The following is a 72,089-nucleotide window of genomic DNA, read 5'->3' as shown; positions in this document are numbered from 1 at the left end:
TATTTCTGCTTCCACCCCCGGTGTCCCCTCGGCGCATGCCTCCGCTTCGCTGCATGGGCCGAGGTGGTCGTCATTTGTTGGCGAAATGACGCTCCTTTCTAGCTTCCTCTCAGCTGCTTCTAACTTTCCCTCAACGGCCCTCCGTACATCGCGTTCGTTACTTAGCGCTGCCTCCAGTTCTGCAACCCGCTTAGCTAACCCCGAGTTATCCGCTTCTACGCGTTCTAGCCGCGACACCACTACGCATAACCGACACGTACCTGCCCCTTCGTCTTCCTCGCCGCCATCCCGCTGAAACTCCTCTGCATCTACGTGCCGCGGACAGCTACCACACTGTACCAGCTTTTGAAAAGAAAATAATCAACGTGAAAGTGACAGAGAACATCACCTACCCAGAGGCGCGGAAGAGGGTCGCCTCTTTCCCTCTGGGCAGGTACGCCGACGCAGCTCGCCGGGGGGGCGGAGCAGCGTCTGGTTTCGGCGGGGTCCCAGTACCGCGAGTCGGACTTGGTCCCGCCCCCGCCCCCCCCTGGGTTGCCTCAGGCAGCCCAACCCACCTCCGCACCGCTCGCTGAGCAAGCAGCGGCTGTGGGGGCAACCACGTCTCCTGGGAGCGATGCTGCATCCTCCACTTCCGCTCCAGCGTCCCAAACCACAGGCGAGGGCGCAGACGCGATGGAGACGGAGGAACCAGCGGCAGCTCCCACCCCCACCGCACCACCTGCGCCATCCGAGGCATTCCTTAAACCCTCGGTGGTTGTGCGTCAGTCAAAGCGCACTCAAAAGGGTGCGCGGTCCAAGGGGCCTGATCAGTCAGACACTCCGAGGACATCAGACGACGAAACGGATGTCGGACCGTTTTTGTCTGCGGTGCACCGCAAGGAACGTGCCCCGACGCCAAAGCCTCCCGACAAGCCCAAAAAGACGAGAGTCACAGCCCCGAAAGACGACACATAAACATACACACTCTAGTAGCTCTCACACTAAATAATGGGAAGAAAAAACATAATTCAATGGAACTGTAGAGGCCTCCTTAAAAATCTTGACGATGTGTACGAAATACTGCACTCCAATCAGCCAAGTGTCATGTGTATACAAGAAACACATTGAAATTCCAAACATACAAACTTTTTGAATAGTTACCTGGTAATTAGGAAGGACAGGGACGGTGGTGCTATATCTTCCGGTGGTGTGGCCATCATTGCCCGAAAGTCCCTGGCGTGTCACACTATCCAATTACAGACCGTCCTTGAGGCTGTTGCCATTCGTACCATAATCTTCAATAGGCTAATAACACTATGCTCCGTTTACATCCCCCCTGATTTCCAACTCTCGAGCTCGGATTTCTAGGGCCTTGCAGATCAGCTACCTGCACCATTTATCCTTTTAGGCGACCTCAATGCACACAATGTACTCTGGGGCTCTTCTCGCACGGATGCCCGAGGTCGCCTTATAGAAAAATTTCTAACATCCTCAGGAGCATGCCTATTCAATAAAAACAAGCCTACATACCATAATATAGGACACAACACCTATTCACACCTCGACTTGGCTATTGGTTTCGCAGTCCTCTTTCCATCTCTTGAGTGGGATGTTGGCACTAACTCATATGGTAGTGACCACTTCCCAACCACATTAACATACATAGGTAAAGGCCCGAACAGTTCACCTTCCCTTAACAGGTTAAATGAAGCCAGAGCAAACTGGAGTACATTTACAGAGACATCCAAACTACACCACACAACCATTAGACACCTACACGTTGAAGAAGCTTCCCCACTACTCACGGCGCACATCCTCGACGCCGCCGATAAGTCCATTCCCCACGCCTGTGGTGCCCCGCGCAACCAGCGGAGGCCGTGGTGGAATGATGACTGTAGGCGGGCGCGGGAGGCCCAGAACAAGGCGTGGGGTATCCTTCGTCGGTACCCCACGTCGGGAAACCTCCTCTTGTTCAAAATGGCAAAGGCGATGGGAAAACGTGTGCGCCGTGAGGCAAAACGAGAGAGCTGGCGCACCTTCTTGACATCCATTAATTCATACACGGACGCACACAAAATCGGGACACATATACGCAAGCTGAAAGGACAACAGACACACAGCCTGCCCCTGGTTAGCACAACAGGGGACACACTCGAAGACCAGGCCAACACACTTGCACAACACTTTGAACACGTGTCCAGCTCAGCAATCTACACAAACACTTTCATGAAGCACTAAACGTTTGCGGAGAAGAAATCACTGCGTGATAGCAACAAGTCGCACACTTTTTACAATTCTCTTTTTTCAATTCATGAGCTGAAGTCAGCCCTGGCAACATGTAAGCCTTCCGCTCCAGGTGCAGACAAAATCACATACACCATGATACAACACCTACACTCAGACACCCTTGAAACACTTCTACATCTATACAATAACATATGGCTTTCGGGGCACATTCCTCGCTCTTGGAGGGAGGCCATAGTAGTGGCTTTCCTGAAGGAAGGGAAGGACCCTTCCTCTCCCGCTAGCTATCGGCCCATCGCCCTTACAAGCTGCCTGTGCAAGCTCCTCGAGAAGATGGTAAACAGGAGACTTGTGTACTTTCTTGAGTACAACGGTCTTCTCGAGAGCTGCCAGGCAGGCTTCAGGGCGGGGCGATCTACAAATGACCAACTTGTCGCCCTTGAATCATACATAAAGGACGCTTTCATTCACAAACAGTTTTGCACAACGGTGTTTTTTGACCTTGAGAAGGCATATGACACCACCTGGCGCTACGGGATCCTCATTGACCTGAAGTCATTTGGTGTCTCAGGGAACATGATGAACATTCTTGTTAGTTATCTGTCCCAAAGAACTTTTCGTGTGAGAGTTGGTAGCGCACTCTCAAGGGTTTATGTACAAGAAAACGGCGCTCCGCAAGGTGGAGTTTTAAGCTGCACTCTTTTCATAGTTAAAATGAACTCCCTTGGGAAGGCATTGCCACGCACAATTTCTTATTCCATGTATGTAGATGGCGTCCAGGTATCTTTTAAATCAAGCAATATGTCCATCTGTGAGCGTAAAGTCCAGCTCGCTGTCAAAAAACTTGCCAGCTGGGCAGACAAGAATGGGTTTAAACTTAATCCAGAAAAAAGCACCTGTGTTGTGTTCTCCAGGAAGCGTGGGGTCCATCCGGAGCCAGACATTACACTTAATAGCGTTTCGCTTCCTGTGAGGAAGGAACACAAGTTTCTAGGAGTGGTGTTGGATGAAAAACTTACATTCATCCCTCACATTAAGCAATTGAAACATAAATGTCTAAAGGCTCTCAACATTCTTAATATCTTGTCACACCAGTCCTATGGAACGGACAAGCAACTCCTCTTACGCATTTTTACAAGCCTAGTGGGGTCCCGATTGGACTATGGCAGCGTCATTTATGGGTCTGCCACAAAAACGGCACTGAAAATGCTCGACCCAGTGCTACATCTGGGTCTTCGCCTTGCATGTGGTGCTTTTCGCACCAACCCTGTCGAGAGCCTCTACGCCGAGTCTGATAAATGGTCCCTATATCACCAGAGGATTTACATGGATTTGTTGTATGCCTCGAAAATCATGGCCCTGACTAACCACCCTTTTAATTCCACCATTAATAAGACATCCTCACAACTGTTCTTAAATCGTCCATCCATCTCTCTCCCTTTTTCACTTAGGGTAACAGAGGAAGCCTCTGAGCATGAGGTACCCTTTTTAGAAATTCGCAAGACACCCATCACTGATTTTATACCACCATGGAATCTGCGCCCTCTGCTCTGTGGCCTGTCTTTTACGCATCTTGATAAGAACAGGGCACCAAGAATTGCGATTCAGCAGCTTTCATGTATCTGCAGGATAAATACAGGGCAGCAGAGTTTTTCACTGATGCTTCCGAAACGTTCACTGCCGTGTCTTGTGCTGCTCATGGACCAAATTTTGAAGGAGGTAGAACCATGAATGCAAAGACAAGTATTTTTTCGGCAGAAGCATATGGCATATTTCTGGCTGTAAATCACATAGTTGAACATAACATTCCTAAATCCATCATCTATACAGATTCGCTGAGCGTCGTCCGTGCGTTAACATCCGGAAAGTCATCGAAAAACCATGTAGTCAACCTTGTCTTCAAATCAATTATGCTGGCGTATTCTTCAAACCTTCAGGTGACTGCGTGTTGGGTGCCAGACCACTCTGGTATCGGCGGAAATGAACTGGCGGATGAAATGGCCGCCAATGCTGCACTCCGAAACACAGTAAACATAACAACACTACCTTACACAGACCTCAAGCCACACATAAGACAGCAACTCCGTAAAACTTGGCAAGCAGACTGGAGCGAACAGACAGACAACAAACTACACGTCATAAAACCACACTTGGGACAATACACTACTGACTCACACAACAGGCACATTGAAGTTACCTTAGCTAGGTTACGGATAGGCCATACGCATGTAACACACTCGCACCTGCTCACGGGATCTCCAAGACCCCTGTGTAGCAGGTGTGGGGAGGGCCTATCCGTAGTCCACATACTCATACAATGCAAGGCACTTGACACAACACGACACAAACACTTCAGAGAACTCTACAGACAACATATTCCCCGTTGTTTGTTTCTCGTCAACGTCACCCATCATTGTCACCCATCATCGTCACCCATCATTGTTTCTGGGTGACGATGCCATGGTTTCTGTGAAACGCCTTTTTAAGTATTTGTCAGATGTAAAGTTTTTAAACCTCATTTCCTATCACGCATAATCAAATCTGGCCCTATACACCAGCCATCACCATTATCTTTATTGATCTTACTATGTATAGTTTACACGTTTTATACCTACCTTTTGTGGTAATCACTTCTTTTCAATAAGTGACTTCTCTGGCGCTCTTTGCCCTCGTCGGCTTTGCGCCATTAAACACCAACCATCATCATCATCATCACTTCTTCAGAGGGCTTTCAGGGAATACTTTCGACCGCGCGCATGACCGGTTGCCGGTTTATGCATGCGCAGGGTTGTAGGAGAGAGGAGGGGGGCGTCCACGAGCAGATATAGGTTTCATACCCTTAATCATGAATGGCACGTCCGTTGTGCTGGTGCGAGGTTTAGAGGCGGGCAATAAACGGCAGAATGGGAACTGTTCAGAGTGTGTAGTCGTAGAGCGGCGGATTGGGTTTTTATGTTACACTAACAGTAAGATGCTTACGACGAGGGAAGGACACAGGCAGGTCCTTGTATGTCTGCAAGAAAATAGCTTGGATCCTTCAGAGGTTCATTCAGCTAATCGGCTAGGATGTATGCTCCATCGCAAATTACAACAAACGTGTTTTGTTTCGTGCACTCCGTGGACTCCGTCCTGCTTTGCAGGGCATCCTTCTTCGCAGAGTGGACGGGCACTAATTTTTTCTGTTTGTCTTTTTTTAACGCCAACGAACATTATCCACGATTGTTTTCATGCTTCGTTACGTATGCGTGTTGGCGTGCGCGTCAGCTGGAGGTGCCCATTTCGTTTCGGTGATTGAACACCAAGGCCTCTGCTCAAGGAAGGTTGCGAGAGAATCTGCAGAACATCCGCTGGTATGCTCTGTGGCCATTTATTACGCCTACTATACGTTTCATCTTCCGCTTGGCTTTGTGGACCTGCTTAAGGAAAGTATATTTTATGCATATCGCAGTTTTTTAGGAGCACCAGTTTGTGACAGACATGCTCACAGATGCGACGCAGCTCCCTCTCTCATCTCGTCCGGTCATTTCAGCTTCACCAGTCTCCATTTACTGCATCTGACGGTCAACAATAACAAGCTATAATTCTCGCATACAATAAGCCAGTTCACCATTATATTCATACCCTTCCACGTTTATGAATGCCATCACATCCTCACAACGATGCGTAGTCACCGGATTATTTCTTTTATTTATGCGCCGCAACCTGCCAACCATACGACGCTTCTTCTCTTTATTTGTGACCCCATTTGTCTGGCTAACAGCCATACTTTGGTTTTCCTTAAAACGAGATTACCTCTAAATAGTTCTTTGAAACGCACTTCGCTTGTATGTGAGGAGTAAGCGGACATCAAAACTGGTGAATATTGCGTGCGAGGTCACGGCCTCATGAGAAGTTCAAGTAATGCAACGTCTTATGTTGGACACATGCTGAGGACACATTAGACACTGCATGGACAAGATTTAAATAAAAAATTAAATGAACCATTGAGTGAGAAAGCAGGCGTCAACGTCTGGGACGAGAAAGCGCGTCATCCCTATTTCATATTTGCCGCGCTTTCGAGGCGCTTTTTCAAAGAAAGTGCTACGAGTTGTGCCGCGCCTCCGCCAGATGGCGCCACGGGTCCCGCGACCGAAAAAAGACGCAGTGAGACATCCCCCTCGCGAGGGGCACGATCAAATGCAGAGCACTTCCGGGGGCGCACGACGTTAAGTAGTTTGCGTTACGTTAATGTTGTTGCACTTGTGGCAACTGCTGACGAGAGAGCGCTCGTCAGCAGTAATTTGAATGAGTCAACAATATAAGGCGCGTTCGTAGCGTCCCACTCTGTGTCGGCTTTGTGGCGCAGTGGGTAGAGCACCATGTACATTGCGTTCCGCCCGCAAGGTCGAGGGATCGAAACCGGGCGCCGGGTAGTATTTTTTTATATAGTAGGGAGGGGTGCGGTGCGGACTACGGACGTCAACGCGGGTGCCATCGTGAGTTACTGAAATGCTCTGCATTTAAAAAGTGTGGTTGATTCCTCTGTCATAGGATTCTGTAAAGCAAGAAAGTGAAATGTGTAGCGAATCTGCAGCGAAAGAAGCATGACTTGTGGGGTGGCGGCTGTCCTGTCGGTATGCTTCGCGAGCGACGTCCTGCTAGCGGTCTCTTCAGGAAACGTGCGTCCTGCTTCGTGAGGTTTACTGCAGACGGTTGCGTTACGACTAGCTCAGCTTGTGGAACGTGATATGTAGAATTTGTAGCTTGAAGCGCGCACGCGCAACCGCGTTAGGCCTTCCCGTTGGCCTTTCTCTTTGCATCAAATCAGTCGGCGTTCGCGCCATTTTCCCGTCAGCGTCGCTACGATTCAGCTTGCGCCAACTGTCGCGCTTTTTAGCATCACGATGCACTACTTCGCTTTACCTCTTCCAGACGGCAGCATCATGTGCATCAAAGAACCTTTTCTGGCGTTTTTCTTGCATTCGTTGTACTGACGTCATTTCCGTGAGGGATATGACGCCATCAAAATCTTGGTGTGTCCGGGAATACCATAGAGGGTAATACAACCCTTTCTTTTTTAAATACACGTCGGTGGCCAACAGGGAGCAGTCGACAAAGAACGAGTGCGAGGGCCTAAATACTAGATAGATCCGCTACAGGTGTAACACGCATATTCCTCAGCAGGTATTTTTTTATTTGCTGGTAAGCCTTGGAACAGAATTCGCAGGGACGTGTTTCTAATTCGCGTCGATGCCAATGAAGTGAGTATGATGCGTAGGGAGCTACTCGACGTGTAAAGCGTGAGTGACCACCTGCTCTATCGCAAAAACATGCCGCGCAAGAGGTATTTCAAATGCAATATGTTCATTAAAAGACATTATTCTTAGAATAAGTGTATTGAGAAAAGAAAAGAGGGAAATAAGGAGTTACCATCCTGTTTAGGTTGCCTGTTGGCGGCCTCAACGCCTTCGCCTGAAAAACCACGGATTTTCGTTCTTCGAGCTGGAAACTGCACAACCCACTCTCTCGTCATTTAACAGTAGGGAGAGAGGGTGAGGGGTGGTAAAGTAGGCAGTAAAGATTATAAAATTTTGAACTCCCGCGCAGTGAACTAAAGTAAAGCTTCCGCGGGAATCGCTATATAACACCGCTCTTTTTCTCTCAAGAAATAAAGTTAAAATTTTAAGTAGGCAAAACATTAGGTAGGCAAACAAAAGTAGGCACGTACCATTGCGGCAGACGTGGTAGGTTCCTCTGGAGCCGCTGGTAACCCACCATAATAAAAATGGGGACAGGCGCCACCCGTACGGGGGATCCAGTGTACTGGCAACCGTAGCACCACGTCGGTTGGTACCATGGGAAACGAGAAAGTGTTAGGTACTTCAGTACCGCTGGGAATCAACCAGTAAAATTGGTACAAGCACCTTCTGAACGGAGGATCTCTTGCTTGGGAAGTTACCCGACATTGTCGGGAAATGCCCCGGTGGAAGGGGTCGTAACTTTTACCGCAGCGATGGCTCAGAGTACAGCACTCGCCTCGTATGCGGGAGGTACTGGGTTCGAATCCTGGTACCGCCGGGCACCCACCAGTTTCTTTAATGGGAACAGGCGTCCCTGGTCGAGTTCGGACCGTTGAAAGGGGAATCCACGCATGCAAAGCTGCCTTCACCCTATCGAGGGGCCCCTAACCCTTGTCACTCTGGCGGGGCCCAGGGCCATCATGCCGCGTTGCGCCATAGCCGGGGGTGAGAGTCTGGCGGCATGTCCTGCCACAGGCGGTTGCGAGTTGAGCATCCATCGTGGCTGTGGAAGGCACCATGTGAATTGGTGTTCCTTGGTGGCGCCGGGCACCTACCCGTAAAATTTGTACACGCCACTCCCCGGCCTGGCGCTAGACCCTTGTGTGGGACTACAATGCTTGGGAAGTTCACACGGCTTGCACGGGAAACCGCCCCTATCGAAAAGCGTGGTTGCAAAACCACAGGAACTTTTACCGACGGCGATGGCCGAGTGGTAAAGCACTCGTATCGTAAGCGGGGGGTACCAGGTTCGAATCCCGGGCCGCCGGGTACCCACCGGTTTCTTTAAAGGCTACCCACGTCCCCGTACCGCAGCTTGTCCCGACGGTGGAGCAAACGCTTGGCGCTTGACCACAAGCAGCCATGGGAGGCCATGTGGCAGGTCCCTCGAACCCCTTCGGGCGGGGCCTGGGACCTCTCGGCACCCACCAGTCCAAAGGGTACAAGCGCCCCCTGTCTCGGCGGAGGATGAAGAGCTTGCTCACGCACTACCACTGCAGAAGACGTGGTAGGTTCCTCTGGAGCCGCTGATCACCCACCAGAATAAAAATGGGGACAGGCGCCCCCCGTACGGGGGATCCAGTGGGCTGAAAACCGTTCCACCACGTCGGTTTGTACGCTGCGGTACGAGAATGTGGCAGGTACTTCGCTACCGCTGGGCACCAACCAGGAAAACTGGGCACCAACACCCCCTGCAGAGGGGATCTCGTGCTTGGGAAGTTACCCGAATTCGACGGGAAATGCCCCGGTGGAAGTGGTCATAACTTTTAACCGACGACGATGGTCGAGTGGTAAAACACTCCTATCGTAATCGAGAGGTATCAGGTTCCAATCCTGGGCCGCCGGATACCCACCGGTTTCTATAAAAGGTACAAGCGTCCACGTTCCGCAGCTTGTCTCGACGGTAGAAAAAACGCTTCGAGCTTGACCACAAGCAGCCATGGGAGGCCATGCGGTAGGACCCTCGAACCCCTTCGGGCGGGAGCTGGGACCGCTCGGCACCCACCAGTTCAAAGGGTACGAGCGCCCCCTGTCTCGGCAGGGGACACGCACCACCACTGCGGCAAACGTGGTAGGTTCCCCTGGAGCCGCTGGTAACCCACCAGAATAAAAATGGGTACAGGGGCCGCACGTACGGGGGATACAGTGCACTGGCAACCGTAACACCACACCGGTTTGTACCGTGGGGTACCAGAAAGTGGTAGATACTTCGGTACCGCTGGGTATCTACCAGTAAAATTGTTACAAGCACCCTTGAACAGGGGATCTCGTGCTTGGGAAGTTACCCGACTTTTTGGGAAATGCCCCAGTTAAAGGGGTTGTAACTTTTAAAACAGCAGCGGTAGCTCACAGGTACAGCACTCGCCTCGTATGCGGGAGGTACTGGGTGAGAATCCTGGTACCGCCGGGCACCACCGGTTTCTTTAATGGGTACAGGCATCCCTGGTCGAGTGCGGAGCCTTGAAAGTGGAATCCACTTCTGGAAAGCTCCCTTTACCCTATCGAGGGGCCCCTGACCCTTGTCCATCTGGCGGGGCCCCCGGCCATCATGCCGCGTTGCGCCATTGCCGGGGGTGAAAGAGTCCGGCGACATGTCCTGCCACAGGCGGTTGCGAGTTGAGCGTCCACCGTGGCTGTGGAAGGCACAATATGAATTCGTGTTCCTTGGTGGCGCCGGGCACCTACCGGTAAAATAGGTACAAGCGACTCCCCGGCCTGGCGCTCGGCCCTTGTTTGGGACTACAACGCTTGGGAAGTTCACCCGGCATGCACGGGAAATCGCCCCTATGGGAAGGGGCGGCTGTATAACCGCAAGAACTTTTTTTTCGTTTTTTTAAGATACAGCGCTGCAGTCGCTTACTAGTGCTCTTAGTAAGCCACTAACCAATATCCTTTTATTTTAAAGTAACTAGTGTTCTCAATGCCCCTTCTGGATGGGCAATCTTCAATATCACGATGAACGTGTACGGCAGGTGTCAAAACATAAATAAAACAACAACGCCGCCTAAACTGATCGGTCTTCGGGCAATGCAGCAAAAGATCCTGAAGCCAGACATTTGGGACCTCTGGGATGTGCTTTTCCAGGTCAGAATATACCCAGCTTCATGGACGGTAAGACGGCCGTATTAACGTTTTCGCGCACGGTTTGTATCGTCAGCCGCTTGAAACTGTTCAGGTTAGCCCTTTTTTCTGAAGCCCCTGCCACACTGCATAGTTGCGGATATCTTCGTGTTGCTGCATTCGCTTTTACTTATGTAGTGTCGTAGAATGTGCGATGTACGCGTCTGCAACACCGAATGTTATGTACGGGATCAGATTAGCAGGGAATTGTCAGCGGACGCAACGTTGTTTTCTTTCAGCCAAACATTTTGCACATCATTGGGGAGTAAAAAATTTGTGAAGACTTTAAAACGACGGACAAAGGTGTGACCTGGAAAATCAGCATAGTTGAGATCCAATCCACTGCGCATTACAGAAGACCAAAATTTTATTCCACGAAAATATATCCACATCAATGCGGGTTATTACATTTTGTCATAGGATGCTTCTGCGGAATTAAACCAGTTGTTTCGCTGCGCAAAATTCAGTTGCGGGGCTTGGCAACATCAAGAAATGCAGCAATGCCACACCGCTATCAGGTTTGTGGAACGGGTTCCCCATTCGGGAAGCTTAGGTTTTGTTGTAACGTGAGCTACACTGGCCAAGGTTGAGCAGTTTTGCGTGGCTCCTGGACAGCCGTGCTGCGCAAGCGCGGCACGTGGCGCGGTCCACATGATAATCAAGAGAGGGGTGGCCGGGTGTGGAACCGATGGCTCGTGCGTCGCAGCAACACTGGCGTGTGCCTATGAAACCAGACCACACGCGTTCAGCGTCTTCGCCGACGTCCGTTCCGCACGTGGTGGCCCGGTCCACCTGATGATCATGCGAGGAGTGGCCGGGTGTAATACCAATGAATCTTGCGTCGCAGCAACACCGGCCTGCGCCTGTGGAACCAGCTTAGCGCTGGAGTCATGGGTGATGTGATGGTCGGCGATTCTCAACGTGACCCTGGGTCCCCACTGGGCATGAGGATATGGAGGCACAGACAGCGGGAAGATTTTACATAATATTTATTACAATCAACTGGCGCGATCTCGCTGAGCTGCTTCGGCGTGGTGCGGCAAGGGCTCGCAGGAAGGGCCTGACGTTCGTCGCAGTCACACCGCGGTGGCTCAGGCTCGAACGAAGGGTCCGCCGCGATGAGGCTGCCTTCACTCGGTCTTGTACGATGGCTGGACATGATTGGCTTAAGTGTGGAGAAGGGTGGTCAGATGTCGCACCCGAGCGATGGCTAGACTCCGGAGTCTTGAGCTCCCCTGCCTTCTGCATACCGCTTCTTGCGTCTCGTCCGCTCCTCCCTTTTTAGTCCCTTTAGAAGTGTTCCTTTTTAGATTTTATTCCGGGATATTCCCTTTTCACTGAGAATCGGGTAGTGGAGGTTGGTTGCTCCGCCGCGCTTTCAAAGTGCAAGCACCTTTCTGCCTCGGTCATCGTTTTGGGAAAGTAAGTCATTGTGCCTTTAAACAAATTTATGTCGTTTTTATGGGAGCATTGTTTTAGGCGCTCAACATACGGCAGTCGAACACGGATATATAGATTTCCAAGTGGACGGCGAATTCGGTATATCTATAATTCTAGATATAAAGTATGCCCATCTGAAGCCTATTTGAAAACCTGCACATCACTGCGAGATTTTAAGAGTGGCGGCAAGCGGTAGCTTACCGTTTTGATTCTCACAAAACGGCAAATTGGAACCACAGCAGAACCACCACCGAACTTCATTTACCAGGGAAAAAGTCTGCCATATTCGCTTGCTTTTTCCGAACACTGAAGCAAGCTCGGCTGCAGTAGGCGGTTGGGAACGTTTTCAGGTGGCGACTAGTAGGGTGCATTTCTTCGGCATCAGTGATGTCAGCAACAGCCCGCACATCGTCGTCAGCACTAAAAAACTCCAGCGCCGTTGTGTCATTTAGAATAGCACATGGACATGCTGAGAGCTCTCGAAGTTCACTCTCAGGCAGTCACCTCCATTGTCTTCGGTATCAGAACACATCTCTGGAGCCGCGAAACAAAGCTGCTTTACACACGACATGCCCCGGAACGGCCGGGTGGCCGCACTGCCTTCGCCTTTACGTCAGGTTTTATACGCAGTATCGTGTTCAAAAATGCAACGACAAATGCAGCCGACATCGTGTCACCGGCCTGTATCCGTCGGATACTGTCCGCTTTCGTCACTAAATCCAAATTCTTCCGTTTTTCACTGACTGTAACGTCAGCCGCAGACAAAACAAACACGCACTTAGGTCCCCTCCCGCTGCACGAGCCACCACTGATATACCTGCTCAAGGCTCAAGCACGCAGAAAAAAATGTCAATAGCCGAGCGCTTTCGGTGGCTTTCCCCTCCCCTTTTATATATTGCCTTTCGCACCCTTTACCTCGCCGAATTCTCCCTGCACGCCGCTGCCCCCATGCTAGCGTGCGAGCAAGTGTCGAAGCCCATCGAAGCGACGCGCCGTCGCCACCTTCTGCCTGAGTGCGGCAGCGCCCGCAAGAAGTCACCATCATCGCATCCACGCCATCAGTAGAAGCCCTTTTAGGGTCGCACTTGCGGCGCAGCGTTCGGTATATCGAAAGCGCCCGCGATGGGGAGTTCGGTGCACGCGTACAGCAGCGCCAAACTTTTGCGTGGGATTTCCAAGGGCATGTTCAGACAACTCGATATAGACAACAATTCGATATATCCGTGTTCGACTAAACTAATGGTCAACAGTGGAGCATCGCCTTGGCTAAAAGGTTGGAGCCTCGAAGATTAGTTCATCATCGTTCAATATAGAAGCAAGCTTAAACTCCAAACTTGTTCGAGTCAGAAAAACCACCACAATTGCTTTCAACGTATATACATATTCAAGTCAGAAAACACCCCATTATTACTTTCAACGTATACACATTTGGGCCACCAACATATTATGGAAACACAAAGACAGGCCCACTTCTGGTCAAGTGTATCATAAATAATTTATTGGCATTTTTTTCACACTAATATAAAGATTGTTGAAATGTAGTCACTGAAGTACCAGCAATTTTCTTCGCAGTACAACGTACCAAACCAAAGTTTTCTTCACATAGTCACTAGTGGTGAAAGGAATTGCTTGTTATCAGGCTTCAATTATGCAGTTTTTCCTGTTGTGGTATTTGAAGGCTGATAGTGTTAACTTTATGGTTCCAGTCAGAGTCCTCGTTAAGGCTTTATGCGAACAGGCTATTTACAGTTCCGTCGATATTAAATGTTCACACCAACAACTTCCCGGGCACTAGCGCGAAACTACGCCAGGTGGTAGCTCCGTTTCCTAATGGCGCTCTCAGGACCAAAAAAAATCAAGAAATCGAGAGGAGCGGCATAAACCTAGTCGATATTTACTAGAGGTCCTGCTTGTGTACGCCCATACATCATTCTCTATGTATACCTTGCCAATCGGAATAAAGAATTCCCCCGCTCTCTCTCTCTCTCTCTCTCTCTCTCTCTCTCTCTCTCTCTCTCTCTCGCTCTCTCTCTCTACGTGTCAAGATATGCATGTTTCGGTGCCCTATCCATGTGCGGCCAGGTGTTACAATACACTTCTATATGCAGCCGTTGCTATTTATGCCCATGGCTCTATAGATCCTTGGGTGTGCATTTATTTAAGACGCATTGATGAAGTCTTTAAAAGTAATCGTGGTCCTTCAAACCCAAAATCCGGACCTTATGTCCGCGAAATATGTTGATAGAGATTTAGAAAATTCTGGTCTTGCTAAATTGTGCCTTGGTTAACACGAATTAGCCCAGTTCCAAGCTAGGTGCGCTTCAGTCTTCCAAAAAAGTTGTTATTTCGAGTAACTCCTTTTCTACTCGCCGTGTTGCAGCCACAGGTGTCCACATTTTGAGAAGAGGCAGCGCCTCTGGATGTTTTTCTTCCACTCTAAGTGTGCTCTTTTTATCGTGAAAGGGATAACGATACAAAAAGGGAGACCAATGCCGTCAAAATGGAGGCAGATGACGTCACTCCACTTCCATTGTTGAGCCGCTGCGAATGAGCGAAGAAAACATCGATGACCTTCTTCATTGGCCGGACGTCAGCACCCCTGCACTCCTCGGTGTCTTCACGAGCTCGATCAACGCACTTGGGAAGCTCGGTATTGAAGTGGCTGCGATAGACGTAGACTGCATTATAAACATGAACCCTTTTAGGTTGTCTTTAAAGATACAGGAGCCCATAATGAATGCGAGAGCCTATATTGAATTTTTGAGGCATTTTTATTCGAACCCTCTTTTGTCTCAATCACCGCCCTGAAAGCCTGCCTTTATTTGTAAATTATCAAAGATGTTCTACTATATTGTCACGAAGCCAAGGACAACGCAGTTGTCTTGCAGGAGAAACAAGTTTATTGGAGCGAACTTGTGCTCCCCTAACAACTCAAAAGAATACAGAGGCGGCGAAGCAGCGGTCAACAAAGTGACTTGCGTCAGCGAGCGTCGCAGAATCGAATGCTCCGGCGTCCGCACTGCAGGCTTTTTATCTTTCGGCGCGCGTGGTTCTCGAAACGTCGATTCACATCGAGAACATAGTAGATCCAAGAAGATTATTCTGGGCTGTTCACGTTAGATCGGAATGCTCTCCCTATCACGACAGATAACACATGCCGCACAGAAAGAAAGAATGGAACACGCGCTTCCCTTGGCGCAGAGATAACACAGACCGGCGCAGCCGGGCGGTAAAAGCAAAACACAAATAAACAAACCCAATGCATGGTTCGCGGCATTACCCCCCCTCTAAGAGTGCATCGACCCGATGCTAACATAAGCGACAGTCCGAAAATAAAAATAAAATTCGTTATCGTCCGTAGAAAGGTTTTAAGCGAACCACGTGAACGACTTCGGGCCGCGTGCGTCGTCGTGATGTTCCGGAATCACCATCGGGGATCACCTCGTAGGTAAGTTGGCCGACACGTCGTAGAATCTGGTAGGGTCCGAAATACCGTCGCAGGAGCTTCTCACTGAGTCCGCGTCGTCGGATGGGAGTCCAAACCCAAACACGATCCCCTGGTTGGTACTCGGCGTCTCGGCGTCGGAGGTTGTAGCGGCCCGCATCCACCAGCTGCTGGTCCGTTATACGAACTCGAGCGAGCTGGCGGGCCTCCTCCGCACGTTGAAGATATCCGTGGACGTCGGCGTTGAGGTCGTCGTCTTCTACGTGCGGAAGCATGGCGTCGAGCATCGTAGTTGGCCTTCTACCGTAGACAAGCTCGAACGGCGTCAGCTGCGTCGTCTCCTGGATAGCCGTGTTGTACGCAAACGTGACATACGGGAGCACTTCGTCCCAAGTCTTGTGTTCAACGTCAACGTACATTGACAGCATATCTGCGATTGTCTTGTTCAGACGTTCTGTTAGTCCGTTCGTTTGGGGGTGGTACGCTGTCGTTCTTCGGTGATCCGTGTTGCTGTAGCGTAATACTCCTTGCATCAGCTCCGCAGTAAATGCCGTTCCGCGGTCGGTGATTAGGACTTCCGGGGCTCCATGTCGCAGCACAACTTGGCTTATAAAGAACTTTGCCACTTCTTGTGCAGTCCCCCTCGGAAGAGCGGCGGTCTCTGCGTAGCGCGTCATGTAGTCTGTCGCTACGACAATCCACTTGTTCTGTGATCGTGACGTAGGGAACGGGCCTAAAAGGTCCATTCCAATCTGTTGAAATGGTCTCGATGGGACGGCGATCGGTTGCAGAAGTCCGGCGGGTCTTGTCGGCGGCGTTTTTCGTCGCTGGCAGTCACGGCAGCTCCGGACGTAGTGGGTGACGTCAGAGGTAAGGCCGGGCCAGTAGTACCTCGCCTTGATTTTTCCAATAGTGCGCGCTGTGCCGAGATGTCCGGAAGACGGGTCGTCGTGGCACGCTTCCAAAATTTCGTCACGAAGGTCCGCGGGGATGACGAGAAGGTAATTCGCTCTTGTTCCGGGGCTGAAATTCTTCTTCACGAGAACGGAGTTTCTCAGGCTGAATGCTGGTAGGCTGCGTTTGAAGGTCCTAGGAACGGCAACGTTGCATCCCTCGAGGTACTCGATTATGACGCGTAAGTCGGGGTCGGCACGCTGCTGGGCGGCTAGGTCGCTCTCCGTCACGATCCCGAAGAACGCGCTGTCTTCATCAGAGTCTTGTGGTGGTGGGTCGACGGGGGCGCGGGACAGGCAGTCGGCGTCGGAGTGTTTCCTGCCTGATTTATAAACGACTGTAACGTCGAACTCCTGCAGGCGTAAGCTCCACCGCCCAAGACGGCCAGAGGGGTCCTTCAAATTGGCGAGCCAACACAGCGCATGGTGGTCTGTTACAACCTTGAATGGCCGTCCATACACGTATGGGCGAAATTTTGAAATCGCCCATATAATAGCCAGGCACTCTTTCTCAGAGGCAGAATAGTTTTTCTCCTCCTTCGACAGACCACGGCTGGCATAGGCGATCACCCTTTCGCAGCCGCTTTGCTTTTGGACAAGGACGGCACCCAAGCCTATATCACTGGCGTCCGTGTGCATTTCCGTTTCGGCATTTTCGTCGAAATGAGCGAGCACGGGCGGTCTTTGCAGGCGTTTTTGCAGCTCACAGAATGCTTTTTCTTGGTCTTTTTCCCAGCTGAAAGGGGTGCTATCTTTCGTCAAGCGCGTGAGTGGCTCTGCAATGCGTGCGAAGTTTGCGACGAAGCGCCGGTAGTATGCGCACAGCCCGAGAAATCTCCGCACGCCCTTCTTGTCTTTCGGCCTTGGGAAGTTCGCAATGGCTGAAGTTTTTGCCGGGTCAGGTAGGACTCCCGCGGCGTTGACGACGTGGCCCAAGAACTTGAGTTCCCCGTATGCGAAACGGCACTTTTCAGGCTTCAGCGTCAACCCCGACGTACGAATGGCCTCGAGTACAGACTCCAACCTTGCAAGGTGTTCGTCGAACGTCCGGGCGAATACCACTACGTCGTCGAGGTATACGAGGCAGGTGTGCCACTTAAGGCCAGCTAGCACAGTGTCCATGACTCTTTGAAACGTCGCTGGTGCTGTGCACAGCCCAAACGGCATCACCTTGAACTCGTATAGGCCGTCTGGGGTTATAAATGCAGTCTTCTCTCGGTCTCTCTCGTCCACTTCAATTTGCCAGTAGCCGGTCTTCAGGTCCATCGATGAGAAGTACTTCGCGTGGCAGAGGTGGTCGAGGGCGTCGTCGATTCGGGGGAGGGGGTACACGTCCTTTTTCGTGATTTTGTTCAGTCGCCGGTAGTCAACACAAAACCTTAATGTGCCGTCTTTTTTCTTTACGAGTACGACGGGTGCAGCCCAGGGGCTTTTCGAGGGCTGTATAATGTCGTCGCTGAGCATGTCGTCGACTTGAGTCCGGATGGCTTCCCGTTCGTGTGAAGAGACGCGGTACGGTGACTGTCGGGTGGGTCGGGCTCCATCTTCGGTTATTATTCGGTGCTTCGCTAGAGGGGTCTGACGTAGTTTTGCGCTCGACGAAAAACATTCGCTATAGCGACGCAGCAAAGCCAATAACTTGTTCCGTTGTTCTTGCGGTAGCGCCGGATTCACGTCGAAAGGCTGCGGGAGCTTGAAGGTTTCTACGGGTGTGCGTTCAAAGTCGGCGACCGCGATCACGTCACTTGCTTCTTGCGCTTCTTCGAGGAATGCAATTGCCGCGCCCTTGTTTAAATGCTGGTACTCCTCGGTGAAATTCGTAACCAAAATGTGGGATTGGTGTTCCTTGAAGCGCGCAATGCCTCTTGCGACCGACACACCACGGTTGAGAAGCACCCTTTGATCGGTGTCTACGATAGCGTCGACGTCAGGAGCAGCATCTTCACAGTAGACTGCGACCATCAAGCTTGCGCGGGGTGGCAGGGTGACATGATCATCGGCAATCCTTACAGCAGCACGTCGTTCGGGGTTCGGTTCCGGCGTCATGGAGTGATTGGGAGAAAAAGTTATTGACTTGGTCTGCAGGTCGATTATTGCACCGTTGTCCATCAAAAAGTCCATTCCAAGAATTACGTCGCGGGAGCAGTTAGGCAGAATGACGAACGCCGCAGGGTACGTTGTGCCGTCTATGGTGACGCGCGATGTGCACGTTCCACTTGGCGTCACGAGGTGGCCTCCTGCTGTGCGTATGTGCGGACCGTCCCATCTGGTCATAACTTTCTTCAGTTTAGACGCAAATGGTCCGCTCATTACCGAATAGTCAGCTCCCGTGTCTACGAGGGCGACTACGTCAAAGCCGTCGATGGACACCTTGACGTCAGATGCAGTCTTCCTCGAGTTCCGGGTTCGTCGGGGCGTCGTATCTCTGCTTGTACGTGTTGACGGTCGGGCACTGTGCGTCGTCGTTGTCATCGTCTTCTCAGCGGACGTGTCGGTCCGGTCGGGTGCGCGTCGCGGCGTATAGCTGTCGTCGTGTACGGGAGTCTCGTCAGGTCTGGGTCGGATCGTCGGGATGAGGGCACGTTGTGAGTCACTGTCTTCCGCGAGTCGTTGCGTCGTTGGAGGGTTTTCATTTTTCCGCGATCGTGCAACTTTACCTCCAGAAGTTGCTGCTTTTAGTTTCCCCCGCGTGGGCTGGGGGACCTTCCACGTGAGAACTCAGCATTGCTACGGCGGTTCGGCGACTGGTATGGGTAGGGTGACGGTGAACGGTTGAAGCGGGCTGGTCCTCGGTTGGTGTTGGAGAGGTATTCTTCGATCTCCGATGGGCGCTGGCCAGTTCGGGGGCGGGGTGCGTCGACGGAGAACCCTCGCAAACCGAGCCTCCTGTAGGGGCAGCGACGGTAGACGTGGTCGGCCTCTCCGCAGTGGTAGCACAGCGGGCGATTGTCGGACGTTCGCCACACGTCGGTCTTCCTTGGGGCAGGGGGTTGCGCCGCAGGTGGTCGGGCCGGCGAGAGGGGACGACGGTACGGAGCCTCGTGACGATAGGGTGCAGGTGGGCGAGGGCGATGTACAGCAGCCGCGTAGGTCATGGCTTGCGGCTCGCGAGGTGCTACTGGCGTCGAAGTTCCCAGCGCTTGTTGCACTTCTTCTCTAATGACGTCGGTAAGAGAAGCGACTTGTGGTTGCAGCGGCGTCGGGAGCTGTTTCCGCAGCTCCTCCCTCACTATTTCGCGGATAGTGTCGCGTAGTGAGTCGGAGTTGATAGCGCTGGCACCAAGCGTCTCCGAAACCAGCGCATTGATTGGGCGGTCGTACTGCCTCGTTCGGATTTCGAGCGTCTTCTCCATCGCGGCGGCCTCAGACGCGAATTCGGACACGGTCTTGGGGGGGTTGCGAACAAGGCACGCGAAGAGCTCTTGCTTCACACCTCGCATCAGAAACCGTAGTTTCTTTTCTTCCGTCATTCCTGGGTCCGCACGGCGGAAAAGTCGCTTCATTTCCTCGACGAAGATTACGACTCCTTCGTTCGGGTGTTGCGTTCGAGTTTCCAGTAAAATCGCAGCTCGTTCTTTTCTCACCACGGTCGTGAAGGTCTTAAGGAACTCGCTTTTGAATTGCGTCCAGTCGGTCAAGGCGCTCTCGTGGTTTTCAAACCAAGTTCGGGCTGCATCCTCCAAGTAAAAGAAAACATGCCGGAAGGTTTCTTCATCGTCCCACCTGTTGAAGATCCGCACGCGCTCCAGCTTCTCCAACCATTCCTCTGGATCTTCAGCGGGGGCTCCCCGGAACGATGGCGGTTCCCGGGGCTGCTGCAGCATGATTGGCGACGTTGTTTCTTGTACCATGGTGTTGGTTGCAGCGTTCCTTCTCTTGGGCCCTTCTGGCATCAAACCGAACTCGGGTGGTAAAGCTTGCAGGCGGAGGCTGGCTCTTGTTGGACTGGCTTGGCGGCTTCCCGAGGTTGCAGTGGGCATGAAGGGTGCTACCCAGCACCTCCACCAGATGTCACGAAGCCAAGGACAACGCAGTTGTCTTGCAGGAGAAACAAGTTTATTGGAGCGAACTTGTGCTCCCCTAACAACTCAAAAGAATACAGAGGCGGCGAAGCAGCGGTCAACAAAGTGACTTGCGTCAGCGAGCGTCGCAGAATCGAATGCTCCGGCGTCCGCACTGCAGGCTTTTTATCTTTCGGCGCGCGTGGTTCTCGAAACGTCGATTCACATCGAGAACATAGTAGATCCAAGAAGATTATTCTGGGCTGTTCACGTTAGATCGGAATGCTCTCCCTATCACGACAGATAACACATGCCGCACAGAAAGAAAGAATGGAACACGCGCTTCCCTTGGCGCAGAGATAACACAGACCGGCGCAGCCGGGCGGTAAAAGCAAAACACAAATAAACAAACCCAATGCATGGTTCGCGGCAATATGTCGCAGCATGTACCATAACTTGGCACCTGAGGAGACACAGCACCATCTTAATGCTTGAACCTGAAACAGCGAAAACAACTCTTCTGCGACTATTGCGAGAAGGGCCGCAATTGAGTCTTCAATACAATACAGAGTCCGTAATACAAAGTCACCAAACATAAAACCCCTCCACAACAAGGACGTGCCAGCAACGAGAAGAAACCAGAGCGAAAAAAATATGCTTACTCCCAGTCCTCTTGGCTCCGCTTGGGCGTCAGGAAGTCCAGGCCCGGTGTGGTTACGTTAATGGTCTCAACACAGCTTACGATCGCGTCGTATTTCCAGCACTGCAGTGTTGTAACCAAATCTGCCCCAGGAAGCCCAGAAAAAACTTTCGGTAAAAACAAATAGGCAACATTGTTCTTTGGAGCACCCCTGATTTTCCCAGAGATTTAAAACGACAACACAAAGTCTGTTACCTTGTGATTTACTATTCCGGGGAGCATCGTCTCTTACATTGCAAGCGCTGTGTACTGAAAGCGACTAAGCTCGCTTCTCAGGGTACGCAGGAACCAAACTTTCAAGTGTACTGTCAAAAACGTCAGGGGCCGCAGGGGCCGCTCACCCTTGTGTGCTTAGTAGGAAACATATGCTGGACACCTGCGGCTTTACATTGACGGCGGAAATTATAAAACTGGCTCACTTTGTTTCTGCACTCAAAGGTGAAAATCATGGGCCTCTTACACAACCCATACCACAGTACAGGCATCCTGCCTTTTTACCAACCCGAAGTCATATACAGCGGTTTTCCGTTGCCTTTTCAGCACTCTTCCAGCTTATTCCCTTTATCGGTGTCATAGGCCAGGTCGCGTCACAGGCGCATAGGTGCCCCCGTGGAAGTCTGCTTCACGATATTCTGTTCTGTTTCGATTTTGGGCGCCGCTGCCATGTTCGGCTTCCTGAAAAGGTTTTCGGAGTGCCCCGTGTGTAAGCAAGCGGCCTCGAGCATTTTGGACGTGCCTGTGCAAAAGCATTAGGAAAGTTGTTTTGACAGTTGGCGCTTTGAGCATAAATATGCAGGGTCCGAGCGCAGAACCGCATTCGTTTTCAAGCAGTGAATCAATTCTGTCACTCTGCTCGAGTCCTGTACTGTAACTTCGACTGGAAGGGTTGCTTCGGCCGTTGTCTCGCCAGGCAGTAAACCAGTTAAGCTTGCCTTCGGCTTCTTGTCGTCGTCATCCATGCACCAACTTTTGCTGGCCGCATGACCTCCACGCTACCTCGCATGATGGAGGCGACGTAGGCCACTTCGCTGTCGTCTTCCCGTGACTAACTGTTTGCCACCGGTGGCATTGCAACGTCGTAGCAGTTGCCATATTGGTACGAGCACGGCCCTTATGAAGCAACGGAGAGCATAAATAAAACGTAGTAATGACCCCCCCACCGCACCTGAAGCGACTTCAAGAAGCAGACCATCTTGATTCACAAAAAGAGCCCGCGGAATTTACCCAGGAAAATATCATCGAAACAGAAAAGGTAAAGAAATTTCTCTAACTGCCCGGGTTGGAACCCAGGCCGTACACGTCAGAAACCATGAACACACATGGAGGCAACGAGGCGCAGCGGCTATCTCGTTTTAGCAGTCACTCCAGGCATTAGCGGGAGCGTAAACGTTGGCCAGTAGATGGCACTAGGTTGCATAGCCGGGCTTTTACCTGCATAAGAATGGAATTCCGCGTCTGCTTCTCGTGTAGTAAAGCTAAATTTGGTGCATTCGGGCGTCATTAGCTGGTTAATACCAGCGTTCGTTACCACCGCCTTTCACCGAATTAAAAAAACGCACATCAGCCACTGCGCTTTATGATAACACATGACTCATTCCATGACCACGACATCTTATTTTGCCATGTGAATTCTCCAGAGGTATACAAATGACTATGTCGACCAGAATCATCATCTTTAAACCTCCGGCGGGTTTCTCACACTGTTAATATTAGTAGTGCAACGAATAGAGAGAAAGAAAATTAATATAGGTGCAGCATGCAGTGCGTGCAGTGCTCTATGCTTTTTGTGAAGTTGGTAGAACAAGGCGCTTGCTGTCATGCATGCCTTATGCCTAGCCTTGCGCCCCGATTTTCGAATGCCACTAAACCCCGAAGTAGACTTTTCCGCATAAACCAGCATTGGAACAGGTATATTCTAGATACCGATGCTAAAAGATGCCAGATAACTGAAGGCAGCAAGGGACGCTGTCAATCACGTGCAAGCCTCGGTGGCGGACGCTCTCTTGATTGGGGTGTCATTGACGAACCAATCAGCAACCGCGCAAAGAGCAGGCGCCATGCAGCCGGTCCTCCTCAGAACTTCATTTGGGCTCTTGGTATTACGCTCTAATTTGTTGGCGGCAAAGTAGCTATGACATCGTAAATGCCGTGACTGTTATGATGCAATACATTTAGAACATGGCTGAGATCTACTTGAATTTCGAAACCATCGACCGAATTTTCACAAAAAGGAAAACTAGGTGTCTAGAGATTGCGTTCCGAAATAAATTCCAGAATACCTCCAATTTATAGTATTAACGAAAAATAAACCAATATATTATTAACCGTATGGCCTTCCTGCAAATGCATCATGAAATGCCTCTCACCTTTCAACAGGGTTGCATCTTTCTGGCACAGTGCGTCAAATGTCTCCTGAAGGGACTTTTCCAAAGTGACCATGCGTGTTTTAGAATCTTCCGGGCATTTATCAAGAGGATGAATCTCGGTGCAAGGCTTCTCTTTCGCGCTGCAGAATGTAAGCATTTCAGATTAATTCCACGTGCAGTTTTCTCCAAAAGAAGCGAAATATCTTCAGTTCATAGAAGTACACTGGTCACAGCGCTGAAGACTACATATTAATGTACTTAAAATATCTTCTAATACCCCTTTTGCATTAGATTATAAGTAATGAGCTAGCGTATAAACTAAATAAATGGTCTGCTCCTAAAAATGCGGCAAGTTTATCAGAGGGGGGTAGGGTACTGTGGACAGTTAATTTAAATAATTTCCAGATTATTTTCAACACGTTTTTTTGTATATGCTTCCAACTTTTAAGAAAATATTTTGAATGTTCTGAACGCAGGCGGACCCTTTAAAAGCACCACGTGGTGCCTGTGATTATATGTCGTCTTCCCGAGATAATAAATGTTCGTGATTTCGTTTCATGCCCAGATGCAGCTGGACGGAAAATGAAAAGGTATAATTTTGCGAATCCAGATTTACAACGCTGCTTGCCTCGCAATATATATTAATAAGAGCACTTGGTGATGGACTGTCGGTCTGGGAATTGTTCGTCCCGAGCAAAAACGTAAGGGGACAGCCAAGCAACTGCAAACGTCAAACTGATCTTCATATAACCAACGTGCAAAAAGATTTGTCAGTGTGGACCTAAGTTTTTTTGTCTACTGCCTAACGAAAAAGTTACAGCTCACAATTTCCACCGTAAGTCAGAACACCCCCACTACTTCTGCTGAGACTTTCTGGCGATTGCCATTACGTTATTATATATCGACCAAAAAAGTGCCAGCAAGAAGTATGGTCTCCTCCAAAGGGTTGAATACCAGTAGAAAAACATAAAAATGACAATTAGCTTCGCCTATTTTGGACGCCGTTTAAGAAAACACGTCGTATCCAACCAACTCAATGAAGCATTCACTTCACTATTGTTACGGCAGTAGAATTTAATTGTTCACGTACCAAACGCTTACTATTAATGTGACTTACCCGCACACTTTCTCAATAAGAGCAGGGATGTCATTCGCCTGGGTGTTGTCAGCGATGAACTCAACATTTCCTTCCAGACACGTCAGAATGTCATCTTCATTGCATGTGCGTTCACTGGGGGTAACAGCGCCATCTGGAGATATGGTGGCAACAAAAACAATCAGATTGCTGTCAGTGCAAGCAAAACACAGGCTAGCATTTCTTGTATCTTAATATTTTTAGCGGCTGAAATATGTAAAACCTCTCGTTTTGCATATAATAAACAACGTAAACTATGTCAACAACGCCACAACAATAAGAAAGCTCATTGGGCAACTACAGTTCTCTGAGAATGCTATAGGAATTACAAAATGCTTGAATTACAGACTTTATGCAGTTGAGCATATCACAGCCGCTGTAATCACAGGTGCTTTTACGCAGAGCTCTCTTTAGCCCAAAACAAGTCCACAGCGATATGATTTCGCCCAGTACTGTCATAAACGAACTACTGAAGAGAAATTGTCTATTCTTTATAATATAGGCAGCGTTGCAAGTCCAATTTTGGGCACCTTCGAAAATAAACAAGGGGTAGATTTCTTACCTGTTGTAATGAAACTCAAAAGGAACTTTTAAAGAGTTGAAATAACAGCAACATACAAAATATTTATTTACAATTGGAAACCCTACTCTTTAAAGGTTGCGTACACCGAGAGCTCCTAGAAATAATGTCTGAACTATTATTTCTTTATTATTAGTTTGACGCAGCCGTGTCAATAGGTCCCGCAATATTCTTGTTGTGATCCAATGGTTATTCCCGTTTAGAAACGTCTTTGTAGGTATCACCAGCGTTAGCAAGGGCAACGAATATAGAAAGTAAAGGCAGTGTAAATATCCAAAAGACCAAAACTTTCGTCTGTATCTTCTTCAGCATGGGTTCTGTCTATTAGGATTTCCAGGATGAATTACAAGTAAAGAATGGCGTTAGTGGCTCAGAGCGTTAGCAGTCCCGTTTCAGATGTGTGGTTACTTCTCATACATGTATTAAGTCCCAAACGTTTCAGGTTGCAATCACTGCAAGCCTCGAAACTTCAGTTCATCTTATTTTGTATGAATGGCCTTCTTAGTTAGACTAAACGCAAAAATTACGGGTAAGCATTACAACTTGCTAAGCATGTCAACGCGAGAGCCCAGTTGGACCTTTTGTTAAATTGCCGTTGAAGTTTCTGGTCAAGTTTCTGTCAATTTTTCTCTTGAACATTCATGTTGCCGCCGCAGTTTCACATACGGAGCTGCTTCTTCCCCTCGGCGGTTACCACGACTGGCATTTCGAGCTGCTCTGGCCTTTACAACCAGGCCGTACATTCTCGGTCTTTCACGCCAGTGACTAGGGCCCGGCGCATCATAACCCAAAGAGATGTGGAATGAAAGTCTCAGCCACGTCTGAGAGGATCTGAACAGCATACATCAAAGTAAAGTAGCAAATTTTGTGCCTGGTGACCTCTTTGCGTATTCGTACAATGGCTGCTCTTCCAGGCCCAAAATATACTTAATGTACTTATAATTATTTGTGCATTAGCGGAACCATACATCCTTGTTTTTTTCCGCGGTAAGCAGCACCATACAAGAAAAAACTCCCTGCGCCTTTTGCAGTCCTAGCACCAACTGCTGAAATGACGTTAAACAGATTTGCAATGTGTTTTCATGCTATACCTGGGCCCAGAGTTTTGAAGACGCTAGTCTTTCTTAAGCTACTTAAACCCGATAAATTTTCATCGGTCTGTCTTTACGTCTGCCTGTCTGTCTGCCTGTCCCCTCATTCAGCAACCCGGCTAAAACTAACAGAATTTTTGTACAAGATGATTAATAGAAAAAATGTGGCCAAACCACTAAATCAGAAACAGTACTTGTCAAGATTGTTCAGGAAAAAAAAAACACTACGCATATTTGTGGCAAAACATCAATACATGAACAGCGTTTTCACTGTTCCTTGATTAAGGAACACGTCATCTTCGTTATAGCAAAGAAAACAAATGCGCTTTGAAAACAATGTTTTTAGGCGTAGCCCTAAGAATTTAGAGCCTAGAGGAGTCCTGCACCTCCTTCTAAACAACCCCCGCCCTTATTAGGCCACTGGTCACACCTTTTCCTAACAAATATTTCTACATACATACTCAAAATACAAAAAGTGCTTGCACTTGACCCATGCCTCATGCCAGCATGCTAAGAAGGCCAACGGTAACGAAAGTTTCCAGTAGATTGTGCGCGAACACTGGAACGCGGGAAAATTGAAGTGACTTGACCAAACTCCGTGTTTATTGCGAGGCGGGAACTCGAACATAGCGTAGGAGGTCGGCGGGAAAGAGAAGACAGGTATGTACGTGGAAGTGGCGGCAGACGACTATTAGGGTCTTTCGGAGACATTTGCAACAAACTTAGCAGATACACTGCCCATTTTTGTTATATTCAGCCAAATATTGGTTAGTACGGAGCTCTCAAAAGTGGTGGACATTCACAAGATTTCGTTCTGGGCTCTCGCGAGTGCGCTGACAGAAGATGCCTGAGCATCGTTATTAGGAGAATGGCGCAGGGAAAACGGTGCTTTCAAACGCGTTTATGCCGGTCTAACATTGGTGTAAATCAACCTTTCGAAAACTCATACCACGGCTCACGCATCCCATACTTCTTTGTGTATGCTAATTACACCATTGCTGCGACTCAGTTCATTGAATTTTTAACACAATTTTGAAATGTCAGTGCTTATTGCTATAGAAATTCGCAAACTGAAGACTTGCATATGACTCAACGCACCCCTTTTCGTTCTCGGTATTATCATAGGTCCTAGTGTACGTCGGTGAAGCGCAAATGCTCTCTATTGTTCACCGGTGTCTACACGAATACTCACCGCGTTCGGTTTCTCACCCTAACCAATCAGAAATAAAACATGTTGCCGTAATTTTGTGGCTCTTTGTTTCCAGTACTGTTGAACTGCCTGCAGTTAGGATGCCTGAGTGGAGATCTCCTAATAAAAGAAAAAATCGTTTCCTTCGCCTGCATTAGTTTTCTCCGCTTTCTATTAGGACCAAGCAAGGCGAACGTTTGCATCAGTGATCAGGTCCCTTTGGTTCCCGATAGTGCTGCACTTGGGGTGTTTTCGCTTCAGTGAGCCTTTGTCGGTAACGTCCCTCACAAAAATGGATTACGAATTTCTGAAGAGTTTTCATGGAGATCTTATGGAGTCACAAGAAATACTACAGAAACTCATCAGGAACTCTGAGCTTATGGAGTTTCCCCCATAAAAAATCTACAAAATTTTTATAGCTACTTCTCCACAGAAATTCATTAAGAGCTAACTCTTCAACACCTCTATAAATATTCTGTAGAATTTCTACAGTCACTTTTCCATAGAATCTCTATGAACTTAAACAACTGAAGGCCTCTATAAAGACTGTAGAATTTTTGTTGTGACTTCCCCATAAAAGTTCATTAAGAGCAAACTCTTCAACATCTCTATGAATTATCTGTAGAATTTCTGCCGTCACTTCTCCATAGAAACTCTGTGAACTTAAACAACTCAAGGCCTCTATGAAGACTCTGTAGAATATTTGTTGTGACTTCCCCATAAAAGTTCATTAAGAGCAAACTCTTCAACATCTCTATGAATATTCTGTAGAATTTCTACCGTCACTTCTCCATAGAAGCTCTGTGAACTTAAACAACTCAAGGCCTCTATGAATACTCTGTAGAATTTTTGTTGTGACTTCACCATAAAAGTTCATTAAGCTTCCACTCATCAAAGCCTCCAAAAAGACTATAGAATTTCTACAGTTAGTCCTCCATAGAAACTCTGTGAACTTTAACTCAATTATAAGCCAGCTCCCCAGCACTTTTATTGTTTGCCATCATAACTCGTGTGTACCAGCGGCCGTCCTGCCATCCAGGCAATACGATACACGCGCGCACACACACGTACACGCGATTTACGCGTCGCGCGAGCGTCGGCGTTGATCGGCGTCGCCGCACCATCACGCAGGAGAGCTGCAAGAAGCCGCAACCACATGCAAACGCATGGAACAGGCGAAGTCATGCGTCAACCACTGCGTCGACGAACGTTGCTGAGCACGTTTCAATGAACTCGATCTGCAGGACTTTAAAATTATTTTTGATCGTTTAAGAGCAGTTATTTCAATTGTTTAAATGCAGTAATTAGCATTCTAGATTTGCCATACAAAATGCACTTTCTTTGCTCTACAAGAATGCTTGCGGGCCATTTTTGAAATGTTGCAAAATGTATTTCAAGTTATCACAGTCAAATCTGAACAAAACAACACAAAATGTATTTCAAGTTATCACAGTCAAATCTGAACAAAACAACACAGCCTCATGAACAAAGACGCACTTCGAACAAATTCCTTACAACTTGATGTCCTACCTAGAAGTAATGTACAGACTGCTTGATGACTTTAAAGCGTGAGCAAAACAAATTTTCAGCGCTGCCTTGCTACTGAGGTTAGTCAGACTTAAAAGGCAAGGTGTCCTGGTACCCTTTGTTTACGCCAGTACAAAATAGGTGATCTAGCTATCACCAAAAAATAACCGGCACTTTGTGTGAAGATTCGAACCTTTGACCTTCAAAACAGTAGCCCAGTAAATACCGAACCTCACGGAAGGAGGTAGGGACTTAGTGCAGAACTTCGTATACAAGCGACGTTGCCAACAAGCCTTGTAAGTTTCTTTTTTTTTTGGGGGGGGGGGGGTCATTGTCGTCAAATATGAACAAAATATGATAGGATGATGAACGAAGACGCAATTAGCACAACTTTACTTGTTACTTGATTTAACCTGAGTGTATGTACCGACTGCAGCTTCATGAATTCAAAGTGTGAGCAAAGCAAATTTCGGGGCTGCCTTGATACTGAGGTTACCGGCGAACGTTATTTGTAGGTTAAACTGCAAGGTACTCTGCCTTTTTTTTGTCTATGACACCCTCATTGCAAAAAAAAAAAGGGGGCTTTTCCACGATTCGAACCATGGACTTTCAAAACATAACGCAAATGTCCAAGCTCCTAACCACTCGACCACGGCGGAAGGTACGCGCCTAAACAAGAATTTGGTACACTAACAGAGGCTGCCAACGAATATTGTCGGGTGACTCGTTTTGGTCGTATTTGACAAATTTCAGCAGTGATAACGCTTGTTTCTTCCACACCGATCTTGGAGGCGAGGCCAATTATGCTAATAATGCAAGTCATGTAACCAAAGCTCCCTTATTTGAGCCAAGAAAAGCAATCGCGCTTCATCGTTCCCCCTATGCAAGCTACGGTAGCCGCGAATGAAATTGAATGCGCCTCTAGATTTCTGGCTTTAATAAACTTTGTTCGTTACGCACCGATCTTGCAGACAAGCCCATAATGCTAACACTACAAGCGATGTAGCCAAAGTTCCCGTATTTAACTCGCAAAAAGCTATCCGAAAAGCCCGATCTCCCCGATGGAAGCCAAGCTAGCCACGAAGGAATGCGCACTTTCGAACAGAAATAGCTTGTAATTTGCCACAAGGCACCCGATTACCGTAGGTTAAAAAGAAATTGATTGTTTTCTGCGAAAGTAATGACCCCAAACCAGGAGATGGACATGGAATCCGGACGATGTCGTCTGCTTTCGGATGCTTCCTGGCGCTCCCGCGTCAGCTCACGTCGGCGTGCATTTGCCAACACCGTCAACGCGGGGCGATGTCGACGCGCGAAAGTGCGGAAAATGCGCTGCTAGTGGTAGCGGCTAAAGTCCCTCGATCGGCGTTTTTAGTAGCGGCCTCAGAACAAACCGTAAAATTACGGCGCCCGCAACCCCACGCCAGCTGTATTTCCACCGTAGACCCTGAAATTGTAATCTACATTGTCGGTACAATTACTGTTTCCTTTAAAAAACACCCACGCTCAAGCTTTTCTTGTATATAATTGGCAACTAATATCTGTATTTACCAATAACTTGGGCATCTATTTCGCCACGCGTTTTTTTCAAGGTGGGTGTCATTTCAGGAACTAGTTTTTCCCTCGGACGAACATGAGACGCGCGGCGAGCCCGACCGTCCTATCTGCACTCCGTATCGGTGCGTGTGTTACTGGCCGTTGACGGCACGGGTGTGCACGCCTTCAACTTTCGTTGTTTCGGTGATTTGACTACCATGGATTTATCTACCGGACGAAGAAATACTGCGAAGTAGTGAAGGTAAGTGAGTACTAGTGAACTTTGTTTTCTTGTCATATGTATTTATCGTAGCAGAGTTGCTCGCGAACTGCGGTCCGCGTAAGCGGTTAGTCCTAACGATTTCAGTGACTCGCTTTGTGCGTTGCGCAGATCTGTCGGTAGACCTTTGTACCTGGCCGTTGCGTGTGTAAACAGAATAAATTCTCACGCAATTTCTAGCACTGTGTTTGGTGAAGTGTGTGTGTGTCCTGTTCTGTTTTGCTAGCCGAATGTTTTGATATGAAATGAAATAAGGGAAGCTGGAGAGTGCGAATATGAGAATATGAGTGCGGGTACGATAATAAGTGTGTATGCATTAAACGCAAATCGTGTACTTTTAGCATGATATGCACTCCTGGTTTTTGTTTCGTTTTGCAGATGCCGTTTTTTTTTCCGTCATAATAGTTTTGAGTTAAAAAACGTGCACAATAAATTGAATTATTGCCGTGCGTGTAGCATTCGAATAAAATAATAAATCGAGTGATTTCCGAGCGTACAGCATTATATTAGAATGCCATCTGGATGTTTTTTCGCGTTTCGATTGAATGATTAATCTTTTTGAACGCTCAGTTTGGTCGTGACATGTTGGAATAAACAAAGTGTATGGAACCCGAATTTATTTGTAACGTCAGAACTACACGCATGTCGTAACTGGTACAGTAGTATGAGTAGCGCTGGTTGCGCTTCGTACTCTTACTGTAGCATCGCAAACGTAAATTAACCATTCAGAACCAAGTAAAAATATTCAAGAATGGCTGTTAAATTTGGGTCACTTACGGAATTTCCAGCTTAATGAATTTTAGTGTGCAACACACCTTGGTGATCAGAGTAACGCAGCATTTGGGATTTCGCAGGTTTAAGGCAGAGTATGATTCTGGTGTCTGGCCTGTCGTTTGCTAATAACTTACATGTTGCAGGCTGCTGACTGGTGCAACTTGCATTCAAAATGCCTTCTTGGTGCGGCCTACTTCAAGGACCGAGGCTGTTTCCTCATCGGGCACCGCCGACTGTTTGGCAGTCTATGCAAAAGTGGGTGAACACGTTTCTTTTATGGTTTTTACAGACCTCGTCTTCCTGTTACATGCACAACGGAATTTCGGTAATCTGAAGACGTCATTTTTTCACTAGGGACTCTTTGAAGGTGTTTAAGCAATCTTACACCAGTGCTGTTTTGGTGACTATTTGTGCAGATTAGATTTTTTCCGACACAACGTAGCACTGCGAATGCTTGGTGTAGATTTACAATCTAAACAACACAAGGTACAAGCTGACTCTCATTTGTTTATTCCACACTAAATGTATGTATATACTGAACTTTTGTGGAGACGCAGATGTGCTGCTGAATCTCGAATGATGCCAACCATTTCAAGAAGTTCTTTCGGCCACGGCAGCCAATTTTGGAATGAAAGAAAAAAAAAAACGAAAGTGCCGGCACTTCACTACTGCACCCCTCAAGACCAGCTATAGCTTCAGCGCGTAGAACCCCCAAGTTGGATTTATAAAGTCAGATCATCCCTCTCGTCAACCGAAGCAGTGCGCGTAATGATAAAAAAAAACTTAAATATGCATGAAAAAACTTCAGACCGATTCAACTTAACAGTAGTGCCCTGCTGAGCATCCCTTCATAAAAGCTTTAATGACCTTGTGGGCTGGTTGGTATCTGCTTTGCCCTAAAATCCTAGCCCCACTGAATTGCTGGTCACGATTGCACGCCCCACAATGGGGAGGAAATGGTGGGCAAGTGGGCCAAATCGCAATTTTACATGTCGCAAGTGGTCAGTGCCCATTTCGTTGGCTAAATCATTAATGCATTGTGTGACGCAAAGAGAGAAAAATAAATCTTGGTTCAACACCTTACACACACTTTTTTCTTTTGGATGCACATAGGGATGTCGGGAAGTTCGGCCTGTTCGAAACGCCTGGCATTATTGGAGCATTTGGGCACCAGCGCAATATTTCGGTGCATATATACATTCTTTGTGTTGATGAACAGCTGAGAAATAGCACTTGTTCTTGTCCTGTGTTTTTGCAATTGTGAGCTTAGGTCCAATTTTCATGCTGTTTTTTTTTTTCATGTTTTACAAGCGGCAATTTGCCTGGTAACATATTCTTTTGCTAGAAAACTTCTTCAAGCATCAAGCAAGTTATGGCTTTTTGCAAAATTTACTTGAAGGATTTATTGCTCTGTTTATTAGGGTTGACGGGATTTGACTACTGTATTTAATGTAAATTGTGAACACTTTCTACTCAATATTTAGTGCCAGTGTACGTTTGGCTGCTCCAATAAGAGCATGAACAGTAAAGAAAAGGAAATATTTCACATACATATGTGCCTGATGACTATTCTGTGGGCGTGCGAAGTTTGGTTGGTTATAATTGTCAGGTGATGACTTATCCGTAGCCGTGCACGTTGATAGGGACATTTGAAACTTAAAAATTACTCAAAAAATTCTGTTGTCTTTTTTGCTGCTATTAAAGCTATAAATATGACAACATGCATTATCCATACCTGTGGCTGTTCAAATCTTCCTTCACAGATCTCTTCATACACAGTGAGCTGTTAGTATAGCTCCAGCTTGAAATATTTGGTTGAATGCTTACTTAAAAATTTTTGGACAGAAATCCTTGTTAGGGACTTTCACGTAGTGTGTAGCAATTGTAGTTTATTCGTCTTCATTGCGTTTCTTGCAATTGTGCATGTCTATATCCTCAGCACAAAACCGACAGGACAGAGGGAAAAGAAAACATGGGACAAGCTCTGAATGTCAACTAAAATAAACTTATTGGAGTTGCACAAAAATGTATACCCAGCATGCATACAAAAAATGAGAGAAACTTAACCCAATAATGCCCGAGGCTTTCATCGGATTAAATTTTGTTTTTGTGCATCTATTGGCGGCATATTTTTGTGTAACTTCAGAGCCTGTCCTGTGTTTTCTTGTCCCTTTGTTCTGTATGTTTTGCACTGTGGAGCTGATTATTTACCAACATTACTACAGTTGTACATTTTGGTTTGTTGACGCTGCTCATGACAAAATAGTTCACCCCATTGCTTATTTTTGCTCTGCTTTGGCTCACGTCTCCCCACACGGACAGCATCCTTTGTTTTATTTTTGTTCTATTTGGCACCCTTTACGGCAGCACAAGGCAGGTCGTTTTCTGTGCCGCTTAGTCTCTCCTCCTTTCAACAGTTTTTTAACCTGCATTAATTTTTTCGTTGAAACGAACCGAATATATTTAAGGAAGCTCTGTAACTTTTATTTGTGAATTTGTGTTTTTCCTTATGTCTGCCCAAGGCCGCCTTGCCAGCATACTAAGCAGTGTTGACATGAACCACGCTACCAATGGTAGTAGGTTGGAAGAGTTTTGCTTATATGTATTTCGTCTTCAGGCTAACCATTATGGAATGTCCATCATGTCATTAGGGTTTTTTTGCATTGGAAAAAGCTACCGTGGTAAAAAACCATGAATGAAAATTTGCTCGAAGCCGTACAACACTACGTGTTGCTAGCCATAGAATACTATGCGTTCAAAATAGCTGACATCTGAGCATAAATTGTCCATAAATTACGGCAACTTGTTTCCTGCACATCGTTAAGAACAGTGGTTTTTAATGTGGATAGTATTTTGGATATTTCTCGTCTATCAAAGCGGGGGATCCACATGTTCGCCCGCTTAAGCGGGGGATCAAACTTTCCTTCGCACGTCTCAGCAATGAATGAATTCAAAAGCTAAAAAAACGTCATGGCATTGCAAAATAGCTGATGATAATTGATTAAGAGCAGACATCGAAGCTGCATAATGGCTGCTTACAACAAAATAATAATCAGTACTTTTTACACTTAGTGAGCCTTCCTTGTACAGCAGTGGTCCTGTGGACATCTATATTGCCTAAAACAAATTGTTGGGCTTCTCATTTGTGCCAGCTACTTACAACTGCACAAGACATAACAACGGACATATACAGAGAATGAGAATGATAACCGCATAGGTGTCCTGTGTATACAGGCGCACAAGCTATTTAGGTGTCCAAACATTATTCATAAGTGAACCCAAGTCATTGGTGCTTTTATTGGATAGCTTTTTTTTGGCAGGTAACCTGTCATTCTGGGGATTCAGTTAAAACTTTATTAGCCTTCAGTCATTTTTGCTGGTGCCGAACGTCTGGTGACATGAGGTGGCTTTTTATACTGAGAGATCATGTATATGTGAGCAAAATCTTTTGAATTACTACCACTGCTGGTACGGTTCATGTAAAAATAATTTAGCACACATGCAACCTTAAAAAATTCAAGCAATGACACAAGTATTCAAATGAGAATTAGTGTATTCTTGCTAAGAATTTATCATCAAATTAGCATTTAAGGAAATTAAAAATGGGCTAAATATCAGCATCGAAGAGAGTCAAACTAAAAACAGAACTTCAGCAAAAAAAGGATATTTTTAAAAAAATGTTACTTTTGATATGTTGTATTCTGATATCAGCTTGCTTTTTCTTTCTTTCCAGCCTGCACATGTGCCAAGTTTGCCGTGCCACAGCAGCTAATCAAGGCGACCCTCCTGTCCGTAGTGTCACGGAAAATCAAGGCTGTCGGTCAGTCAGCTGCATAGTTCTGTCTCAGAATTAAATCGATCGTGAGTCGCTGAGTTTTTTCTCTGCTTGTATATTTCAGCAGCTTTGACTGGCTGGCCTTTCAGCTAGCTGTCGCTGTCTGACTAAATTTATGTGTGACTATCAATGCTGCCAATTTACATCTTGTGACTGCCAAAAATGCCCCTATTTTGCCCAATAACACTTACTTGCAGCAAAGCGTAAAATGTGTAATTATGTATCAATTTGCTGACCTAAAATATTCATGTAGTTCAAGAAACAAATTACAAAAATGGCAAGAACACGTCAGGAAGTACACAGAAATAAATGAAGAAGCTCCGTAAGAATACGTCATGAAGTACATAAGATGTCATCATAAAAGCCATAGAAGTGCATCAAGAAGTACACATAAATCTACTTAAAAAGGCTGCAAAAATACGTCAGAAGTTCTACAGAAAATCACTCGTCAAACTCTCTACAGAAACTCCATGAGAAGTGCATCAAGAAGTACGCATAAATGTACGTAAAAAGGCTGCAAAAATACATCATAAGTTCTACAGAAAATCACTCGTCAAACTCTCTACAGAAACTCCGTGGCCAAATACTTGTTGAAACACGTCAAGAGCTCGTCAAAAAAATTCTTCACAAACTCTACAAAATCTCCACACAAGAGGAAGACAAAACTCTACAGAAATACATCAAAAACACAACAGTATTTTTTATGAGGGGTTGCGCCTCGGTGGCACATCAGGAACCTCAGAAGAGTTGAAACTTCGGCTGGTTGGTGCAAATGTGTTTGTCGTCTTCTAGTTCCGTCCAGTCTGTTGCGCTGCCTCTGCCTTACAAAGGGATATAAGGATGTTGCACTTACGTAACGAGGTGTTCGTGACATTATATCAGGAGGCATCTGTTTCGAGTGTGACCGTGGTTTCCGCTAACACAGTAATTTAATGCCTTGTGGCCCGAGGAATCCGAACTAGTTTCCAGTTAAAAGTGGCACAGCATTTCCAACAGCCCAACACCGAAAGTTGTACAAGAATAATCGTTCGCAACTAATAGGCAATAAACGTCTTTTTCCTTCTTAAGAGCTTGCAGCCCAACGTCATTTTTTCCACCCTGCGTGCCTTCTTATTCGCATGAATAAGCGCACGCATTCAGGTCATTTAACAAAACACTTTCACTGCTACGTCCGAAGCTTACGTTACTGGAGTTTTCATGCGAGGATGATTAGCTGTCTGCTTTTCTGACATTTTGTGTGTGTCAGGGAAACAGTTGATGTCAAACATAATTCTTAACAACAAGCCAATATTTCATCTGAATTATTCCGTGTCCTACTGGAAACAGAAATGGCAACAGTACACGACATTATTGGCCGAATAATAAGGGTTGTGCAGTGCCAAAAGTTAGTGATAATCAGGCCGCGTGAGGCTCAAAATAAACGAATTAAGGGGAAAACTAAGCGATAGTGTGGCAAAGCGGCTGGTAGGTCAGGCGTGTATCCAGGTAGAGGGATTCAACTGGAGAATCTGAACGCCTGCTGCCCTACGCGCCTTTTAAACCCACTCCGCGTCGACTGTGGGAGAGACTGCCCAAGGCTGCGAAAGCCCACGCTGCTTTGCACCGCTGCGAGAAGTCAGCCCATCCATCCACGTGTCCTAAGCAGCCTACGTCAATTCATATCCCCTCTAAGCAGCCCTCAAACGCCTTCTGTAAAGTTGCTATTTCGGCCGCGACGGGGCGTGAAGGTAAAACGGTCGCATTTGAAGTATTTCCATCGACGCGCATGTCTGAATTGGGTAGAAAGTTCGCTTTGATGCAAGAATTTGGCTTCTGCGATGACAGATTTACCACGGACAACCACTAACATCGCGGTAATGCAGCTTCAAGAACACGCCCAGGTACATCCCTGTTAAGGCTGCGCTCCGATGCGGCGATTGGCAAACCATTTGCTCTTAGGCAAACCATTTGTTCACCTCTTTAGGACGATAATCAAGACTCAGCTTGCCAAGCTGCTGCAGCACCTTCGCAAGCAGCTTTGAACAGTGTGAAAACAAAATAATGAAAGATCACACTAACGGGTAAGACTTGACGGTAGCGAAGCTTGACGCAACAGTAGCATGTTTCCTCTGTTTCGCCTAACGATGTTGTCTAAAGGGACACTGAAGTGAATTTGTCCAGCTCCCGTTTTTGCTTGCACTGTGTAGACTGGCTCAAATTAGCACACTTTTCATCGTTTATTCGGTTGACGAATCGGTAATTATTTTACAAAGCGCGAAAGAAGAAAAACTGCCATGCGCGGTTTGCGGCGGCCGCACAAACTAAGCTGTGACGTTGGGAGGAGGGGGCGCCGTGATTGGACGATGCCCAAGGTTAGCAATCAAACAAGTTTCGGTTTCGGTTTCGGTCGGTAAAACAACATGTTTGACATTCGATGACGTCGATGGGCATTCTCAAAATCCTAGTTATCGTAGTACCGCGCTTCTGTCATGTTGTCGGCTGTAAAATGCATAAGACAAGCCTCCCAGGACGGCTTGGAATCGTAGCATTCACTATGTGAGGCCTACGCAGTGCATGAACGCCCTCCGCGTCCCCGCAGACGCTCAAATGCATGCGCTTTTCCCCCATATTTGGAGCTTGACTCGCTCATGCCCGTATCGTAAAAAGCGTGTTCGCACCAGGCCAAGGGGTATGTTGATTCTGGTCCGTGCCCACTGTCCGCAAGCAGTCGGTGCTTATGCCAACAGCACGCCAACGAGAACTCGCTAGCGCGGCAGTGCCAGCCTGCGCGTGTTCTGTGGACTAGTTCGTGAGCAATGAACGTTGCGGCCCAAAAAAGGTGAACTCAGTATACAAAACATCGGCGAAAAACGAAAAAGTTAACTCATAAAAAAAGCGCTCGTACCCGCGGCGATTCGAACTTGTGACTGGAAAAACACTTGCGGTGACATACCTAGCGCACCAGACAACTAGGCCACAGAGGTATTTTTTTTCTTTAATACATGGAAATTTTAGAGAGAAGTCAGCCAAGACAATCGACACACAATATAAACACTAACAGACAGCAAAGGGTAAGCACGTCAGTCTAACAAAGGTCGGCACCAATTCAAAACTCAGGCAAGCAAACGCACGCATCCAAAAGATGCAGCCACTCTGGTGGATCACTCTGCGCAACGTAAACGCTCCGTACCAACGCCGCCTGTTCCCGAAAAATAACCTTGGTCGGCCTAGGGGGTTCAGCATGCCGATCAGTCATGCGGCACTTCCACAAGCTAAACAAACCTAGGAGCACAAAAACGTCATACGGCACCCGATTAACGTCCTCAAATGGCAAGACGCGAATGGTGTATGGGGTGATGTCAATGTCCAACTGGCGGCAATGGAAAATATCAGGTATATAATGTATAACCAGTTTACACTTTTATTTAGTTTCAGTATTTCAAGAGTTTAGGTGACTATTTGTTGTATTGCGCTCGTGCTGTAAGCGTCCCCCGAGTTTCCGCAATAGCTCACGTCTAGCAATTGCATTTCGTAGACGGGAAAGCGTTCGCAGACGCGTAGTCGTGCTCCTGACCGCTCTGCTTGTTCGCCCAGCGCAAAAAAGTGCTTCCCGCACCCTAGTTTTACGCTGTACGGTAAAAATATCAGTTGATTTTATTTCCTTAGTACCTATATTGACTTCGCTCACTCTTCTCCCCCTTCAAGAGGCCTTATATTTTCCAGCTGGTGTACCAGTCAGCGAAGCGTCGCATGTGCGCTTGTGCAGCGCTTGTGTGAAGCGACCTTGACTTGAAGCTAGATACAGTGTACAAACTAACGAAGTAAAGAAAGGCGCATTCTTCCATTCCCAAACATGTTGTGGCTTAGTTTCAACTGATCGAACGAATTGCGACGACCCGTCGGCGGCCGGTGGACTAAACGGTGGGCCGATTGACTCGGTCGCTGAAGGTCGGCGAGCCGTGCAGTTGCGCAGCCAATTGTCCGTTCCTCTCCTGCTGACGTTACACGAAAACGCCACAGAAAATGGGCGAGCGTAAAGAGAGGAGGACAGCATTTTCGAATTGATTTTTCTACTAAATAAATTCGCGTAAACGCGCACAGAGTGGTCGAAACAGGGCCCAGGGACTCCGGACTACAGTTTGCGCTCGTAATCCCGCATTGTTTACAAATCACTTCAATGTCCCTTTAAGCGTCGCCTCTGTACGTGCGACCAGATGTTCGTCATACTTCGTCGCACACGGCTTTGCGCGCACGTCGACTTATCGCTGTGGCGGCGGCGGCCCCTCCTGCCTCCGCCAGGTGGCGGCACGGGTACCGCGCGCTTCTCCGTTCCGTCCTCGCCTATCTTTCCCCGCCATGGGGCACGGCTCCAATCCGGGCGCTTGCGGAAGGGGGTGTGGTTTGACCTCAAGCTTTCAAGGCCAAACTGTTCACCCCGTTAAGATTGCCCGAGGTAGCGTACAGTAGCTTTCGCCACAAGACATATCCGGCCATTGCGCCATGTGAAGATGGCTGACCTGCAAAGCTGTATTGAAAACTCCGCGGTGAGACTGTACGGGAATATTTACAAAACATTAATGAGAATTTGTTTTCTAGCCCCGGTGTCATAGCCGGGTCGACACCGTCTCTTGTGATCGGCTTCGCGGGCCCGCATCTCCTGTCGCGCCGCCTGTTTCGCGCGACTCTGACGCTTGCGCTCGGTGAACCGGCCCCGCTCTGCTTCCCAGACTGCCGCGGTGCCCTCACGGAGGAGGTTCCACGTAGCTTAGATTACTATTTCTTCCAAACTACCACAATATCTCATGTCTAGCTACGGCGTTTAGTAGTCGAAAAAGCGTTCGCAGATGTGTGGTAACACTACTGACCGCTGCGTTGGTTCATCCACCGATAAAAGTGCTTCCCGAACCCTGGTCTTACACGTACAATAAAATTTTCGGTTGATTTTAATTTATTAATACCTGTATTAACTTCGCTGACTCTTCATTAGCCTTTAATTTGCCTTACATATTTCTACTAGCATACCAGTCAGCGAATCGCCGCATGTGCACTTGTGTGGAGCGACTTGGACTTAGAGCTTGATACAGTCTACAAACTATCAAACCAGCGGCACAATCTTCCAGGCACAAACGTATCGTCGCTTAGTTGCAATTGAGCTAACGAATGGCGACCGCGCGCGGGCCGCCTGCTGAATAAAGGCTGGGCCGACTGATTCTGTCCGAGGGTCGCTGAGCCGTGCACTACCGCAGCCAAGCCAAGCCATCTTGTTTTGACCCCATACGATACGTCATGGGGAATTGGCAAGGAGGATGCGGAGAGGAGGTGAGCATTTTCGGATCGATACTAGGGTCCCTAGAAATTGCACAATTTCTAGGGACCCTATCGATACCCAGCGAGAGTGGTCGAAACGTGGCCTAGAGACTCCAGGCTACAATTTGCGCTAGTTATACCGCAGTGTTTACGAATCACTTTATTGTCGTTTTAAGGGAAGAACAATTGAAACTTTAGTTCTCTGGGGTGACCCAGTGGTGACTGAACCTTTCCGTCACCCACTCGCTTGTAATGACTATAATTCAGGCCCCAAAAGAGACTCCGCTGAGAAGACGCCAAAATCTCCACTGTCAAATTCCTCTCACAGTTTTACCAGCTAAGCCTCGCTGAAGTAATACAGTATTACAGCGCCATATACAAAAGGCTCGCTCAAGCAGTGGGCTACAAATCACTTTGCGTAGTATATAGGTTTTAAAGGTGCGGAAATTCGGATGCGCACGGATATTCTTTTCTAACCCATTACTTGTTAGAGACGTACAGATGTTCACGCCCATTAAAAACCGACGTATGGTCAAAATGTACCGCACACCTCATAACCGAGGTCTAATATCAAATCATCTTGCATTGATTTTATAGCACCAATGCACCTTCGCACTGTGTTGTGTGACTTGTCGTTCACCCAACTCGACAAAAATACGCTAACAAGAAGTGCGATTGTACAGCGCCTTCTGCCACTGCAGGAGACGTACCAGTGTACAGAATTTTACAGTCACTCCTCCAAAACTGCCTCCACCGTGTCATGTGCCGCCAAGGTCCAAATTTTAATGTGTGTGAGATCATGATCGTAAACTACAGCACTGTCACAGCAGAGGTATATGGAATTTTTTTTGCTGTGAATCACATTGTCAAATGTCATATTCCAAAATATATCATTTACACTGATTCACTAAGCGTTGTGCGGGCGTAATCATCGCGAAAGAAGTTCAAAAACCACATCATGAATCTTTATTATTGGGACGATTATGTCTGCATAAGGCTCAAACTTTGAAGTGACTCTTTGTTTCGTCCTACGCCACTCAGGGATTGTGGCAAATGAGATGGTAGGTGAATGACCGCCGCTGCAGTGCACATAAAAACGTTACCCTATACTAACCTCAAGCCACACATAAAACTACGGAAAACATGGCAAAGATACTGGAGTGAACAGACAGGCAACAAATTACGCATTGTAAAACCACACTTAGGACGATACACAACCGATTCACACAACATACACGCAGAAGTTGCCTTAGCTAGACTACGGATAGGCCTCACGCGTGTGACGCACTCATACTTATTCACTGGGCCTTCAAGACGCCTGTGTGGAGGGCCGATCTGTAGTCCACATCCTAATCATGTGCAAAGCACTCGATCCAACACGACACAAACACTTTCCCCGACTCTACAGACACCCCATTCCACTCCACCCAGCCTACTTTTTAGAGGCAATGCTATGTTTTAAGTGCGAATGCACTTCTTAAACGACCCTGAACCTGCTTCCACCGGCGATGTCCGCTCACGTGGAGATGGGCGCGCGCAGCCTGGCCGCTGACATGGCACATACCCACGTGGGGGATTGGCCAGGAATCTCCTCGTCTTCCTTGGCAACGGGGGGAGATGGACGCGCGCTGCCTGGCCGCTGACATGGCACATACCCACGTGGGGGATTGGCCAAGAATCGGGCGTGAGAAGAGCTTATGCACCTGCTTAAAGGAGTACTGACACGAAATTTCAAAGCTGAGATCCGCTCTAGCACTCAAGTACAACGACAACACAAATAGGTGTCTGTGAATAAATGCATCTTTCTTTTTTTGTAGTTGTGTGTGTGTGTGTGATCTCTCTTTCGCGAACATTGCCGAAACGCGCAAATTCAACTCGTGCATTCGCACTTTCACATTCTTCCCCTCGGGGAAATGCGGGGAATTTTTTCTCAAACGTGTCTACTTTTTTTATCAGAAGGTCAATTTCTACACCTCTTATTGTATCGCGCATGTTTTCAACCTGGCCATTGACATCAGCCATCCTCATTGTCTCTAATTGAGTTTACTTCTGTTTTGCTAACCAATTTTAGTTGCTACCGATTAATCTAAGTTATGTACATACTTGCTCGGCGCTTTCTGCTTTATTTGGCCTTGCCCCATTACCTTCCAAACATCATCACCATCACTAATTTCCCCACGTAAAAACACACATTGAACACCCAACTACAACCTAGCTACAGTCACAGTCACTCAGGCGCAGAGGCCCAAACTATTGCAGAACAAACCCTGGCTGCCATTATGCCAAAGCCCCGCCGTACTACGGATGTAATCGGATTGCCTTTCTTGCATATAACCGTACTTGAAATTCGCTCAACGTTTTTATCCTAACAGCGCAATGACGCATCTTTGATATGAAATGCCGTTGCGGCGGCTGCGTTTAATTTTCCTCGTTAAGACACGCAAAAAAAACACATTGTAGATGTACGAGACAATCGCAGGAAACACGCCAGTAGTCCACAGTAACGGAGACTGAAACTTCATAAAAAAGACCATACCTGTTGTCCAGCAGAAGAAGGCAAAAAGTATGATCGCTCTTGCGTGAACACTGAGAATTGCCATAGCCATTGTGTATAACGAGGACTGCACTGAAGTAGGCACACCCGAATATAAGCCACCAGCAACCAGGATGCAGCAGTCGGGGCCTCTTATCTTTGAATGACGCCCGGATAACCGCGTGCTGATAAGACGCGCTGCGTCGTCCACGTAGAAGCGCACTACCTCCCACAAAAGGAAACCCACGCGCCCAGAAATTTCGGTCATTTCGGCACGCCTGTTGCAACGAGAGCTGCCTTATCTGTATACCAGGGGTGACTGCCTGACATTTACGCAGGAATTCTTGCTTCTGATGGAAGTAATGCCGTCTCTTCCACGAACTGCAAAACATTCCAATGCCTCAAAGCCTAAACCTCAGTCTCCGATTACACAAAAGAATTAGACAATGCCAGAAGTCACTGCGCAATGGATGTGCATTGAAGGTAGTGCTGACGATTTCTTCCCCTTAACAGATCAAACATTTTGGTTGCTTTTACATGGCTGCTAGAAAATCGCTTCGCAGAGGCGGAATAACGCCTACAAGCCTGCCTACATAACGTTTTACACTCTTATTTGCCGAAAAGTATTTAAAAATCTATTCCCGTGGCACACAATTATAATAGGTGTTGTGATAAAGAAGGGTGCACGGATGACGAAAGTGTGGCCTAGTGAATACCATAATATGGGTGTGAGGATTCTTAACACCCTAAAATAAGTTTGTGGGCAGCGCAGCTACCTGTGGCAGCATGCATCGGCTGAGTGCGCAGTACTACATACAGATGCCTTACACACGCACAAGTCATACTTCGAAAACAAATGAAATGATTAAAAAATCGCCGGGCCATCTCGACTAACGTGAAATCTGGAGAGGGGCGAAGCATGCAGGGTATAAATGTATTCTTGGCGCCTTCGCGTTTTTGCCCACGGAGATTAAACCTTTCAAGGGTACAGGAATACAGCTTTGCTGTAAAAGTCAAATATCTTTGAAGCACAAAACCTTATAGAGCGAGGTTGTGTGAAACGAGTGTCACGGTGTGTACTTTTAGTGCGCGTTACGTTATAGTGCGAGCCATCGGAAAATGAGTGCCCCGGTGTTTTAGTAGGCGTGACTACATATGACGACGACCACAGGAGACGCCAACAGCCTGAGCGCCTAAGGGGCTTAGCCCCAAAACAACCAAGGGTATGCACGGGTAGAGCAAGCATATAATTACTTACCTTACGAATAAATCTGCTCTTCTCGGTTTTATTGCCAGCCGAGAAAATTAATTTCGTTGAGTCGGTGGGCTTGTGGCAAAAATGAAATATTTTAGTGCTAATTTTGAAAATATGCGTTTTAATTTTGGCACATGCAACTGAGGATTGCAGATTTGCAAGAACTTCTGATTGGTCACCCACAGTGGGAAAGTGATTATGTTCAATAGGTCATTATTATAACTAACTACCGAACACTTATTCCACACCCTTTCAGTACCCTCCAAGAAAGGAGTTCATTATTTTACCAGCCTTTTCTATGCGTAAAACAATGTTGGCACAACAAAAAACAGGTGTTACCACGTTGTAATAGATTTCACAGCTTTTGGAGAGTGCCGGAATGCAAAACGTTTCGTGTGTGTATCGCAGGTACTCATTCTTCAATACATTTGAAAAGGTACGAGCAAACTGTACTGTACAATTATCCTGTTACTCAACTTGATATCCGATAAATTTTACTCTCATCAGCACTAACAAGGAAAAAATGTGTAGAAGGCTAACACTGGTTGGTGCGCTTTATAATTATAGCGTAGAAACTGTTAATAGCTTAGCGATTTTAGCCAGATGAATAGAGAGCCACACTGCTTCGACCTGAGGCGCTCAGGCGGTGTACTTGAACATTTTGTACGCGAAGGGGGATGTTAAGTACCTCACAGCGTTTCAATAGTGTAACGGGAACAATGTATTCTCAATTGAATACCCGTTTTCCACCCTTTCAACACCCAACAGAAATGGAGGGTGTTCGGTAGCTGTAATTACACCCATGAACAAAAACAGAGTGTTGGAACACAAAGTGAAAAAGTGTAACAACCTCCCACCACCGTAATCACGCCTATAAAACACCTTTTTAAAGCATTAAAGGGACACTGTAGTGAATTTTTCAAGCTCCCGTTTTTGCTTGCACTGCGTAGACTGGCTCAAGTTAGCACACTTTTCATCGTTTTTACGATTGACAAACCGGTAATTATTTTACAAAGCGCGAAAGAAGCAAAACTACCATGCGCGGTTTGCGGCGACCGCACCAACTAAAGCTGTGACGTTAGGAGGAGCGGGTACCGTGATTGGACGATGCCCAAGGTGAGCAACTAAACAAGTTTCGGTTTCGGTTCTGTAAAACACAACCGTTGACGTTGTTGGATGGGCAGTCTCAATAACTCAGTAATCATCGTACCGCGATTCTGCCATGTTGTCGGCTGTAAATTGCGTAAGATAAGCCTCCTAGGACGGCTTGGAATCGTAGTATTCACTAGCCGAAACCTACGCAGTGCATGAACGCCCTCCGCGCACCCGCAGACGCCCAAATGTCATGCGCTTTTCCCCCATATTTGGAGCTTGCCTCCCTCATGCCTGTATCGTAAAAAGCGTGTTCGCACCAGGCCAAGGGTCTGTTCATTCTGGCCTGTGCCCACTGCCTGCAAGCAGTCGGTGCTTATGGCAACAGCACGCCAACGAGAACTCGCTAGCGCGCCAGTGCCAGCCTGCGCGCGTTTTGTGAACTAGTTCGTGGAGCCATGAACGTTGCGGCCCAAAAAAGGTGAACTCAATATAGAAAACATCGGCGGAAAACGAAAAAGTTAACTTACAGAAAAAAAACGCACGTACCCGCGGGGATTCGAACTCCTGACTTGCAAACCGCGGGGATTCGAACTCCTGACTTGCAAAATACTTGCGGTGGCACATCTAGCGCCCCAAACCACTAGGCCACGGAGCGGGCTCCGCTGGCTTTGGTAATATAGGGTATATATTGTACAACCAGTTTACACTTTTATTTACTTTTGGCATTTCAAGCAGCTTAGGTGACTATTTGTTGTATTGCGCTCGTGCAATAAGCGTCGCCCGAGTTTCCACAATAGCTCACGTCTAGCAATTGCGTTTCGTAGACGGAAAAGCGTTCGCAGATGCGCAGTCGTGCTGCTGACCGCTGTGCTTGTTCGCCCAGCGCAAAAAAGTGCTTCCCGCACCCTAGTTTTACGCTGTACGGTAAAAATATCAGTTGATTTTATTTCCTTAGTACCTATATTGACTTCGCTGACTCTTTTCCCGCCTTCAAGAGGCCTTATATTTTCCTACTGGCGTACCAGTCAGCGAAGCGTCGCATGTGCGCTTGTGCAGCGCTTGTGTGAAGCGACCTTGACTTGGAGCTAGATACAGTGTACAAACTAACCAAGTAAAGAAAGGCAGATTCTACCATTCACAAACGTGTCCTGGCTTCGTTTCAACTGAGCGAACGAATTGCGACGACCCGTCGGCGGCCGGCGGACGAAACGCTGGGCCGACTGACTGTCTGAAGGCAGGGGAGCCGTGCAGTAGCGCAGCCAATTGCGAGCTGGGCTCCTCTCGACGTCACACGAAAACGCCGCAGAAAATGGGCGAGCGTAAAGAGAGGAGGACAGCATTTTCGAATTAATTTTTCTACAAAATAAAATCGCGTAAACGCGCCCACGGTGGTCGAAACATGGTCTGGGGACTCCGGACTACAATTTGCGCAAGTAATCCCGCAATGTTTACATATCACTTCAGTGTCCCAGAGAATGTTCAAAAGGGACTTGGGAGAACAACAAAAAAAAAGTGTAACAACCAAGCGACACTTTTGCCGGCTTTTGGAGAGGGCTAAAGAGCGAAAGTAGTTTAGTGTGTGCATTCAGGTTTAATGTTTTGTGTACCTTTCAAACGAAACTCATTCGTATTGAGAGAAGTAAACCATCTATGCAATATTCAAAAATAGCGTTATCAATCTGATTGACTCACGACCTAATTTTCAAGTTCCATCAGTGCAACAAAAATGAAATTTCGATGGAATGACACTGATTGGGCTGTTGTATAATTAGTGCGTAACCACTTTTAATGCAATAACAATACTTATATAGAAATATGACGGGTGTAGTACTGGTCCTCAAGGTGAAGCTACGGCGGTTGACTTCAGCCCCTTCCACAATCGTTGAGGTGATAGTGTTTAAACCTAAGTATATTGCTCCAAAAATCATCGCTGCAATCAAATAAAAAAAACAATTTGTCCCCTTTCAACTCACTACAGAAATCTGAGGCTATTGAGTCAGTCAATACCCTTCTTGCCACCCAAAAATGCTGTAAAGCTACAAATTACGGTGTTGAAACCTACTCTAAATGGGGTAATGGCCTCCTCACACTCTTATTACACCTATATTGCACCTTTTTATCCGATGAGGGTCTAACAAAAGCTCACTATGTATGTTTTGACTACGTTGCGACTGCTGAGCGCAGCGGGCCGTCTGCATGACATCGGTTTAACAATTATTGGGTTTTGCTGTGCTTCAATCGAAGCCATGGAAGCGTGGATTTTAATATAGAAAAGTTTCTTATTTACTCCCAGATTTGCCACCTGAACAAGCATCGCTAATTAAGAGTTTAACGAAGAAAGGCAATGTCGCTACAACAACGGAGTGGATTTCAGAAATTGAGACTGTTTCAATACTTCGTCAGTTTCTCTTGGAAGGAACCATAAAGGCAATATTGAAGTTTCGTGAAGTACTACCAACCTATAAAAGTGGAAATATAAATTTCACCGCACACTTCAGGCAAATATTCTGCAGAAAATTCTACAGAAATTTTGAAAGTGCTTCTAAAGCATAAACATTCCTGCGGCGCTCTCCTGTTTCATCATCGTAATGCTTTCATGGACGTATTGAACAAAATTGCCGCGTATCTGCTACTTTCGTTGCAGATGTCGACAAAAGACGGATCTTTATCGACTTTAGCCAAGTAAATGCCTCCCTTCGCTTTTTCGATCCCCTCTCATGGTGTTCTTTTTGGGTCACGCTCCTCCCAAGGTAAAGACGCCGAAGGTTTTCTTAAATCATTTTAAATTTACCGCATTCCACTGCTCAAGGCTGGGTGTCTCGACGCCAACGCTTCCGTCCGGCGGAGACTCGCGTGGATTGAGGCGCCCTACTTAAACGTTGATTGAACCACGTTGCCCTACTCTACGTGCGTTTCAAGAAGAACGTGGAAAATATTTAGTGGAACCTCTCGTAACTGTTCCCAGTTTATGTCTTAAAATGGCGCCAGGAGCTATAGTGGCACGGGCGACAGCAGGCGACGGTGGCGTAAATTTTGTTCTGCAATTGATGAAGTATTTAATTTCGCAGAAATCAAGCATGTATGATATTTTATAAAGGAACTCTGCAAATATCACTTCTGTATTAATGTGTTGTCTTATATTTGCGTAACGTCTTCTTCTTCTTCAGCAATGTTGACCAGTAAAAACATTACACCGGACAGACGGGCAGATTTAGAGGTGACTATATATGAATATTGCGCAGACCTTGTTTTACTTTGCCGGGCGCCTCGCGCAGGAAAACCACGCTCTCCGCTAACGTCTCAACTACCCCACCCTTAACACCCCTGCTTCACCAACGCAGGCAGAAGCACAAGCTACCCTTGCATCGGACTTCCACTCTCAAACGAAAAGCAGAAACCGATCAACCTCCCCAAACTGCGGCCTCTGCCCCCACCACGCAGGAACTACGTGCTGAATATCAAGAGCTTTTTCTATCATTTCAAAACAAAACGACTGAGCAAATAACTGCGCTCCAACAATCAATGCATGACCTTCACACAGAGGTACTTGAATGGATGCGCACCATCACCCAACAGCTCCTGATCACAGCCCCTCCCTTACTAGCGCCCATCGACGCCCCCCTTCCTATTGATGCTGACGCCGACAAAGAACTCTAAATGCACTGTTATCTGGCAATGGAACTGCCGTGGATACCGAAACAAACGGTACACTCTGCAGGCGCTCCTCACCACATTGCCTAAAACCCCTGATATTATAGCTTTACAAGAGACCGGACCCAATGTAAAACTACTTAATTACACACCCTACCTTAACCCTAACTTTCCTCAAGTGGCCACGCTAATTCAACGCAGCTATAGCGTAGAGCAGCACACTCTCTGTTCGGACATCCCCCACATTTTCACCGTTATACTGCCGAAGAAACTCGGACAGACCAGGCTCCACGTTCTCAATATATACAGTTCTCCGAAGCAAACAAAACATGCCTTCCGCGACCTCTTCCACTCTGCTCTCACAATCGCCAACCGTCATCCACTCGTCATCCTAGGTGATTTTAACGCCCCTCACATCGCCTGGGGTTATCACCGCACCACCAAGAAGGGTCGCCTCCTCTGGGACACTATTCAAGCCCTCCACATTACAGCACACAATGAGCCCGATCTAGCCATCCGAATTGGTACCAGCGTCCAACGCGACACGGCACCCGACCTTACACTCTCCCACTGCCTCGGTCCGGCCGCTTGGCAACCTACTCCACATGCACTGGGAAGTGATCATTATATTACCGAGCTAAGCACCTCGCTACAGCTATCCTCCCATGAACATCCCACCCACACTACGATCACAGATTGGGACGCCTTCCGATTAGAAAGCCAACACATACCACCCCCACAAGGGAGCACAGAGGAGGACTTAGAGGAGTGGGTCTATAACATTCTGCGTACAAAACAAGAGCACGATCGCCCATTCGACCCGGACATTCCTGCGGAGTATGTAGACTCCAAAATGTTTCACCTTTGGGAAGCATATTCCAGTCTCGAGCGACGGTGGAAGCGTCACAAACACCGCCATCGCCTCCGCCGAAAGTAAATTTACTTCAGCAGGAAATCACGAAACATGCAACCTATCTCGCCAGAACCAGCTGGATCCAACTATGCGACGATATGAGGGGCAAGCTTTCCATGCGTCGCACATGAGCATTACTCCGTCATCTCCTCGATCCCACAAAATCCCGAACGCATCAACACACGCGTATAACCCAGCTTCTCCATGGTTTAAACCTGTCCCAAGAGGCCATCCTTCGACAGCTCCACACTACATACATCCCGAAGCCATTTCCTTCTGACTCCACCCCCCTTTTCTACACCGGCACCCCTTATGAGATAGATGCTGAAATTACGCGAGAGGAGGTAAAGGCACCATTACGCGCCCTTCGACGGCAAACGGCTCCCGGCCCGGACAAAATCTCGAATAAAATTCTTCGCCATCTGGATGACATATCTATAGACCACGTCACCCAATTCTTCAATACACACTGGAACGCTGGTACACTACCTCGTAGTTGGAAACACTCCGATATAACTTTGATTCCCAAGCAAGCCAAACCTCTCGCACTGCCCAATCTAAGACCAATCTCGCTCACCTCCTGTCTCGGGAAACATTTCGAACACGTCATTCATAATCGGCTATCCGCACACCTTGAAGAACATTCCCTCTTTCCCCCCAACATCATAGGCTTCCGCCCCGGACTGTCGACACAGGACGCCCTTCTGCAAATCCACCATGATATTCTAAAACACCCCCCTACCAGAGACTATGCGGCAATCCTCGCCTTAGATCTCCATAAGGCATTTGATCAGGTAGGGCCCTCCGCCATTCTTAGCTCCATCAACACACTGCACCTAGGCGATCGAACATACACCTACATACGCAATTTCCTCACTGATCGTACCGCCAATCTCCGACTGGGCACCGTCAAATCAAACATTTTCGACATGCCCAATAGAGGCACCCCCCAAGGGGCCGTTCTTTCGCCTCTACTATTCAATCTCTCCATGCTCCCTCTCGCGAATGCTCTAGAAAATATACCGTCCCTCCACTCGACAATATACGCGGACATTACACTTTGGGTCACGCAAGGCAGCGACGCCCACATAGAGGCGACACTCTCAGTAGGGGCTGCCACAGTCTCCCGTCTTGCTGCACAAGCAGGCTTGACTTGCTCGGCGTCTAAATCAGCACTCCTACTCCTTCCTCCACCTAGAATTAGACCCACTCCCCTGACCACCATTCAGGTAATGCTGGACGGACAACCAATCCCCCGGGTCTCCCAGCTTCGCCTTCTCGGCATGCATCTCCAAGCCAACAGGAGCAGCGCAGACACCATACATCTCTTGCGCACTCACACCATCCAGACTATTGTTCTCATTAAACTTATCACGTCTAGGAAACGTGGGCTAACGGAATTAGAACGGCTGCGAATTGTGCAGTGCTTCCTGGTGAGCCGTTTTTGCTATCACCTCCCGTACGCACAGCTCACCCCCTCTCAACGTACCTCCCTGGATGCCTTACTTCGGAGAGCCTATCGCTCCGTGCTGCTACTGCCCCCCCCACGCACCCACCCAACGACTCCTCGCGCTTGGTATACATAATACCATAGACGAACTAATTGAAGCCCATCGCCTGGCCCAGCTTACGGGCCTTTCCCAGACCCCGGCTGGTCGGCAGATCCTTGATCGAATTAATGCCAACCCCCCGCTTACACTAGATTCTCCAGCTCACATCCCCCGGCTTCTCCGTGGGCGTCTCCACATTAAGCCGATACCGCAAAATATGCATCCAGCTTACCACCGCGGACGCCGCCTAGCCCGAGCCCAAGCACACCTCTCCCGCTACCCTCCCTCTGAGCATACTCTCTACGTAGACGCAGCGGCCTACCCCACCCATCCTGCCTTCGCACTCGCTGTAGTAGGCGCTTCTCCAACAATCCCTCAGGCTTCAGCTACAGTCGCCACCACCTCCTCGGTAACTGCGGAAGAGGCAGCCATTGCCCTTGCCCTAACTCAATTACCTACCCCCCAGATCATTTTATCTGACTCCCAAACTGCCATACGAAATTACTCAAAGGGCGTCATTTCCACAGCTGCCCTCAAAATTCTTCTTCAGAATCCCCCTGCCCACCCCGTGATGCTGCTGTGGACTCCGGCCCACACCGGCGTAGGTTGTAATGAGACGGCACACCAACACGCCCGAGCTTTGATATCACGGGCTCCCGTTTCTTTTACGCCTACACACGGCATCCCCGATATGTCCCACGCGTACCTACTTACGTACAGGGACATAACTCAACATTACCGCCTCCTCCGCAGGAACCTACCTCCCCCGCACCCTTCACTTACTCCGCCGGCAGCGCACATGTGGCGGCTCTTACAAACCCACACTTTCCCACACCGCACTCTCCTTGTGCACACTCACCCATACCAATTCACCTCCCCTCACTGCCCCTCATGTGGCGCGCTGGACACTCTCTTCAACTCGCTCTGTGAGTGTCCGCGCGACCCCTTCCCCTACCCCTTCCCCTACCCTTCTCACTGGGAGCAGGCTCTGGGGAGCTCTGACCTCGCAACGCAGGAAGCCGTCACGGACAGAGCCCTGGACGCCGCGGGGTCCCTTTGGGCCTCCGCCACCCCCCTACCCTGAACCCAGTGTAAAATAAAGTGACACTACTACTACTATTGCCGGGTGGCTCAATCGAGTCACAGAGAGATGATGTGTGTTGGTGCCTTTGTTGTGTAGCGCCAGCGACGTGTAGCCGCCTTGCAGCATGACCACAGCGTGCCGTGTATCCCCTGTTGTGGCGTGTTCGGAAAATGGCCATAGAGCATCTGCAGCATGAGCTGGTGGCGCTGGGTGAAGAGTCTTTCCTCGTGCGTTGTCCTACGCGCTTTATCAAGGTTGCCAATAACACCGTGCAATGGTGTATCGTGCCTTATTTATAATGTGAAACTTGCGTGCTGAAAGGAGTTGTATGTTTGAGGTCAAGGCGCAGTTTAGGCAGCCTGGATTAGCATGCATCTCTATACGGACATAGAACTGATGTGTGTGAACTGTTGTTGTTTTTATGTTCACTCCCACGCGTGAACTATGGTGTCTGAGCATCGTGCCACGGACATTATTGTAAAGAACCTTCGGTGCGGTGTACTAGTTGTTTTGTGAACTTGTGCGATGTTTACTTCCTTTCCTCTGTGGCACATTGCGTAAATCTTGTGCCCTGTCGACCCGTGTAGTAGCTAACTACAGCGCGTCCTAGCTGTAACTAGTTTTTAACAAATTCTCTTTATGTGACAGAGAAACAGACATACAGACCGGCCACAATTTGGGGGTTTAAGTATCCCAAGAAAGACTATCGTCTTTAATAACACGTTTCACCGTATCGCATTCCTTGGAAGCGATGATGTCGGCCTGGCCGTTCTGCATTTAATAAGGGCGGGTCTTTTTAAAGCGAAGCTTTCTTGATCTCACTGATGGCGGTGTAGTAACCAAAACGCACCGCAGGAAAAACAACTTTACACAATGGGTGGGCACATGATGACGATGATGATAAAGCAAGCAAACAATTCTTCCCGTGGTCGAAATTGAACCTCAGTACTATTTATGAAGCCGGCGTCTATAATATTGCGCCATCATCGCATTCGGGTAGCCCTTGGATTCGTTGCGGGGGTGTTGGCTTTCGAATTTGGCTGAGTTAAAGGTAATTTGCGTTTGCACTTTAGCAGTTTCGATTTTCGACGATAACTGTGGGTGAAAGGTTGCTCAACTTTCTCGTGAAGGCTTTTCTTGGAGTGTTTTTTTTTTTGGAGACTTTTCTTTGGGCTTTGACTCGCAGGCGGTTTCCACATTTATAGTTGCGGGTTTCACTTGGATATCGGCTGCTTTGATTTGGCACTAATCTAGTCTGTCTTCGCACTCAAGAAAGCTCCACGCTTCAAGCATCGTCGTCGTTGGACGGAGGGTTCTGATTTGTTTTCTTTTAAAGGCATTATTGTGGTAATTATATCGCCGTAATCAACTGCCTTCTGGACAGATATGAAATGAGTCTCAAGCAGATATTGGCAGGAGCGGCGCACACCTACAGATATGTACCATACAGCGCTTTATAAACAGCTACTCAACTCAATCGTGTTAGTCGGTCCACAAATACAGTCAAGAAAATTATGAGCCGTTCCTCTCTGTGTGAGAGAGAATGCTTCATTCCAATGGGAAAGGAAAGAAGGAAAGGGGGCACCGGGGGAGACTTAGACCCACCTCGTTCCAGGCAGCTCCTGGCGGTCTCCACGATGAAGCCCGCCAGGCTCCTTTGCTACTCCAACTTGGTTACGGTAGTCAGCCCCTTTCGGGGCGCGTGACCCAAGCGTAGCTCTTGAGGACACCACACAGAGGTCACCACAGAATTGAGTTGAAAGGAATGAGCAATGACATTTCCATTGTGCATTGACAGCAGTCAGTACTAAGGAAGACACACTCGCGCACATACTTTTATTTTGATTATAATGATGTTAAAAATGTCACCAATTGATAACTAATCTACAGCAGAAGCAGATCCGACTGATGAGACGTATAACCTTGATGCGAAAGTCATTTTCTGAACTGAATTTGAGTTTGGTGGTGATCGCGTTCTAACATCGCGGAGTTCATTCAAAGCCACATGGAGCCTCCAAAGTTTTTGTTCGCATCACAAAAATACATACAACCCGAGACACATAGGCTCCGCTGAAAAAAGTATCACTCGTTGAATTAGTACGAAAGCAACGGGTGAGCCGGTCAGGAGAAATCTTCAGACAGCGCGCGTGCTGTGAAGCCTACCGCAGCAGTGAAGACAAACGTGCGTCGAACAACGCTTAGTGAAACAGCCATTCGATTCAATCATTTCCGTCAGTCAACAGCCTTGTTAAATTGGTATATCGCTCAAAAATTTCGACAGAAAATACCTTTTGCTGAAGAGTCGATTGGCGAGATCCTAATGTTACTACGTCGCTTTGGTTTTACCTCTCAAGCGCTACGAGTGTCTACCACAACAAATCTGTGCGTCCGTAATGAGCCTCCAAAGCTTGCGCGCAAGCTCTGAACGAAGGGCGAATAAACACCTTAGAACAATGAACAACATTTCAGCGCGGAACAGTTACAAGCGGAATTTGTCAGGACTGTAGACGGTGGCGCCGCACGGTGGCATGTAAACTAAAAACTCTATGAATAATCGGCGAGGGAAGGAAACGTCGGATCCCATTCGTCGGCCGTCAGTGTTTGCCAGTAGTAGTAGAGTTGTGTGAACGCACAGTTCTAACGCGATTACAAAAAGTCGAGTAATAACTGAATGGGTTACGTTCTAAAGGCTCTCCTGCTTGATACATTTGTGCAAAAATGTAAACGCGCTGCAAAAAGACGAGGAACCGACACACAAACAACACACAGTGTGGATGGACCTATTTTTATGTTCAGGTCCCTCACATTTGTGCAAATAAATCCTCTTTTACTGTACAAACTCGTCCAAACGACCACTCTGCTGATCCATACCGGGCGCCCTTAGTTTTGCTCACCCTTATCTGACGTCTGTAAAGTACGAGGTCTCAGATTACCGCCATCTTAACGCGCAACGAACGATCAAAACGTTGCTATAAATATATCTTCCTCGTGTTCACGTTTGCACATTTAAAAAACCAGAAATGTAATGGTGCAGGCATAAAATATTTCAGTTGTACGGTCTCACGACAAAACAAGTATAATATGTTTTCAAAACCTATGGCTATTGATCAGTATTTCTCTGATTTCCGCATCGTGTTTTGCGGGGACGCGCTTTCGGATTACCTTAACCCATTTTCACAAACGTGTTGTCAAGATGCACGATACCGCGTTGGCAGTTGTGATTCATAATTACGAAGGCCCAACGACGAAGAAACACGTACGAACAACCCAGTGCCAAAATTTCAACTAATTTTATTGAAAAAATCTGCTGCTTATATACACAAAAAACTGAAAAATGAAAAACTAAGAGCATTGTCATGTCGAAGTTTATGATTTGTATACCCTTTGGCTATCACCGCACAATCCACGAGCCACCTTCTCTCGTAGGCGCGTCCATTTACGACATGCTGTTAAAATTGTGTTTTAGAGCTTTGTGAATTTCTTCCTTCCCTTCCCTTGTTCTTCTGAAGCTTGATTCAGGAAACCACTGCTACCAATGCAGTGTACAAGACGTTAACGTGATAGTAAGGAAGTAGCTAAAGCTGGTTAGCAGGTGAAACTTGAGTACAAATGGTTCAATTGCTTATTCAGCTGCACTGAGGAGACACAAAATTGCTTTGGCTGGTTTGCTGTGACCAAAGATAGTGTTTTATTTGTACGACAGTGTGTGATACAAATTATATTCAAAAATACTACGCGGGTGCCATGCGGTGCACGCTACATCCATTAGTAGCCACGTACTCCAATATACTAGAGCACAACGGGCACACTCGCTGACGTTATTCGCCTCTACAACCTACACTCACCAACCAAGAATACCGCATCTGGAGACGTCTCCAAAGAAATACATACAACGGCCCCATCCTGTCTCCGATCTCCCCAGCCCTTTCACCTACAACTGCCCCGATTGATACACCCCAGACACTAACCCCCCCCCCCCCCCCCACCTCATATTCTTCTCCCCCACCACCCCTCTTCAATCCTTTCACCTACTCCCAAGCACGGGGAATGCGCGCTCACCAGCACCCGAGCAGCGAAAACACGCGGCTACCTGGACTGAGGCGGCCACCCATCTGCTCTAAATATTAGAAACTAAAAGTTCATTGCTCCACCTCCTTTGAATGAGGGTATCCCTCGATCTTGTATGTATTCCCCGTGAGTGGGTTACCTCCGGATTCCTTTATTTTGAAGTAACTAGTCAGTCAGTGAAAGACAAGTCCAGATTACTGCCAATCGGTTACAACGATGGGCGGATGAAAATGGCTTTCGTTTTTCTCCTGAGAAGTGTGCGTGCGTGTGCTTCACGCGAAAACGAGGTATTCATTCCCAAGCCTAAAATGTTCGCGCCGTGTGCAAAAGCAGGTGGCACACTATTTGACCGTTAGCGCCTTGCACATAAATACAGGGCCCCAAGCGCAGAATCGCATTCGTTTTGGAGCAGTGAATCAATGCTGTCACTCTGCTCGACTCATGTACTGTACTGCCACGGGAGGTTACCAGATGAGCGTCCACCGTGGCTGTGGAAGTTACCATATGCATTCATGTGCCTGAGTGGCGCCCGGCACCTACCGGCAAAATAGGTAGAAGTGACTCACCGACCTACACGGTTTTTGCCCTTGTATGGGACTACAACGGTTAGGAAGTTGACCCGGTTTGTACAGTCGGCAAAACGCTTGTCTATAACGAGCGAGCGGCGTGCTCCGCACTGCACGGGAGACACCTAGTGATAACACCTGGTTTGAGACCGGTAGAATTTGAGCATGCGGGACGCGCATCTGCGCGATGGCTGTTTTTGTTGTCGCTGTGCCCGTCGCCTTAGCTTCCGTACCTTCTTTCGGCGTGAGAAGTGCTGCCTGCGCTAGCGGGCCGGGAAAGAATAGTGAGGATTAGGGATTGTTAGTACAGCGTTGGCTTTGTTTAATTACGTGCAACGCTTAAATTTCGCGACGCCCACACTATTTAGACAGGAGTTTATTTTTCTGTAGGCGCGAAAACGAACAAAAATCGCTGAAAACGCATCGCTGCCGGTGTTATAGAGTGAACAGACATAGGTCTGCGATCGCTTGCATAGTGCATTAAGTATTGTGACGTTAGCCCGTCAGCAGTGACGTGCAAATCCGAGTGCAGAAACCACATAGTAGAGCACGCGGTACTCATGCAGCGTACTGGCAAAACGACGACCCAATGAACACCTGTGCGCCACAACTAATGCAGACGAAAAATTACATAATCTTTCCACGTGGGAACCCTGAAGGGATGCAAAGCCGTGGAGTAGTAGCGTGTTAATTGGTTGTTAGAGTAAAGACACGTGTAGTAGCGTATTAAATGTCTTCGTTATTTATCGAGTAGTGGGGAACGTTTTGCGGCTTGTCGTTCTCGAAGCAAGGCATCCGCTGTTCGACGCTGGCGTTTGGAAGCGTTGTCACGTTGCCGAACGCCATCTGGATCAGCTACTCGCCGATCGCGTTTCAAAGCGGCGTCTCGTTCTCGAAGCGAGGAATCCGCTGCTCGACGCTGCCGTTTACGTTCGGCGTCGCGAGCTCTCCTCTGTGCAGCCTTGTTTTCGGAGGTGCTCGCGGTTCTGACAGTGTTGTGGCTGGGGCTAGTTGAAGGTGTGCCAGCCAGTTCGCTAACGGAATCGTTGGCGTCCATTTCCAGTAATCGGACGGTGCAGTACCGAAGAAGCAACTGAGCGGAGCGCGGACGGGGTTTATTTGCAGAGCAGAGGGAGTGCAGAGGAGGAGAGGGGGAAAGAGAGGAGAGGTGCGGGCGCCGGACGACGGAGGGTCGACTAAGAGATGTTCTGCATCTAAAACGCGCGCTAAGGCCCTCCGCTCTTGTTTCCCGGCCCGGCCGCGCAGGCATGCAGCGCTTATTACGTCCAAAGAAGGCGTGGAAGCTAAGGCGACGGGCACAGCGAGGAGGGGCACATCCATCGCTCTGAGACGGGCCCCGCATGCTCCCATTCTGCCTATCTCAAACCAGGCGTTATCACTGGGTGTCTCCCGCGGAGTTCGGAGCATGCCGCTCGAGCGTTATAGACAAGCACTTTTCCGACTGTACATGAAATCGCCGCTGTGTAAGGGGGCGGCTGCAGAAATGCGAATTTTTAGATGCAAAGCATCTCTTGCTCTGGGCAATGTCCGTCGGCGTGTCGTCCGCACCTCTCCCAACCAGCTGTGCGATAACGCCGCTCTCCCCCTCTACCTTTCTCTACGCCAGCTGTGCGATAGCGCGCGCGCTGCTCCTGCTCTCCCCTCTCCGCACCAGCTGTGCGGTAGCGCGCGCGCTGCTCCTCCTCTCCTCCGCTCGGCGCGCCGCTCCTTCTATTCCTGCTTCTCCGATAAACTGAATGGACGCCAACAATTCTGTCAGCGAACTGGCTGGCACACCTTCAACCAGAGCCAGCCAGCTCACTCTCAAAACCGCGAGCCCCTCTGAAGACAAGGCTGCGCAGAGGAGAGCTGGAGATGCCGAATGCAAACGTCGACGCCGAGCAGCGGATCCAGATGGCGTTCGGCAACGCGATGCCGCTTCTAAACGTCGACGTCGAGCAGCGGATGCCAAACTTCGAGAAAGTGAAGCCTCTTCGAAACGCCAGCGTCGAGCAGTGGATCCCACACTGCGAGAAAGCGAAGCCGCTTCGGCACGCCAACGTCGCCAAGCGGATCCGGATGCCGCTCGTCAACGCATGCTTTGCATCACCACATAGTTCAGTTCGGGGAGATGGTTTAATTTTTTTGCTGTAGCTTGTTCCCTATGTAAGACCGTTTCGAACACAGGGTGAACTTTCCAATGACTTTATAAGAAACATTCACATTTACAGAACCATGCAATGACTTCGAGCGTGTTGCAATGACTTCATAAGAACCATTCGCCTCACGTGAGAAGTAGTAGCCGGTGCTCATATATATCGTCAACCTCTCAATTTTCGCCCCGTAATAAAGAAGAATAGATAGCAAATGAATACAATAAGTTGAAATTCTTACCGATTGCTTAAGCGTCATACGTGCTCTAACTTGCCTTGTCTCTTCAAAGAATGCAGCTGTACGTATTTAAAAAATTGACTCTGTTGTCTTACATCGGCAGGGGTTAGTGTTGTCCTTTGTTGGATACCACGCCGCATCGGCATTCCAGAAAATGAAACTGCCGATAAAGGAGCGTACTATACCAAGTATCGTGCAATCACGAAGTCTGAGGTTTCCTGCAAGGCCCTTGGGAACACCATACAAACGTCAATTACATTGTGCTGTCAAAATGAATGCGAAAAAAAAACAGAAAAGGTTACATCTAGTGAAATCATAGCTATCAGAATGGAAAAGTTGCAGACATATAAACCGTTTCCTAAGGTTATTCTGTGCCGGCTGCGTAGAGGTCACACTGTGCTCACACATTGTTCCTCGGAAAAAGGGAACAGGAACCAATGTGTGGGCACTGAGGAGAACCCGTTACCGTACTACACGGGTTAATAAGTTACGCACACCTGGGACCAGCCCGCATCAGACATTTAAAGCCTTTGGGCACCGTTTTCTTCCTCTTACGCCCTAATTTTTTACTTGTCGACGAGCCATCGTGGTATTTAGTGAAATTTTCTTTTTAATTTTTGAAAGACACTGGCCCTGCACACCACTGGCCCTGCATACCCGCCGCGGTGTCTTAGTGGCTACGGCGTTGTGCTGCTGAGCACGATGTCACGGGTTCGATTTCCGGCCGCGGCGGCCGCTTTTCTGATGGAGGTGAAAAGCAAAAACGTCCGTGTGTGCGAGATTTCGGCCCAGGTGGTCAAAATTAATCCGGAGACCTCCACTACGGCGCGCCTCATCGCTTTGTTGCGTCGGTGCGTTAATCCCTACAATCAATCAAAAATTTAGCTACTTACAGCTTCGAATGCTTTTAGAACAACGGCATTTATCCTAAAATTTTCTCGATACCTTTTTTTTTTGGTTTTCATTAATACATTTAACCGTATTACAAATAGGCGCATTATAACCAAATGTTCCTCTTCCATAAATCGACAACTTCATTATTACAATGAACATTCATTGGGTTCTATGGTTGGTTGCCATCCCCCATATAACCGGATGATACCAAAAGTAAAAAAAAATAACTCCGGCAGCTTCGCTTCTCTCAAAGTATGACCTGCAACGACCGGCGTAGAACATTCCCATCAGTGCGAACCTAAAATGTTCTTTTCACTCAATATCGGCCTCTGAGCTTGCCAGCATCACCGTTAACTAATAAACCACACAGGTAGTACAATCCCAAAATGATCGCATGTACAACGTGGATGCTATTCATTCTTGATCAAAGTTGAGCGAAAACCTTTGTGCATAGTTTGTGGCATCCTGCATCACCCATAGAAAATGTCTCACAGTGAGCGCTATTTTGGCTCTCAGACTATATTTGAATTTTCCTCCACATCAACCGCTTCCTTCAAGCGACAAAAGATGGCGCCACGGGATCCTTGCGATGGCACCTTTTTCGCATTCGGGACAAGGTATAGTACAGCAGGAGCTCCGGAAGGGGTGGCGGAGGCTTTAGACTCCTGTTTCATCAACACTAAAAGGGGGCTTTGTCTCGCCCCCCCCCCCCCTTGTTTTCGGCATGATTAGACAAATCATGGCTCTAAAACAAAAAGAGCATTAGCGCTTGAGCCGTCGGATGCGCCACGGGCAAAACGACGGAGTCTTTTGAACACAACATACTATCGGCCTGCCAGGGTAATCGTTTCTTAGAACCCAATTCAATTTGCCTTCTCTAATTTATTTATTAATTTATTTATTATTTTAATTTTTTTATTTATTCGCTAAATAAACGAATTAACCTGTCTTTACCAGCTAAATATTGGCACTTTGTTATTCAAAGTATTGCGTTGTGGACTCCTGATATCTATTTTCCCTCCTAGCACTATCTCTAACCCAAACTCCACTCGGTTCTCCTTTGGCAACAACTTTCTACTTCCCAAAGTAAGAACTAACTTCGGTAAACAAACTATTCAGTTCTCTTGCTTGCACTTGTGGAATACCTTAAACCAGGACATTAAATATTCTCAAACTGTCACACCCTTTAAAAAAACTGAAACTCTACTTTTTGTCATCATTACAGTGATGTGGCGCGTCTTATTGTAATTTTCTTCCTATTCTCACAGCTGATTTTTTGAATATTTATTCAGTAGTTTTCTATTATGTTTACCAGTGTCGTCATTATAATTTTATAGTCATTTTGTTAATTTGTATAGGAGGTCCCGCTTGCGGTTTTCATAACCATGGGACCTCCTCTTGTATATACTGTGTACCCATATCATGTTCATTTAATAAAACTTATTTTCAAATCAATTCAAATACATGCGCTTAGGACCTCACTGCAAATAACAAGAAAACATGGCAACAGTAGCTATTTATTCACATATTACTATCAATCGACTTTTGCTGTTGTAAGAAGGAGTATACAGTTTCGTTTCTTTAATTTGATTTATTATAGCGCTTGTACCCGCAAAAAAGCGCTGGCAAATACTGTTTGAGTGCCACGCGGAGGGTACAGTTGCTCTTCCCAAATCAGACAATAACCTTGCTTATTACGGTATGTAACTTGTCTTGGGTGGACGCAGACCTGTTACTTAAAATATCTTGTGTGTATTCAAGTTTCAGTGCAAAAGAGACAAAGTTGGAAAAGCCAGGGCCGACCAATGGGCAAATATCTATATGGCCACTTCAGACGACGAAGAAAACTCACTTTTGTTTCTAGAACCAGAAAATTTTAATGCATACATTAAAATGCATACATCTCAACATTTTAATGCATACTTACAGAGCGTTTTTTCTCAAACCGATGATTATGAACTTGAGAATTCTGTCGTTGACTCAGACAATGACCTATTAGTGACGCAAGAAGGCGTATTGCACATGCTATTACAACTTGATCCCAAAAAACCTCCGGGGCCTGACGGCATTCCTAATGCTTTTTTTAACCGCTACGCTGAATACTTATCGGAATTCCTAACTGGACTTTTTAATATTTCAATCGCTACGGGGGAGATAGCGGCTGATTGGGGTATAGCACGTGTGAAACCAATTCATAAAAAAAGGTGACCCTTTATCGTTTGAGAATTACCGCCCCATTTCTATTACAAGCAGTTGTTGCAAGCTTCTTGAGCACGTTATTGCTAATTACGTCTATGAATTTCTCAGTGAACACAATGTACTATCAAAGCATCAGCATGGCTTCAGAAGGGGGTTATCTACTGTTACCCAGTTAGTTACAACTGTCCATGAATTTTCACGTGTGCTTGATGTTTCTGGGCAAACTGATGTACTGTTTTTAGATAATAATAATAATAATAATAATAATAATTTATTCACTGTACATATGCAAATACATGAACCAGCCCGCATAAGCGTGTGGGGGTCGCTTGTGTGCGTGGCTGGGCAGCCCAGCGAATCACAGTTTGTGATTGAACATAATAAATATACATATAGCCATTTACAACCAAGTACTACATTTCCAACATAAGAAAACAAGCTCGATAAATGAGAACACGAGTGGGAACATACAAGACATGCGAATACACTGCAATTAAGGAAGCTTCGCAAGAAAGGAAATAATACAATCGTTACATAAAGGAATGCAAGCTTGGTGTTCAAACACAGTAAGAATTACAAACGGAAGAATGGGAAACTTTATGCGTCTGTGCTCAACCACTGTCGAAGCAAGCGTTTCACTGTGGTGAAGTTAGGGATATTGGGGTCAAAGTGAAGCTTATTAAAATAAAATGGAATATAGAAGCGGCGACTTCTTTTACCGAAATTGGTGTACACACGAGGTAGGACGAATCGTTCAGTGTAACGTAGCGGCTTTACTTTAATGTTTACTACTTCATCAAAATAATTTTTCATTATTACATCAAAAATACACTGCTGGTGCACAGACAACATGTCAAAGAAATACATAATTGATTGAAGGTCGTTATCATGGTATCGCGTACCATACGCAAGGTTAACGGCAATTTTATTCAATATTCGGTTTATAACGTTTAATTTGTAAGGGGAAGCAAAACCATAAACAGTTAAACCATATTTGATAATAGACTCACCTAGACATTTGTACACCATTTTTCTAACTGAAACGTCACAGCACGACCTCAAAGAATACAAATATATACAAATCAAACGCAATCGTTTAGCCACCTCCTCAATTTGCAGACTCCAAGATAATGTGTCGTCAAAGATCAGATCAAAGATCAAAGATCTTTGTAAAGCCTTTGATAAAGTGCCACACGGGAAGTTGTTACACAACTTACAGTGTATAGAATTACCTACGAAAATTGTTCAGTGGATTCAGGCTTATCTTCAAGATAGACGTCAGTATGTAGTGATTAATAATTTTTCATCGACTGTTCTTCGTGTGTCCTCTGGAGTCCCACAGGGAAGTGTGCTAGGGCCACTTTTGTTTTTAATTTATGTTAATGATTTAGCTTCTGTTATTCCTGAAAATGTGTCTGTGCGTTGGTTCGCGGATGATTGCGTCATTTTTAAGCAAATTTCCTCACCGTGTGATCATGTGGCTTTACAAGATGCACTTATCGCTATCGATAACTGGTGTCAGAACGGGGGCATGCAGTTAAACACTAAAAAAACTGTGCTTCTGCGCATCACCAGGAAGCTAAGTCCTAGTCAATTCCACTATACTCTAAGAGGCACTAACATAAATAATGTAGACAAATATAAGTACTTGGGGGTCACTCTCACCAGCAAATTAACTTGGTCGACCCACATAACTGACATTACCACTTCTGCATTACGTAAGCTATGGTTTCTAAAAAGAAAACTAGCATCTGCACCCTCGCGTACTAAAATTCTAGCCTATAATGCCTGTATTCGTTCTAAGCTTGAGTATGCTTCCATTATCTGGGATCCGCATACCAAGAAAGATATTATGAATCTGGAACGTATTAACAGAAAGGCTGTAAGGTTTATTTTTGGCAAATATCGTAGGTTTGATTCCCTGACCACCTTAATGCAATTAAACGACATTTCTACTTTAGAAGCTCGGAGAAAGTTCAGTCGTCTTTCCTTTCTTTACAATTGTTTGTGTGGTATTGTAAAAATTGATCTCCCTGACTGTGTTAAACCGCTATCAGTACGACGTACTCGTCATGGTCATGAACATGCTCTAACCCCAATTTTTGCCCGATCAAATGCTTTTAAATATAGTTTTTTTCCTAGAACTGTCGATGACTGGAATTGTTTGCCGTGTGACATCTTTCATTCTAATAGGTTTCTTGGTGACCTTGAGCGTCACCGTCTTTCTTAAACTTTTGTTTCTTTTGTATTGTTGTCTGTTGTTTTCTACAATTATGTTTTGATGTATCCACTCCTGCTTGGGCCAGCACATTGGCCTGCAGTATTGTGAAATAAATAAATAAAATAAATAAATCATCATCACCGTAGTCGTCGTCGTCATCATCATCATCAATGTTCTTTAGCCCCTCGCGTTCAAAACAGCGGGGAGTCCTGTGAGTGCGACAAAGCGACGCTTCGTGTCATATTGCGAAGAATCCTCTGTGGCCAAACTTATCAGTTTGCGCTTTCAAGGAACAGTTTCGCGCTGCAGTGTAATACTGTTGTTGGCGCTGGATGGGCTGTCATGCACGTGCATTAGTGGAGAGAAGCACTGGCATCCCACGACAGGGACGTACAGACCTCCCTGATCGCAAGGGCGGCTTCGGTCGTCGTTGGGCTGATAACAACAACCAACAACTTCTCACGCTAAAGCCAAGCTCAGTTTAATAAAGTTTTCTCTCTCTCTCCCTCTCTCTCTCTCTCTCGAAGGGTATTCTACCGAACTGCATGGCAGGAGATTGCAGGTTTTTAGCGAAAGGGAAATATCCCGGAACCTTCCGGTCCTTCAAAAGCGAATGGCCAGAGAAGCTGCTGGAAATAACACCACTGAGTAACTGTTTACAGTGTTTACATATTAACAACTTTGGCCAACACTCAACAGTCTTTGTAACTAACCCTTACAGCTAGGGGGCAAATGTGCTTGAACATTACCCCTCACTCCAATGACTGTTGGCCCGACCAGACTACTCATGGCTTGCCGAGGCACTTATGCTATTCCCCACCACCCTTCACATCCTGTTTGCTTCCCGCACGGGGCTCCTTGAGTAATCTTGGTGACGGTGAGTGGCGACACCGCCTACCCCGAGCCCCCCATACTTAAGCTGTCACCTACCGTGGCTAGAAGTTGAAAGGTGAAGGGTTAGAAGCCGTGAACGGTGGACGTCGGAGCCTTGGTCAAGCTCCGGCCGATGGGCTCTCTGCCTGTCTACCAGGCAGGGAGCTCCGGGACCTCTTTGACTACCAGGGTAAGGTCAAAGGAGAAAGTACCGCCGTCTCCTTGCTTTCCAATGTATCGTATGGCATTTTCCAACCCCCCCCCCCCCCCCATCGCCCCAAACGTGATCGGCCCCAGAAAAGGGGCCGCACCGAAGTATCTTTTCCTCCGTTGCAATCAATCTCGTTCCCAAAGCCCGATAATTTCTCGCGCTTTCTGATCATGGAATCTCTTGATAAGACAAAACCAATCACTTCCCAGTCCGTGTTTCTAATCTCCAAGTATCTTGAAAACCTTGTCGGAAAGACGTACAAGGCTAAGAAACTGAAAACCGGAAAACTTTTGATTGAGGTAGTCAACAAACAGCAGTCAACAAACCTCCTTTCACAAACGCGCATGGTCAATGACATCAAGATCACGCCTCATCGCAGCCTTGAACGGTGGCCGTCGGAGCCTTGGTCAAGCTCCGGCCGATGGGCTCTCCAAGGCGTGATCTCCAAGGCGTGCCAAGGCGTGATCTCTAATACAGATCTTATAAGTGAAACTGAAGCCAATCTGCTCGAGCGCCTCCATGATCAGGGCGTGACGGCAGTGAGGCGAATAACCATACGCCGAAACGATCAAATCATACCTACCAAACACATCATCTTGACGTTTCACCGCTCAACACTTCCTGAGTCGGTCAACGCAGCCTTCGGTTCGACCCTACGTGCCGAATCCACGCCGCTGCAATAAGTGTCAGCGGTTTCGCCACGGCACAAACTCTTGTCGTGGGAAACTGACGTGCGCCAAATGTGCAGCACAAGATCATCCAACCGATAATTGTGAATCTGAGCACTTCACCTGTACGAACTGCCAGGGACCACATGCTGCCTATTCCAGAAGTTGTGAGAAGTTCATACAATAGAAACAGAATATAGCCTTGAAAGTAAACGAGAACATCACCTTCCCCGAGGCGCGAAAGAGGTTCGCCTCCTTCCCTCTGGGCAGGTACGCCGACGCAGCTCGCCGGGGGGCGAAGCGGCGTCTGGTTTCAGCGGGGACCCAGTACCGAGAGTCGGACTTGGTCCCGCCCCCGCCCCTCCAGGGTTGCCCCAGGCAGCCCAACCAGCCTCTGCACCGCTCGCTCACCCAGCAGCGGCTGTGGTGGCAACAACGTCTGTTGGGGATGACGCTGCATCCACTGCTTCCTCCCCACCGGCCCAAAGCACACCCAAAGGGCACGGAGATGGAGACGGAGGCAGTCGCAGCGACCCCCTCCCCCGCCTCACTGCCCACGCCTTCGGCACTGGCAGCTCAGGCAAAAAACACCCGAAAGGAAAGGATAGAGAGCTTTCGTACATCCTCTGGAGCATGTGTTTTCAACAATAAACAGCCTACATACCATAACATAGGACACAACACATACCCATATCTTGACTTGGCTATTGGCTCTGCAGTTCTCTTTCCTCTTCTCGAGTGGGGTGTGGGCACAGACCTATATGGCAGCGACCACTTCCCCATCTCACTAACATACATAGGTAAAGGCCCATGCAGTCCATCTTCCCATAATAGGTTCAATGAAGCACGAGCTAACTGGAATACATTTACAGAGACATCCAAACTACACCACACATCCATAGGACACCTACACGTTGAAGAAGCTACCCAACTCCTCACGGCGCACATCCTCGATGCCGCCGAAAAGTCCATTCCCCACGCCTCTGGTGTCCCGCGCAACCAGCGAAGGCCGTGGTGGAATGAGGACTGTAGGCGGGCGCGAGAGGCACAGAACAAGGCGTGGGGTATCCTTCGTCGGTACCCCACGTCGGGTAACCTTATTTTGTTCAAACGGGCCAAGGCGTTCGGAAATCGTGTGCGCCGTGAGGCAAAACGAGAGAGTTGGCGCACCTTCCTTACATCCATTAACTCATACACAGATGCACACAAGGTATGGACAAGAATACGCAAACTTAAAGGACAACATACACATAGCCTGCTCCAGGTCAGTACAACAGGGGACACACTCGAAGACCAGGCTAACACTCTTGCACAACACTTCCAACACGTTTCCAGCTCTGCACACTACACAAACACTTTCCTTACAGGTTACATCGAGGCAGCTAGTCGGGGCTCGCAGCGGCGTCTCATTTCGACAGGGACTCAGTACCGCGAGACGGACTTTGTCCCACCTCTCCCTCCCACGCCCCACCCTCCGTGGGTGTTTTCGGGTGAATTAGAACTTTCGCGAAATTTGCATTATTGTGGAAATGCTATGCGGTATCCGTTTTAACATCTTCAGTCATTTCTAAATATTTTTCTTATTTTTCAGTTTATCAAAATTTTGTCCCACCAATTATTTCCATTTACGTTATTGCAACTATTACATTTGGGGCTTTTCCGAAATCTTCATTACTGTGGAAACGTAGGGCGTTACACGGTTCACGATATGACGTAATTATTTCATATTTTTCTTACTTTTTAGTTTTTAGAACTATCGTTCCACGAATTATCTCCATTTTTGCTATTATAACGATTACAGGCCGAACGTTCGCGACTTCTGCCGTACACTCGAAATTCCATGCGGTACACGTATTGACCATTTCGGTTATTTTTTTTTAATATTTTTCTTATTTTTTATATTTTCAAAATTTCGTCCGACCAATTATTTCCATTTACGTTATTACAAAGATTACATTTCGACCTTTTCCGAAAACTGCATTGTTGTGGAAACGCAGGGCGTTACGAGTTTCGCCATTTCAAGTAATTATTCTACATTATTCTTATTATATTCGTTTTTCAAAATTTATTTCGACGAACTATATCCATTTACGCCAAAATAATGATTACAGACGAAACTCTAGCGAAATCTGCATTATTATGGAAATTCCATACGGTATTTTTTTAAATCTCCCGTAATTTCTTAATATTTTTTTGTATTTTTTACTTTTTCAGAATTTCGTCCCACCAATTATTTCCATTTACGTTATTTCAACAATTACATTTCTAGCTTTTCAGAAATCTGCATTACTGCGGAAGCGGATGGCGTTACACGGTTCGCCATTTGCCGTAATTGTTTAAAATTTTTCTTACTTTTTAGTTTTTACAATTTTCGTTCCACGAATTATCTCCATTTATGCTATTAGAACGATTACGGGTCCAAATTTCGCGACTTCTGCCTTACAGTGGAAATTCCACACCGTATACATTTTGACATTTTCGGTTATTTTCTTAATATTTTTCTTATTTTTGATTTTTCAAAATTTCGTCCGACCGATTATTTTCATTTACGTTACGTAAAAGGCGCACCTTACTGGGCAGCAACTTACCCCACTTTTTAAGTGCGAATGCACTTCTTAAGCGACCCTGAACCTGCGTCCACCGGCGATGTCCGCATAGCATACCCACGTGGGGGATTGGCCAGGAATCTCCTCGTCTTCCTTGGCAACGGGGGGAGATGGGCGCGCGCTGCCTGGCCGCTGACATGGCACATACCCACGTGGGGGATTGGCCAGGAATCGGGCGTGAGAAGGGCTAATGCACCCGCTTAAAGGAGTACTGACACGAAGTTTCAAAGCTGAGATCCGCTCTAGCAATCAAGTACAACGACAACACAAATAGGTGTCTGTGAATAAATGCATCTTTCTTTCTTTGTAGTTGTGTGTGTGTGTGTGTGTGATCTCTCTTTCGCGAACATTACCGAACCGCGCAAATTCAACTCGTGCATTCGCACTTTCACATTCTTCCCCTCGGGGAAATGCGGGGAATTTTTTACTTATTCTTGGTCCCTTTTTGTCTCTATGCAGAAAAGGGTTGGCCTTTCTTTCCAAGTTTGCTTTGTGGTGTAGCGAGAGGTCGGATTGGACGGAGAAAATGAAATGCGGAAAGGAACACGATGCCACTAAATTATTCAGAATATGTTCTTCCGTGCAATATTTCCTTATGTGCTAACGCAATGGTTTCTAGGCTGAAGAGCTGCGTCAGTGTACAATACGCAGTAAGCTTCAGGAACCGCGGTATCTGAGGTTGGCGCTGGCTGGTCTTGGCGACGAAGCTTCGCTGTCTTATCGGTTGTTATTGCTGTACAGCGCCATGGCGGAAGGTCGTCTGTGTTTGAAGTCACATGAGAGTCATTACAGAAATGCGGAATGCTCCGAAAACTGCATTATGGTGGAAACGCAGGGCGTTACGAGTTTCGCCATTTTCAGTAGTTATTCTACATTATTCTTATTATGGGAGCAGGAGTGGGCATGGGAGCAGCGTTCGTGAAACCATGCCGAAAATGCTTCTCTACGCCCCGCATGTTTTGCTGACCGTCTTTTTCGTCTGGCCATTCCGTCCTACGCGCAACGATCCTGGGCAGGCCTTTCAAGAGTCAACTGGCGATGACGTGTTGGATATCTGAAATCGTGGCTGCGACAGTATCAACCTTCGACTAAGCGACTCGACGCTTACCCGCAACAAGGCCAAAGTGACGGCGGCAGCGCTGTGGTGCACAGATATAAACATGCCACGCACCACACTTGCCTGTAGTGGCATGGGAGCAGCGTTCGTAAAACCATGCCGAAAATTTTTCTGTACTCCCTGCAGGCGCGTAATCAATTCTCACGTTTCGCACAGCGATCTAACAACGGCTTTTTGATACTGCTCCCATGCCCACAAGTGCTTTGTGAAACATTGCTCGATTGCGTTGATGTCGCGCTGTTGCTGCTTCAGTCAGGTGACGTCGAAACTAACCCTGGTCCTTCTAAACCCCGAAACCAAGCCGCAGCTCACGGCGAACCTGGGGATGCGAACTCGGAGCAAATGAGCACAATGTCCCAGGTAGTCAGTCATCAACGAACAGACAATCACATTAACTAAGGGCAAGCGGATCTTCAAAGAGATGTTAGAGAAATCAAGTCTGGTCATCTGGCAATAGAAACAAAGCTGGTTGACATTTTCGGCCGTCTTGAACGTTTACAATCTCAATCGGAAGCGATAGAGCAGATGGGTGATGACCTGGCGGCTGCCAGCAACGCTGCAGAGCGCTTGATATCGCAACAGGAAGTAATTGTTATGGAGCTTAATACTACGAAGTGCAAAGTCTTACGCATTTCAAGAACAGCCCCTTCGTCTTTTTCCTATTACCTCAATAACACTCTTCTCGAACCTATGAGGTCGTACCGATACCTGGCAATTCACATAACAACTGATCTTACCTGGTCACTTCATATCAATACCGTTATTAATATTTCCAATCGCATGCTTGACTTCCCTCTCCGCAACTTCTATTCTGCACCTACCTCTTTAAAAACACTTTTGTACAAATCATTGCTTCGTTCTAAACTAGAATATGCATCATCCATTTGGGACCCGAGCCATGACTATCTGTTGACATCACTTGAGCTCGTGCAGAACAACACAGAACGTTTCATTCTCGGCAATTTCACCGTGCGGCAACTGTCACGTTCATGAAAATCTTGCTTCAATTACCCTCTTTAATTTCACGCCGCAAAACACTTTCGCCTCTGTCTCTTTCACAAAATTACTATCATAATTCTCACCAATTCAGTGAGTTAATTACTCCTCCTTCATTTATTCCTTCTCGTATTGACCACCGACACAAAGTAGGATTTATGACACACCAACGCCTTCTTTCACTCTTTTATTCCTCGACGCCACAAGATTGGAACCGCCTCCACGGACTGACCACCGCAATCGAAGACAGCCGTCATTTTCATGCAGCACTAGCTAATATTGTATGATTAGGGCCAATCTATATTTGTACTTACCTTCACTACTTTTGTTAGTGCTTTCTAGTTTTGTATATAACCTTGTAACCCACTCCCCTCTGAAATGCCTCTCAGCCTTGAGGGTACAAATAAATAAATAAATAAATAAATAAATAAATAA

General features: G+C 47.3%; 1 protein-coding gene and 1 long non-coding RNA gene across 2 annotated transcripts; one reads left to right on the top strand and one right to left on the bottom strand.

Moving 5' to 3' along the window:
- Positions 1 to 13,541: 13,541 nt before the first annotated feature.
- LOC144169005 (uncharacterized) lies at positions 13,542 to 43,458 on the bottom strand. The gene is made up of 5 exons (XM_077698006.1): positions 43,300 to 43,458; positions 24,648 to 24,780; positions 23,531 to 23,670; positions 21,127 to 21,247; positions 13,542 to 14,727 (listed from the first exon to the last, which is right to left on the bottom strand). Exons 1-5 carry the CDS (start codon positions 43,367 to 43,369, stop codon positions 14,517 to 14,519), a joined length of 675 nt encoding a protein of 224 aa, XP_077554132.1. The 5' UTR covers positions 43,370 to 43,458; the 3' UTR covers positions 13,542 to 14,516.
- Positions 29,977 to 35,514, top strand: LOC144169006 (uncharacterized). The gene is made up of 3 exons (XR_013322332.1): positions 29,977 to 30,850; positions 31,786 to 31,897; positions 35,376 to 35,514. It is a non-coding gene; the product is annotated as an uncharacterized LOC144169006 (long non-coding RNA).
- Positions 43,459 to 72,089: the final 28,631 nt, after the last annotated feature.

Source organism: Haemaphysalis longicornis, unplaced genomic scaffold, assembly GCF_048455015.1.
Source record: "Haemaphysalis longicornis isolate Haplotype H1 unplaced genomic scaffold, Haemaphysalis longicornis Haplotype H1 scaffold_2, whole genome shotgun sequence".
Classification (NCBI taxonomy): Eukaryota; Metazoa; Arthropoda; class Arachnida; order Ixodida; family Ixodidae; genus Haemaphysalis; species Haemaphysalis longicornis.
Note: the sequence above shows the minus strand (reverse complement) of the source record. Positions and strands in the feature narration are given on the sequence as shown.

Bases quoted from the DNA above. Each gene is read 5' to 3' on its own strand.
- LOC144169005 (XM_077698006.1), bottom strand. From the start codon at position 43,369: ATGGCTATGGCAATTCTCAGTGTTCACGCAAGAGCGATCATACTTTTT. The intron at 23,671-24,647 runs GTAAGTCACATT...TACATTCTGCAG, and splicing joins CTTATTGAGAAAGTGTGCGG to CGCGAAAGAGAAGCCTTGCA. The intron at 21,248-23,530 runs GTGAGAGGCATT...TTCCTGGGGCAG, and splicing joins AGATGCAACCCTGTTGAAAG to ATTTGGTTACAACACTGCAG.